Source organism: Ranitomeya imitator, chromosome 1 (genome assembly GCF_032444005.1).
Source record: "Ranitomeya imitator isolate aRanImi1 chromosome 1, aRanImi1.pri, whole genome shotgun sequence".
Classification (NCBI taxonomy): domain Eukaryota; kingdom Metazoa; phylum Chordata; class Amphibia; order Anura; family Dendrobatidae; genus Ranitomeya; species Ranitomeya imitator.
The window spans coordinates 874162196-874234284 of record NC_091282.1 but is presented as its reverse complement, the minus strand read 5'-3'; the positions used below and the strand labels follow the sequence as shown (position 1 = coordinate 874234284).

General features: G+C 46.1%; 3 long non-coding RNA genes across 3 annotated transcripts; all 3 read left to right on the top strand.

The window, feature by feature from the left end:
• The first annotated feature begins 35665 nt into the window (after window positions 1–35665).
• Window positions 35666–35981, top strand: LOC138658184 (uncharacterized). The gene is made up of 3 exons (XR_011317379.1): window positions 35666–35691; window positions 35791–35844; window positions 35939–35981. It is a non-coding gene; the product is annotated as an uncharacterized lncRNA (long non-coding RNA).
• Window positions 35982–40109: 4128 nt separating this feature from the next.
• On the top strand, window positions 40110–40425 carry LOC138658183 (uncharacterized). Its single transcript, XR_011317378.1, has 3 exons — window positions 40110–40135; window positions 40235–40288; window positions 40383–40425. It is a non-coding gene; the product is annotated as an uncharacterized lncRNA (long non-coding RNA).
• A 4127-nt stretch (window positions 40426–44552) lies between these two features.
• Window positions 44553–44868, top strand: LOC138658182 (uncharacterized). Its single transcript, XR_011317377.1, has 3 exons — window positions 44553–44578; window positions 44678–44731; window positions 44826–44868. It is a non-coding gene; the product is annotated as an uncharacterized lncRNA (long non-coding RNA).
• The last annotated feature ends 27221 nt before the right edge of the window (window positions 44869–72089 follow it).

Below are 72089 nucleotides of genomic sequence, written 5' to 3'. Positions count from 1 at the left end.
GCTCTTCCAGCTTCTTTTGCCATTCATAATGTTTTCCATAGATCTTTGTTGCGGAGATATGTGGTGCCTGTTGTTCCCTCGGTTGATCCTCCTGCCCCGGTGTTGTTTGAGGGAGAGTTGGAATATGAGGTTGAGAAAATTTTGGATTCTCGTTTTTCGAGGCGGAGGCTTCAGTATCTTGTCAAGTGGAAGGGTTATGGCCAGGAGGATAATTCTTGGGTTGTTGCCTCCGATGTCCATGCTGCCGATTTGGTTCGTGCTGTTCACTTGGCTCGTCCTGTTCGGCCTGGGGGCTCTGGTGAGGGTTCGGTGACCCCTCCTCAAGGGGGGGTACTGTTGTGAATTCCACTCTTGGGCTCCCTCCGGTGGTTGTAAGTGGCACTTTTGTGAGTTCTGCTCTTGGGCTCCCTCCGGTGGTTTTAAGTGGTATGGCTGCTCCTTGGATTTAGCAGTCTGCAGCTGCTTCCACTGATTGTCTTTCTGCTCGGCTATTTATGCCTGGCTCTTCCCTTCAGCCAGTGCCACTTGTCAATGGTTCCTGGTTGGATTCACATCTTTGCTTGGATTTCCCTGATATCCTGACCAGTTCAGCAAAGATAAGTCCTTGCTTTGCTCTTTTCTGTCTCCATGTTGTCAGTATGGATTAATTCAGTTAAGCTGGAAGCTCTGGGAAGCAGATTTACCCTCCACACCTTTAGTCAGGTGTGGAGATTTTTGTAAACTCTGTGTGGATTTTTGTAGTTTTTAATACTGACCGCACAGTATTCTATTCTGTGCTATCTATCTAGCTAGACTGGCCTCCTGTGCTACATCCTGGTTTCATTCTGTGTATGTCTTTTCCCTCTCCACTCACAGTCATTACTTGTGGGGGGCTATCTATCCTTTGGGGATTTTCTCTGAGGCAAGATAGTTTTCCTGTTTCTATCTTTAGGGGTAGTTAATTCTCAGGCTGTGACGAGGTGCCTAGGGAGTGACAGGAGCATCCCACGGCTACTTCTAGTGTTGTGTTGAGCTTAGGGACTGCGGTCAGTACAGGTACCACCTCCTTCTGAGCTCGTCCCATGTTGCTCCTAAACCACCAGTTCATAACAGGATTGTTATTGAGGAGGCCAAGGAACTGTTAGAGTCACGACGTGGAGCCCTGCCAGATGAAGAATACATTGTCGATGTACCGCAACCACGAGATGACGGAGCTGTGACAAACTGTGTCAAGGACCGTATCCCTCTCCCACAGCCCCAGGAACAAATTACCATATGAGGGCGCACAAGATTCCCCCATTGCTGTTCCCCGGAGCTGTAGGAAGGGGCGGTTCTTGTACACAAAAAAAATATGAGTAAGTATAAAGAATAACCAATTAAGAATGAATTGTACAAGCTCGGAATCAAGATTGGTCATATTAAGAAAAAATTGAGCAGCCCGCATCCCGTGGCTGTGGTCGATCGACGTGTATAGGGACTCCACGTCGCAAGTCACCATCCACATGTCCTCTAAGGTGAGACCGTCCAGTCTTCTAAGAACATCGGTAGTGTCCTTAACAAAGACTGTAGGGTCTCTACACATCTCTGCAGATAATAGTCAATGAACCTACATGCCGGTTCACAAAGACCCCCGATGCCGGAGACGATGGGTCTTCCTGGCGGGCATCGGGGGTCCTTGTGAACTTTAGGATGTGCATAAAATGTAGGGACTACAGGGAATTCAGGCAGCAAGGCCTCTCTCATCTTATTATTGATGGCATTATTATCCACTCCCTCATCTAAAAGATGAGTGAGTTCACGTTTGAAGGTAATGGCCGGGTAGAGCATCTAATCTACGATAGTAGTCTTTTCTGTTCAGTTGTTTGAATATCTCGGCCTCGTACATCTCGACAGGCCATATGACTACATTTCCCCCCTTGTCAGCACGCTTAATCACCACATCTTTCATGTCTTTCAGAGTTTTAATTGCCCTCCTCAATGGGTAGGGCAAGTTGTCCTGAGTGACATGGGGATCAAGTTTATCAATATCTTCTCTAATTAATTTAACGAAAATCTCAACTGGGGGGCATGCCGACAAGGGGGGAAAGAACTGTGAACGTCGATGAAGGTGCACTGGGACCAAAGAGGTCTCCATAGGTTCATTTTCTGCTGCAAGGGATTCAAGATCATTCAGTGTCTGCAAGTCTATTGCAGACATCGAAGGATCAGTCATAGGTGAAAAATATTTTTTAAGAATCAATTTGCGAGCAAACAGTTCAAGATCTTTAAGAAGTGTAAAGCGATCAGATCCCTCCACCGGTGAGAAAGAGAGGCCTCTGGAGAGGACCTCTAACTGAGATGATGATAGTATATGATGTGAGAGGTTAATTACCTTTAAGGTCTCTTTCCCTTCTGATTTCTTATGTTGTATGAGTGTTTTTTCCTTTTTGCAGCTGGTGTATGTTGATTCTGAAGAGGATTTCCCATAGGACCACAGCTCATAGTGTGATCTAGATTGAGATCTGAATGGTTTTTTACGCCAGCGATAGACTTGTTTTTGTTGGTAATCTTCCAGGTCTCGAAAGTAGTTCTTAGTTTTACTGTTTTGTATCTCTAACTCCCATTTAGAGAGATCTACTTCCAGTGAAGAGTCAAATTTATTATATTCGTCACTGGGAAGGGTTTCCTGGAGTTTATCACGTGTTGATTCGATCTCCTTCTCTATTGTTTCCAATGTCCTTTTGTCAGTCCCAATTAGGAGCTCTAATAGTGTGCGTGAGCATGTAGAGAGGGTCTCCTCCCATTTGCTGATAAATAAAGGGTCCTCTGTATCTAAAGTGGGGAATAGTTGAATACATAGTGTAGTCCCCTGGGTATAATTTCTTTCTGCAAATAATTTTCTAAAGCGGCCTTATTCCACCACGCTTTTATGCGTTTTTCCAGGAGTTCCCTGATTTTCAGTTTCAAGTCTTTTATATCTGGTTTTTCTCTATCAATCAGCTGCCTCTCACCAAATACCACCCCGAGTTGTGTCACCCAGGTTTTGTCCCGTTTCTTGTAGTCCATGAAACCTGTAAGGGAGTCTATAGACACGATATAATCAGAAAACCATACAACCTACAAAAAGATTTCCGTGGCCAAAACGGAATGTTAACCCCTAAGGCCAATCATATATGCCAAACAACAATGCTCAACAAGAGCAGAGCACGCTTTTGGGTCCATGTAATGATTATATTGTGCAATTATAATGCATAACACTGTGGTCGTATCAGATCTATACTAAGGATTCCCAAAGAAAGCAAAAAGGGGTTAATGCGATTAAATAGTATACTTTATTATACATATATTAAAGATAAAACAGGAATACAAAAGAGAGGTATCATTGGTCCGGTACAGCTAAAAGATTATTGACACCAAGTTGGTGCCGAGATCCGGCTGTTTCACTACTTAGACTGACATATAAGCATCTTGTTTAGTTTTTTAATTCATGGAATCTTTCTATATGAGGATATATGCCTTATGGTTACTGCCTGGCATACTCCCTCTTTTATATAAATATACATGACGCTGGTTAATATTAAATTAATTTAACTACTTATTATCTTTTGATACATATATGCTGACTTACTACAAGGCATATCAGGCAGCCATTACGACCAATTCCAATCAGTTTATTATCTGCGGTAGTACTAAGGAACTTCTGTATTATCGTAGGTGCTGCAGCCTGGATTCTGGCACAGACGCGCCTCGCACGTGCGCTGCATCGGCCTGGTGTGGGGGCGGCCCTGTGTGCATTGTGAACAGCTCTTAAAGAGCAGGCAGAACTGTGGCTGACATGGCTAAGCCTACAGCCAGGATAGGTCATGTGGGATAATGGCCGCAACCTGGTGGCGGCTCTGAAGCGAGGCGAGCTCACACACATACCATGCCTGGCCCATGTGCTTAACCTCGTTGTTCAACGGGTTCTCAAAATCTACTCTGAGCTGTCAGATCTGCTTGTCAAAGTACGTCGCCTGTGTGCCCATTTTAGAAAGTCAGCTACAGCTTCTGCCGCCCTTGCCATTCTTCAGTAGCGTTTGTAGCTTCCGGCTCACCGACTGTTGTTTGATGTCCCCACAAATTGGAACTCTACACTGCAGATGTTGGAAAGGATTTGTGAGCAGAAGAGGGCAGTTGTTGACTACCAGCATTAACAAGGCCATCTGTTTTCAGTTCAGACTCCATACATAAGACCTCATGAGTGGACATGGATGTCAGACATATGTACCATCCTCCAAAACTTTGAGAACTCCACCTAGATGGTGAGTGGCGATGACCCCATAATTACCATCACCCTCCCACTTCTCTGTGTTCTGAAATGCTCTCTGCTAACAGTCAAAGAGGATGCATTGCAGGAGGAGAAGGATGAGATGGAGCAAAGACCCATACAGGGTGATTACACACAGCTCAGCCTCATATCATCCCAACATGGATTGGGTGACAATGAGGAAGAGGAGGAGGAAGAACAGGAGCTAATTTCATGTGCTATAGACAGTACTACCAGCACATCTGTCACACTTTCTGTTTAACGTGGATGGCCTGAGGATATGGAGGAGGAGGAGGAGGAGAGCATGGTCAGTTGTCCTCTTGGTGAAGACACAGAAGTCTTGCCTGGTAGCAGTCTGGCACGCATGGCTGAGTTTATGTTACGCCGCCTTTCCCGTGACTCTCGCGTTCTCAAAATTTTGGGTGACAGTAATTACTGGTTGATGACACTTCTAGACCCATGCTACAAGGAGAATTTTCTATCTCTTTTTCCAGAGGCAGACAGGTGTACTAAAATGATGCAGTACCAGAGGGCCCTTGTCTTTTGTCGGACCCTCCCATCGCACTGGCTCTGTGGTGTGGGGTACTTTCACAAGAAGTGCAAAGTTTTGGAAGATGCTAAGTTAGTACCTTGCTGACTGTACCAACGTCCTCTGTGATTCCTCTGTGCCTTATAATTATTGGGTATCCAAGCTGGACACATGGCATGAACTGGCTCTTTACACCTTGGAGGTCCTAGCCTGCCCTGCCGCTAGAATTATAACTGATAACTGCATCCACCCATCAACTGAAAATGCTGACAGGTTGACTCTTCTAAAAATGAACAAGGGCTGGATTGGGCCAGACTTCTCTACACCACCGAATGATAGCAGCGAAACATAAACTCAAATCCATTGTCTTTTTTGGGAAGTCTATTCCTATGCACCTCTTCACATCCACACATGGGTATACGCTTCCTTATTTGGCCTATTTGCGGTTGTCATCCTCCTCCTTTTTCTCATCCTCATCATCCACCACCACAAGATGGAAGACCTACTTCTTCAGAAAAGTGTACAACCAGCAGTAACCCTCATTCCACCATACTACTGCAAAACCAGCTGTACTCTTACCTACTGTATCCTAATCCTTCCATTCTAGACTGTGAGCAATCGTGGGCAGGGTCCTCTCTCCTTTTGTACCAGTCAGTGACTTATTTTGTTCAAGATTATTGTATTTGTTTTTTTATTATGAATACCTATTTTCATGTGTAAAGCGCCATGGAATAAATAATGATATAATAATAATAATAATAGTAATAATAATAATAAATAGTAATATTAAATAACATAGATCAGAAGACTAGTTGCTGGAGCTACGATGATTCATGTTGTCACATAATTTTTTTACATTCAAGGATACATTTTCTTCTGCAAAAATAGGGAACAGCTATGGGAGCAGCATGTGTGCTTTCTTATGCTAATCTCTTCCTGTGGCACAGAAAGGGGCATATTTCATGAGGACACACACACCGCTCCTTGGATATTAATGATATTTTGCTCATTTGGCAGGGTTCGGTCATTGGCCTTCAACTTTTTATGTTGGAACTGAATCGAAATGACTCCAACATCAGCCTCAAATATACAGTGGGGAAAATGTGTATTTAATATACTGCCGATTTTGCAACTTTTCCCACCTGCAAAGAATGGAGAGCTCTTTTTTTTATTATTGTAGGTATACTTCAACTGTGAGAGACAGAAACTAAAAATAAATGCCAGAAAAATCACATACAGTACAGGTCCTTCTCAAAAAATTAGCATATAGTGTTAAATTTCATTATTTACCATAATGTAATGATTACAATTAAACTTTCATATATTATAGATTCATTATCCACCAACTGAAATTTGTCAGGTCTTTTATTGTTTTAATACTGATGATTTTGGCATACAACTCCTGATAACCCAAAAAACCTGTCTCAATAAATTAGCATATCAAGAAAAGGTTCTCTAAACGAACTATTACCCTAATCTTCTGAATCAACTAATTAACTCTAAACACATGCAAAAGATACCTGAGGCTTTTATAAACTCCCTGCCTGGTTCATTACTCAAAACCTCCATCATGGGTAAGACTAGCGACCTGACAGATGTCAAGAAGGCCATCATTGACACCCTCAAGCAAGAGGGTAAGACCCAGAAAGAAATTTCTCAACAAATAGGCTGTTCCCAGAGTGCTGTATCAAGGCACCTCAATGGTAAGTCTGTTGGAAGGAAACAATGTGGCAGAAAACGCTGTACAACGAGAAGAGGAGACCGGACCCTGAGGAAGATTGTGGAGAAGGACCGATTCCAGACCTTGGGGAACCTGAGGAAGCAGTGGACTGAGTCTGGTGTGGAAACATCCAGAGCCACCGTGCACAGGCGTGTGCAGGAAATGGGCTACAGGTGCCGCATTCCCCAGGTAAAGCCACTTTTGAACCATAAACAGCGGCAGAGGCGCCTGACCTGGGCTACAGAGAAGCAGCACTGGACTGTTGCTAAGTGGTCCCAAGTACTTTTTTCTGATGAAAGCAAATTTTGCATGTCATTCGGAAATCAAGGTGCCAGAGTCTGGAGGAAGACTGGGGAGAAGGAAATGCCAAAATGTCTGAAGTCCAGTGTCAAGTACCCACAGTCAGTGATGGTGTGGGGTGCCATGTCAGCTGCTGGTGTTGGTCCACTGTGTTTCATCAAGGGCAGGGTCAATGCAGCTAGCTATCAGGAGATTTTGGAGCACTTCATGCTTCCATCGGCTGAAATGCTTTATGGAGATGAAGATTTCATTTTTCAGCACGACCTGGCACCTGCTCACAGTGCCAAAACCACTGGTAAATGGTTTACTGACCATGGTATTACTGTGCTCAATTGGCCTGCCAACTCTCCTGACCTGAACCCCATAGAGAATCTGTGGGATATTGTGAAGAGAAAGTTGAGAGACGCAAGACCCAACACTCTGGATGAGCTTAAGGCCACTATTGAAGCATCCTGGGCCTCCATAACATCTCAGCAGTGTCACAGGCTGATTGCCTCCATGCCACGCCGCATTGAAGCAGTCATTTCTGCCAAAGGATTCCCGACCAAGTACTGAGTGCATAACTGAACATTATTATTTGATGGTTTTTTTGTTTGTTATTAAAAAACACTTTTATTTGATTGGATGGGTGAAATATGCTAATTTATTGAGACAGGTTTTTTGGGTTATCAGGAGTTGTATGCCAAAATCATCAGTATTAAAACAATAAAAGACCTGACACATTTCAGTTGGTGGATAATGAATCTATAATATATGAAAGTTTAATTGTAATCATTACATTATGGTAAATAATGAAATTTAACACTATATGCTAATTTTTTGAGAAGGACCTGTATGTATGATTTTTAAATGATTAATTTGCATGTTATTACTTGAAATAGGTATTTGATTACCTACCCACCAGCAATAATTCTTGCTCTCACAGTGCTGTTAGGTTTTTTTCCTTTTAGAAGAACACTTACACTGCACTCATTACCTGGATTAATTGCACCTCTTTGAACTTGTTACCTGTATAAAATACACCTGTCTACACACTCAAACAGTCACTTTCCAACTTGTCCACCATGGCCAACACCAAAGAGCTGTTCAGAGACAAAATTTGAGGCCTGCCCAAGACTATGATGTGCAGCAGGACAATAGGCAAGCAGCTTAGTGAGAATGCATTAACTGTTAGCAAAATTATTAGAAATATGACAAAACAAAAGATGACTGTCAATCTTCCTTGCTCTGGAACTCCATGCAAGATCTCACCTTGTGGGTAAGGATGATTCTTAGATAGGTCAGTAATCACCCCAAATCTATACTTGAGGAGTTGGTCAATGACTTGAAGAGACCTGGAACCACAATCTCAAACATTACGGTTAGTGACACACTACGCCATCATGAATTAAAATCCTGCAGCACATGTCAGGTCCCCCTGCTCAAACCAGCACATGTTCAGGACCATTTGAAGTTTGTCAATGACCATCTAGATGAGAAGGTCATGAGAGAAGGTCATACAGTCAGATGAGATCAAAATAGAACTTTTTGGTATGAACTCCACTCGCCATGTTTGGAGGAAGAAGGATGAGTACAACCCCAAGAAGTCCTTCCCAGATGTGAAGCATGATGGGGATACATCATACTTTTGGGGTGGTTTTCTTCAAAGGGGATAGGATGGCTGCACTGTATTGAAAGGGGAATGGATGGGGCATGTATTGCAAGATTGTGGCCAACAACCTCCTTTCCTCAGTAGGTGCATTGAAGAAGGGTCGTTGCTGGGTCTTCCAGCATGACAATGACCCAAAACATCCAGGGCAACTAAAGAGTGGCTCCATAAGAAGTATTTCAAGGTCCTAGAGTGGCCTAGCCAGTCCTCAGACTTGAACTCATTAGATAATATTTGGAGGAAGATGAAATTTAATGTTGCCCAATGACATCCCCGAAACCTGAGAGATGTGGATAAGATCTGTATGTAGAAGTGTGCTAAAGTCCCTGCTGCAGTGTGTGCAAACTTGGTCAATAACTACAGGAAACGTGTGACTCCTGTAATTGCAAATAAAGGTTTCTGTACCAATTATTAAGTTCTGCTTTTCTAGTGTATTAAATACTTATTTCATTCAATAAAATGCAAATTAATTATGTGAAAATCATACAATATAATTTTCTGAATTTGTTTAAGATTCTCTCACATAGTTGAAGAGTAAATACGATAAAAATTACAGAGCTCTCCATGGATTGTAGGTGGGAAAACTTGCAAAATCAGAAGTCTATCAAATACTTAATTTCCCCCTGTAAATACCATCACCGAAAGATCCCATTTTTGGATATTAAGTTCAAGGTACAGGATGATAGATAGCATATAAATACAGATCTGTTTTGTAAAGAGACATCAATAAATCGACTATTACACGCCTCTTCCACACATACAGGTTCAACAATTCGAGCAGTTCTCATTGAGCAATTCCTCCGTATAAAGAGGATATTCACTTCAGAAAATATGTTTGTGGGTCAAGCTGTGGACCTCTGGGAGAAATTCCTGGCTAGAGGATATAGCAAAAGAAGTATTAAGAAGGGTTACCTCTGGGTGAAGATGGGTGGAACTCTGGATGTTCGGGTCCGGTGGGATCAGTCGAACAGTCAAAAAATTTGGGTTCGGGTGCCAGAACTTTCACTTAAATGGGTGGCCCGAACATCCAGTATTTGCCATGCTGTCATGTGCATGGCAGCGCGACAAGCATTGCTTCTGAACGGCGGTAAAATCATTACCACTGGTCATGCAGCCGTGGTGTCCATGCTGTCAAATTCGTGAGCCCGCAGCTGTGATCAGAAGTATAAAGTTTACCTCCGGTCACTGACGAAAGCTGATGGGACTACTGCTCCCATCAGCCTACGCCTGCTGTTGCTAATAAAAATTACAGCAGGTGGCGGATTATTCATCAGCAAGTGTCTGCGCTGTGTATAAATATTTAAAAAAAACAGTGTGGGTTCCCTTTTATTTCTTTTATTCTTGTATTCTTGATAACCAGCCAGGCAAAACTGACAGCTTGGGGCTGCAACCCTCCGCTGTCAGCCTTACCAAGGCTGGTTATCAAGAATAGAGGGGTCCCTACGCTGTTTTATACATTTTGTTAAAAATAATTTCAAAAAAGCAGCAGGGTCCCCCCATTCTTCACACCTATGCTATTTCTTTTTTAATTATTTATTTAGCGTGCAAGCACCAGCTGATGAATGCAGTAGTCCCATCATCCGACACCAGTGACCAGAGGTAAACTTTATTCCTCCGATTAAAGCTGCGGGCTTGCACTGTAATTTGACAGTGTTGGAACTGCGGCTGTCTGTAATTATTTTATCTCTGATCAGAAGCAGTGTTAGCTGAGCTGTCATGTGCAAAACCTCTGTGTTCTGGGGGCTAAGCCTGAACAGTAATACCAACTTCCTGATGAAGTCCATGTTTGGTGTCTATGCCCAAACAGTAGGTGTTCAGTATTAACACACTTTACTGTTTGGGTTCGCTCATCTCTACATATGAGCAAAGAACACTTGGAGGAGTGATATGCTTACCTTAACAAGTGTCAAGAAATCCGGGATTTCAGCAATTCACTATATCTCAATCTATTATTATCAATAGGAGGCAATGCAAAAGATCCTCAATAGGCACTGGGCAGTTTTAAAAATTGAACCTATCTTGTCAAGATGTATTTCTAGTGCACCTTTAATGACTGCCACAAAACTAAAAGTCTCATAGACATTCTGGTGAGAAGTCACTATGCGGCTAAGTCTTGGGAATTTTTGGGAGCAGGGAGAAAGAAATGAGATGTTATCCTTGTGTGGATTGTCTGTCCTGTAGAAATGTAATACGTGCCACATCGTTCACCTCTGTGGATGGTCAAAAAGTATATAGGATCCCAGACTGCATATCATGCAGCATGACCCATATACATGTGACCTTATATATGTTGGGCTCACCTCACGTGAGTTGTGGGTCCTGTGGCATAGCGACTGGTCATGTGATTAATGGACGGTATGTATCGCAGAGGTAGGTGGCCCTGTGATGGAAGCCTGGGTATGTTATGCTCAAGCAGATCTACTGCTGAGGGATTTGTTTACATTGGGAAGGCTTCCAGGTGATTGGAGAGATGGGTGGGTCCAGTCACCTACAAACCCACCCAAAGAGGCGTGTTTGAATACCTAAGGCTGGTTTCACACTTGCGTTTTAAAACGCAGCGTTTTAAACGCAAACGCATTTGGTGCAAAAACGCGTTTAAACGCGTTTAACCCCTTTCTGACCTCGGACGTGATAGTACGTCCGAGGTCAGCTCCCCTGCTTTGATGCAGGGCTCCGCGGTGAGCCTGCTCCAAAGCCGGGACATGTCAGCTGTTTTGAACAGCTGACATGTGCCCGTAATAGGCGCGGGCAGAATCGCGATCTGCCCGCACCTATTAACTAGTTAAATGCCGCTGTCAAACGCAGACAGCGGCATTTAACTACCGCTTCCGGCCGGGCGGCCGGAAATGATGTCATCGCCGACCCCGTCACATGATCGGGGGTCGGCGATGCGTTTCCATTGTAACCATAGAGGTCCTTGAGACCTCTATGGTTACTGATCGCCGGTGGCTGTGAGCGCCACCCTGTGGTCGGCGCTCACAGCACACCTGCATTTCTGCTACATAGCAGCGATCAGCAGATCGCTGCTATGTAGCAGAGGCGATCGAGTTGTGCCTGCTTCTAGCCTCCCATGGAGGCTATTGAAGCATGGCAGAAGTAAAAAAAAGTTGAAAAAAATGTTAAAAAATTAAAATGCAATAACGGGCGATCAAAAGAATGTATCGGCACCGAAATGCTATCATTAAAAATATCATCTCGGCACGCAAAAAATAAGCCCTCAACCGACCCCAGATCATGAAAAATGGAGACGCTACGAGTATCGGAAAATGGCGCTTTTTTTTTTTTTTTTTTTAGCAAAGTTTGGAATTTTTTTTCACCACTTAGATAAAAACTAACCTAGTGATGTTTGGTGTCTACGAACTCGTACTGACCTGAAGAATCATAATGTTAAGTCAGTTTTAGCATTTTGTGAACCTAGCAAAAAAGCCAAACAAAAAATAAGTGTGGGACTGCACTTTTTTTGCAATTTCACCGCACTTGGAATTTTTTTCCCGTTTTCTAGTACACGACATGCTAAAACCAATGATGTCGTTCAAAAGTACAACTCGTCCCGCAAAAAACAAGCCCTCACACGACCATATTGACGGAAAAATAAAAAAGTTATGGCTCTGGGAAGGAGGGGAGTGAAAAACGAACACGGAAAAACAAAAAATCCCAAGGTCATGAAGGGGTTAAACGCAGCGTTTTTTTTAGACGCATGCGTTTTTGCGTTTAAACGCGTTTTGACGCGTTTAAACGCGTTCTTTCCTGCGTTTGCGTTTTTGAAACGCATGATGAGAAGTGTGTGACAGCTGCCAATCATCAAAATCAACTAGAAAATCCACTATAAACATAAATACCTAGGGTTAGGGTTAGGGTTAGGATCCCTAGTAACCCTAGGGATCCTAACCCTAACCCTAACAAAAACCCTAACCCTAACCCTAACCCTAGGGATCCTAACCCTAACCCTAACACAAACCCTAACCCTAACCCTAGGGATCCTAACCCTAACCCTAACACAAACTCTAACCCTAACCCTAAAACACAAACTCTAACCCTAACCCAAACTCTAACCCAAACTGTAAAACAAACTCTAACACAAACCCTAACACAAACCCTAACACAAACGCTAACCCAAACTCTAACCCTAACCCTAACCCTAACCCTAGGAATCCTAACCCTAACCCTAACACAAACCCTAACCCTAACCCTAGGGATCCTAACCCTAACCCTAACACAAACCCTAACCCTAACCCTAGGGATCCTAACCCTAACCCTAACACAAACCCTAACCCTAACCCTAGGGATCCTAACCCTAACCTTAACACAAACTCTAACCTTAACCCTAAGCCTAAAACACAAACTCTAACCCTAACCCAAACTCTAACCCAAACTGTAAAACAAACTCTAACACAAACCCTAACACAAACCCTAACACAAACTCTAACCCTAACCCTAACCCTAACCCTAGGGATCTTAACCCTAACCCTAACACTAACCCTAACCCTAGGGATCCTAACCCTAACACAAACCCTAACCATAGGGATCCTAACCCTAACCCTAAGGATCCTAACCCTAACACTAACCCTAACACAAACTCTAACCCTAACCCTAACACTAAAATACAAACTCTAACCCTAACCCAAAATGTAAAACAAACTCTAACACAAACCCTAACACAAACCCTAACCCAAACTCTAACCCTAACTCTAACCCTAGGGATCCTAACCCTAACACAACCTCTAACCCTAACCCTAACCCTAGGAATCCTAACCCTAACCCTAACCATAACAGAAACCCTTACCCTAACCCTAACCCTAGGGATCCTAACCCTAACCCTAATCCTAACCCTAACCCAAACCCTAACCCTAACCCTAGGGATCCTTACCCTAACCCTAACCCTAACCCTATCCCTAGGGATCCTAACCCTAACCCTAGGGTTAGGGTTAGGATCCCTAGGGTTAGGGTTAGGGCTAGGGTTAGGGTTTGGGCTAGGGTTAGGGTTAGGGTTTGTGTTAGGGTTTGTGTTATAGTTTGGGTTAGAGTTTGTGTTACAGTTTGGGTTAGAGTTTGTGTTTTAGGGTTAGGGTTTGTGTTAGAGTTTGTGTTACAGTTTGTGTTACAGTTTGTGTTTTAGGGTTAGGGTTAGGGTTTGTGTTAGGGTTAGGGTTAGGAACCATAGGGTTAGGGTTAGGGTTAGGGTTTGTGTTACAGTTTATGTTACAGTTTGTGTTAGAGTTTGTGTTACAGTTTGTGTTAGAGTTTGTGTTAGAGTTTGTGTTACAGTTTGGGTTAGAGTTTGCGTTTTAGGGTTAGGGTTAGGGTTTGTGTTAGGGTTAGGGTTAGGATCCCTAGGGTTAGGGTTAGGGTTAGGTTTAGGGTTTGTGTTAGAGTTTGTGTTACAGTTTGTGTTACAGTTTGTGTTACAGTTTGTGTTAGAGTTTGTGTTACAATTTGGGTTAGAGTTTGTGTTTTAGGGTTAGGGTTAAGGTTTGTGTTAGGGTTAGGGTTAGGATCCCTAGGGTTAGGGTTAGGGTTAGGGTTAGGGTTTGTGTTAGGGTTTGTGTTAGAGTTTGTGTTACAGTTTGTGTTACAGTTTGTGTTAGAGTTTGTGTTTTAGGGTTAGGGTTGGGGGGTGGCTTATAAGTGTGTATTCTTGTGTTTTTCTATAAAAACGCATGCAAACGCATGTGCTTAAAAACGCATGCGTTTACATAGACATCAATATGTTTTTTTGCCGCGAAAAAATGCATGCGTTTTTTTGCGGCAAAAAAACGCCGCTAAAATTACTACATGTTGCATTTCTGCAACAAAATGCATGCACATAAAAAACGCATGCGTTGCAAAAACGCGTCAAAACGCATGCAAAAAACGCATGCGTTTTTAATGTTATGAATAGGAAAAAACGCATGCGTTTTTTGCATTTTTTACTGCAAAAACGCAAAAAAAAACGCAAATGTGAAACCACCCTAAGATGGTTTTGTGTTGAAGGGCCTGTGGTGATGTCACACTCACCTGACTGGCCATGTGACAGGTATCTGGGTGTGGTTACACTTATGTAAAGAGGTGTGTGTAGCACATGGAGTGATTGTTTGGGAGTCTGCAAGAGTGGACAGACTTCCATGTGTCCTGGCTGGACACTGCAGAGTGGCCTGTGTGTTGGATGGTTCCAAGTGGGGACAGACGTCCTGAACAGCACACAGAAACCATATTTAGGCTGGAGAGCCTGCGTGCTGGACATAGCCCAGCCTGTGTGCCTACAGGTCTGAGAGAGAGCGGAGCTCTACTATGGACATTGAGGAATCATTTGTCTGACGTAAGACTGTTTACCTGTTGTTCATGTTGCTATGTGGTTTATGGAGCAATAAACCTGTGAACTTTTAATGGAATGTGCCTCCTGAGTGTCACCCGCCGCACCTGAGTGAGTACAACCCCTACAGTCCGTACCCGTGAGCATGTGAGAGATAGTATAACCACCCAGGAGGAGGATGTGGCTATGTTAAAAACAATCCTAAACACTTTAAGATTTACTACAATTGTATCTTGAATTATTTAAAACTCAGAGGTATAGCCAGAGTACCAACTGGCATTAGGGGCTGAAACATGAAGTGCACACTGGCACAACTAGAGTGCCAGTGGATTACCACTTTGGGTACCATGGCACTAGCGGGTCTTGACAAACAATTAAGTTTTGTTTCTTTATTATGAGCGCTATTCTTCCCAGACCTGGATTTTAATCTGTATGTTGTTTAGTCTTTATTTTATTAGTTTTTAGTATCTATAATGAATCTTGAAAGTCTACTATCTAAAGTTTCCTTCATCATATCAATTGACTACCCAAAAGATCTGATCGCCATACTGTGTGGGTGTCATGGTTAGGACAAGGTTATGTCTTGTACTCTCAAGGGTTAATGTTCTTAGCTTCTCTTTCAAGATAGGAGGGCTATTTATACTCACTCCTAACCTGGTATCCTTGTCAGCTGTAGGTTTTTCTGCAGTCTGTATGCTTGACCTCTGTAGTGTGTGCTGGCTTGCTTTGTGTCTTGCTGTTACCTGCTTTATTTGCTTTCCTGGATTACTGACCCCTGGCTTGGCTTCTGACTATTCTCTGACTCTCCCTGTTTGTATCTTGCAATCTCCTGGCTATGACCTCGGCTTGTTTCATTATTCTTTTATGCTTGTTCCTTCCCTGTTTCTCCGGTGTCTGGCTCCGCTCCCCTGACTGCCTCCCACTCTGTCACATGATCGTAGGTCCTTCTGCTTTACCCGGTCACTCTGTCTCATGTGAAAGGTCCCATTGGTCTTCATTAGGGTTGAGCGACTTTTACTTTTATAGGATCGGGTCGGGTTTCACGAAACCCGACTTTTTCAAAAGTCGGGTCGAGTGAAATCGGCCGATCCTATAAAAAAGTCGGGGTCGGGGTCGGCCGAAACACAAAACCCAATGCAGTGCATTGGGTTTCCAATGGTTCCCAGGGTCTGAAGGAGAGGAAACTCTCCTTCAGGCCCTGGGATCCATATTAAGTGTAAAATAAAGAATTAAAATAAAACATATTGCTATACTCACCCTCGGACGCGCCCTGGTACTAACCGGCAGCCTTCCTTCCTTAGAATCAGCGCGTGAAGGGCCTTAGATGACGTCGCGGCTTGTGATTAGTCGCGCGACCACCCATGTGACCGCTCGCGCGACCAATCACAAGCCGCGACGTCACCGAAGGTCCTTCAAGCGCTGATTCTTAGGAAGGAAGGCTGCCGGAAAGAAGCAGGGCGCGTCCGAGGGTGAGTATATTCCTATTAGGTATATACTCACCCTCAGACGCGCCCTGCTACTTTCCGGCAGCCTTCCTTCCTAAGAATCAGCGCTTGACGGACCTTCGGTGACATCGCGGCTTGTGATTGGTCGCGCGAGCGGTCACATGGGCGGTCGCGCGACCAATCACAAGCCGCGACGTCATCTAAGGCGTCATCAGAGGGTGAGTATAGCAATATTTTTTATTTTAATTCTTTATTTTACACTTAAATATGGATTCCGATACCGATTTCCGATATTGCAAACATATCGGAACTCGGGATCGGAATTCCGATACCAGATTCAGAAGATCGCCGACCTCATGGCCGACCCCACACAGGGGTCGGGTCGGGTTTCATGAAACCCGACTTTGCCAAAAGTTGGTGACTTCTGAAAATGGCCGACCCGTTTCGCTCAACCCTAGTCTTCATGTTAGTTACCCGGTTTCTGGTTCAGCTCCGTTGCTGCTGGGTGCAGTTTCCCCTGCAGCATTTATACCCGGGTATCGTGACATTGGGAACCTTCGTATATTTTTTGAGCGTCATGAAGTGGTAAAATGGAATTACTATCTCCATAGGGCAAGTTTTATTACACATATTGTTCCTGGTCACTTAACGTGCTGTTTTGCATTATGTATTTATTTTTGTTCCCTTTTTGTGCAATGTTGCCCTTTATATGGACTTTATATATGTCCAATTAAGCACTATGCACTTTTTTTCATATTTTCTATTTACCTCAAGTTACTTGATGTATACTTTTGCTTATTGTTGTCCAGTGTTTGGATGTATTATTCCCTAATGGCACTCAACACTTATATTTTGATTTTACTGTGTAGGATATATATTTGCCATATGCATATAATATTCACAGTGCCTTTACCCTTAATATATGCCCACATTTAAGATGGTGCTCAGTGGGTGCGTATGAGATGCACAATGCACTGGGGTATTACTGACAATGTGCGGCAGTGATGAGCGCAAGTTATTGACATTAAGGGGGATTTCCCCTTGACCTGTGCAGTTATTGCGAACGCCGGAAGCAATTCTGGGTCTGGAGCATGATATACCACCATGCGCCATTTCTAAATGCTAGTGGTAGACAGCAGAAGAAGCATCTATTTCTGTTAGACACGAACCTCCCCCCCCCCCCCGAGGAAGCCAGTGCAAATCTCACGTTGGGGCTGTTGGCATAGCTGGTCCGCACAGGCTAAAGATGGATAAGGTTATTCCCTCTATTTACTTAGATTTATTATGGTTTTTCTACTTTTAGTCTATATATCCTAACTGCGATTATATGTATTGGGAGTTGTGAATAATGCTAGATATATGGGATAACATTGTCACATACAGGAGCTTCTCACAATATTAGAATATCATCAAAAATTTAATTTATTTCAGTTCTTCAATACAAAAGTGTCATCACACCAGATGGACAGCTTTAATGCCCAATTAAGCAGTCACTGACACCAATGATGAACATCACCACAGACAGGGCACATTGCGTTCCACACCTGGTCACCCTGGCGCTCTGCTTTATAGTCAGTAATACTTTTATTTCCCAGTCGGTCTCTCCTTGCCACCTTTTACCTCAGCAATTCACTAGACTTGTCTCCCACAGCCCCGCCTGGGGTGCCACATTACTATGGTCAGCGCACAAAATGCAGCTATTTCATATATCTAACATAAATGAACAGATGTTAGTTCAATAATGCTTTACAAAACCGCCCTCTTTTTATTTCTTCTGGTGTAGCATTATTTTAGAAGACCTCTCGACTCAGGAAAGAGATATGCACGTTTCTACTTGTAGCATCATGCAGCAAGGTTCTAGTAGGATAAACAACCAGTACTTTTTTGGCCAAGATAAAAATAATGCGGGGGTCACAGGAAAGGCAGGTGTACATAAAATCAGCCATGTTTACAAAGCTCCCTACAGCCAATACTTCCCTGTCTACACCATGATGATAACTCTCAATGTCCTCCTCCTTCCTCTGTTCCTCCTCCTCAGTCCATCCACATAGTAGAGACAGGAAGAAGGTTGTAAGGGTGCTATCCTCCTCCTCAGCTTCCACCTCCTCATTATTACTCAATCCGCACTGAGCAGATGAGATGAGACTAAGCATGGGTAGTATCTCCGGTCACATGTCTTACTCCATCACCACCTTTCCGCATGCATAGCTTCATGATTAATTAAGAGCAGCAACTGTTTAAATAGACACAGAAGCTGGATCGCTGTGCTGACTATGGCATCACCACCGCTCACCATCTTTATGGAGACCTCAAAGTCTTGGAGAATTGCACGAATATTAGACATTAACTCTTCAGGTGTTGGTGTTGGTTAGTGCTGGTATTTGACAACTGGCTTTTGCTGCTCACAAAACCTTGCCAACATGTGCAGTGTGGAGTTCCATCATGTGGTGACTGTTATGATCCGGTGACCTTGGAGCTGCATGAGAACTTTCACTGGAGAAAGTGGCCACTATACTGACCACAAACCTGAACTTAACACCGCAACTAGAAGTAGCCGTGGAGTGTACCTAACACACCTAGACACCTCGTCACAGTCGGAGGACTAAATACCCCTAAAGATGGAAAGCGGAATACTGTCTTGCCTCAGAGAAAATCCACAAAGGATAGACAGCCCCCCACAAATATTGGCGGTGAGTCGGATAGGAAAAAACATACACAGGCAGAAAAAACAGGATTTAGCACAGGAGGCCACTCTAGCTAGATTGGACAGGATAGGACAGAGTTCTGTGCGGTCAGTATTAAAACCCTTCAAAAAATCCACAGCAGAATATACAAAAAACTTCCTACATCTAACTAAAGATGTAGGAGCGTATATCTGCAACTCCAGTGAAACCAACCAGACTGAGAAAACACAGACACAGTCTAATCTGGACAAAAGAAAAACAAACGAACAGTACTGAAAATAAGCACACTGCATGTGTGCCACAGGAAAAGAAACAGACACTTATCTTTGCTGAACTGGCAGATAAGCAGGAGAGGCCAGGCAGAGATCCAACACTTCCAGAGAAACATTGACAACTGGCAGGGGCTAAAGGATCCTGCACACCTAAATATCCCAGTCAGAATTGTAATTATCCGATACACCTGTGTTGTGAATTCTGTTGTTGGGCTCCCTCCTGTGGTCATGAATGGTACTTCGGCTGGTTCTGTCCATGGACTTCCTCTGGTGGGTGTTTCTGAGTTTCCTTCCACAGGTGACGAGGTTAATTCGTTAGCTTGCTGCTCTATTTAACTCCACTTAGATCTTTGCTCCATGCCACCTGTCAATGTTCCAGTATTGGTCTAGTTCACTCCTGGATCGTTCTTGTGACCTGTCTTCCCAGCAGAAGCTAAGTTCCTGCTTGTATTTTCTTTGGTTTGCTGTTGTGGATTCTGTTTTTGGGCTCCCTCTGGTGGTTACAGATAGTACTGGGTGACTTGTGTTTTCTGCGGTCTCTGGTGTCCACCTGTTCTATCAGGATATGGGAGTTTCCTATTTAACCTGGCTTTCTTGTCATTTCCTCGCCGGCTATCAATGTAATCAGTGTGTCTTGTTACCTCTGCTTCCCGCTTCTGTAATCTTCAGGACAAGCTAAGTTTTTGATTTTCCTGTTCCACGTTTTGCTTAATTTTTGTCTTAGTCCAGCTTGCAGATATGTGATTCCTTTTTGCTGGTTGCTATAGTGGGCTGATATTACTCCTCATGTTCCATGAGTTGGCACATGAGTTCAAGTAATTTCAGGATGGTTTTTTTTGTAGGGTTTTTCGCTGACCGCGCAGTTCACTTTTGTATCCTCTGCTATCTAGCTTTAGCGGGCCTCATTTTGCTGAATCTGTTTTCATAACTACGTATGTGCTTTCCTCTCATTTCACCGTCATTACATGTGGGGGGCTGCTATTTCTGTGGGGTGTTTCTCTGGAGGCAAGAGAGGTCTGTGTTTCTTCTAATAGGGGAAGTTAGTCCTTCGGCTGGCGCGAGACGTCTAGGAATCATCGTAGGCACGTTCCCCGGCTACAGCTAGTTGTGTGTTTAGGTTCAGGATCGCGGTCAGCTCAGTTTCCATCACCCTAAAGCTTGTTTTGTTTTTTGTGCTTGTCCTTTTGTGATCCCCTGCCATTGGGATCATGACAGTATAGCCGGCCAAAAGTGGTAATCGTATTGGCTGAAGTAGGAGGAAAAGTAGTCTGAGGAAGTTTTTTTTTTTTTTTTTCTCTCCCCTCAGAGTTTGCTGCCTAGCCTTAATTGCTGCCTTGCTGCGTCTTACCTCCTCTTAATCCTTGAATGGCTCTGACCTCAGCTGTTTATCATGGATGTCCAGAGTTTGGCTTCCAGCCTGAATAATCTTGCTGCTAAGGTTCAAAATATACAAGATTTTGTTGTACATGCTCCTATGTCTGAACCTAGAATTCCTATCCCAGAGTTTTTTTCTGGAGATAGATCTAGTTTTCTGAATTTTAGGAACAATTGCAAGTTGTTTCTTTCTTTGAAATCTCGCTCCTCTGGAGACCCTGCTCAGCAAGTCAAAATTGTTATATCTTTCCTGCGGGGTGACCCTCAGAATTGGGCATTTGCATTGGCACCAGGGGATCCTGCGTTGCTCAATGTGGATGCGTTTTTTCTGGCATTGGGTTTGCTCTATGAGGAACCTAACCTAGAGATTCAGGCTGAAAAAGCTTTATTGGCTCTCTCTCAGGGGCAAGATGAAGCAGAAATATATTGTCAGAAATTTCGGAAATGGTCGGTGCTTACTCAGTGGAATGAGTGCGCCCTGGCTGCAAGATTCAGAGATGGCCTTTCTGAGGCCATTAAAGATGTTATGGTGGGGTTCCCTGCGCCTACAGGTCTGAATGAGTCTATGACTATGGCTATTCAGATTGATCGGCATTTACGGGAGCGCAAACCTGTGCACCATTTGGCGGTGTCTTCTGAACAGGCACCTGAGACAATGCAATGTGATAGAATTCAGTCCAGAAGTGAACGGCAAAACTATAGGCGGAAAAATGGGTTGTGTTTTTATTGTGGTGATTCAGCTCATGTTATATCAGCATGCTCTAAACGCACAAAAAAGGTTGATAAGTCTGTTGCCATTAGTACTTTACAGTCTAAGTTCATTCTGTCTGTGACTCTGATTTGTTCATTATCAGCCATTTCCGTCGATGCCTATGTGGATTCAGGCGCTGCCCTGAGTCTTATGGATTGGTCATTTGCCAACCGCTGTGGGTTTAGTCTGGAGCCTCTGGAAGTCCCTATTCCTTTGAAAGGAATTGACTCTACACCTTTGGTTATGAACAAACCTCAGTACTGGACACAAGTGACCATGCGTATGACTCCCGTTCATCAGGAGGTGATTCGCTTCCTGGTACTGTATAATTTACATGATGTCTTAGTGCTTGGTCTGCCATGGTTACAAACTCATAACCCAGTCTTGGACTGGAAAACGATGTCTGTGTTAAGCTGGGGATGTCAGGGGGTTCATGATGATGCACCTCCGATTTCTATCGCTTCATCTACTCCTTCTGAGGTTCCTGTATTTTTGTCTGATTATCGGGATGTTTTTGAGGAGCCTAAGCTCAATTCGCTTCCTCCTCACAGGGATTGCGATTGTGCTATAGATTTGATTCCTGGCAGTAAATTTCCTAAAGGGCGTTTGTTCAATCTGTCAGTGCCAGAGCATACTGCTATGCGGGATTATGTTAAGGAGTCCTTGGAAAAGGGACATATCCGTCCATCTTCGTCCCCTTTGGGAGCAGGTTTTTTTTTCGTGGCCAAAAAAGATGGTTCCTTGAGGCCTTGTATAGATTACCGTCTTTTGAATAAGATAACAGTCAAATATCAGTATCCTTTGCCATTGTTGACTGATTTGTTCGCTCGCATTAAGGGGGCTAAATGGTTCACTAAGATTGATCTTCGGGGTGCGTATAATCTTGTGCGGATAAAGCAGGGTGATGAGTGGAAAACCGCATTTAATACGCCTGAGGGCCATTTTGAGTATTTGGTGATGCCTTTTGGACTTTCTAATGCTCCTTCTGTCTTCCAGTCCTCTATGCACGATATTTTCCGTGAATATCTGGATAAATTTATGATTGTGTATTTGGATGATGTTTTGGTTTTTTCTGATGACTGGGAGTCCCATGTTCAGCAGGTCAGGAAGGTGTTTCAGGTCCTGCGGGCCAATTCTTTGTTTGTAAAAGGTTCAAAGTGTCTCTTTGGAGTCCAGAAGATTTCTTTTTTGGGGTATATTTTTTCCCCTTCTACTATTGAGATGGATCCCGTCAAGGTTCAGGCTATTTGTGACTGGACGCAGCCTACATCTCTTAAGAGTCTACAGAAGTTCTTGGGCTTTGCTAATTTTTATCGTCGTTTCATAACTAATTTTTCTAGTGTTGTTAAGCCTTTGACGGATTTGACTAAGAAGGGTGCTGATGTTGCTGATTGGTCTCCTGCGGCTGTGGAGGCCTTTCAGAAACTTAAGCGCCGGTTTTCTTCTGCTCCTGTGTTGCGTCAGCCAGATGTTTCGCTTCCTTTTCAGGTTGAGGTTGATGCTTCCGAGATTGGAGCGGGGGCGGTTTTGTCGCAGAGAAGCTCCGATTGCTCAGTGATGAAGCCATGTGCGTTCTTTTCTAGAAAGTTTTCGCCCACTGAGCGGAATTATGATGTTGGTAATCGGGAGCTTTTGGCCATGAAGTGGGCATTTGAGGCGTGGCGTCATTGGCTTGAGGGTGCTAGACATCGTGTGGTGGTCTTGACTGATCACAAAAATCTGGTTTACCTTGAGTCTGCCAAGCGTCTGAATCCTAGACAGGCTCGTTGGTCACTGTTTTTCTCCCGTTTCGATTTTGTGGTTTCATACCTGCCAGGTTCAAAGAATGTGAAGGCGGATGCTCTTTCTAGGAGTTTTGTGCCTGACTCCCCTGGAAATTCTGAGCCCACTGGTATCCTTAGGGATGGGGTGATTTTGTCGGCTGTCTCCCCAGACTTGCGACGTGCTTTGCAGGAGTTTCAGGCGGATAAACCTGATCGTTGTCCGCCTGAAAGACTGTTTGTTCCGGATAATTGGACCAGTAGAGTCATCTCCGAGGTCCATTCTTCTGCGTTGGCAGGTCATCCTGGAATATTTGGTACTAGAGACTTGGTGGCCAGGTCTTTTTGGTGGCCTTCCTTGTCGAGGGATGTGCGTTCTTTTGTGCAGTCTTGTGAAGTTTGCGCTCGGGCTAAGCCTTGCTGTTCTCGCGCCAGTTGATTGTTGTCACCTTTGCCTATCCCGAAGAGGCCTTGGACGCACATTTCCATGGACTTTATTTCGGATCTCCCTGTCTCTCAAAAAATGTCCGTCATCTGGGTTGTGTGTGACCGCTTTTCTAAGATGGTTTATCTGGTACCCTTGCCTAAGTTACCTTCCTCCTCTGAGTTGGTCCCTCTGTTTTTTCAGAACGTGGTTCGTTTGCATGGGATTCCGGAGAACATCGTTTCTGACACGGGATCCCAGTTTGTGTCTAGATTTTGGCGGACGTTCTGTGCTAAGATGGGCATTGATTTGTCCTTTTCGTCTGCATTCCATCCTCAGACGAATGGCCAGACGGAACGAACTAATCAGACCTTGGAAACTTATTTAAGGTGTTTTGTTTCTGCTGATCAAGATGACTGGGTTACCTTTTTGCCGCTTGCCGAATTTGCCCTTAATAATCGGGCTAGTTCTGCTACCTTGGTTTCTCCTTTCTTTTGTAATTCGGGGTTTCATCCTCGTTTTTCCTCTGGTCAGGTGGAGCCTTCTGATTGTCCTGGAGTGGACATGGTGGTGGATAGGTTGCATCAGATTTGGAGTCATGTGGTGGACAATTTGAAGTTGTCCCAGGAGAGGGCTCAGCAGTTTGCTAATCGCCGTCGCCGCGTGGGTCCTCGACTTCGTGTTGGGGACTTGGTGTGGTTGTCTTCTCGTTTTGTTCCTATGAAGGTCTCTTCTCCTAAGTTCAAGCCTCGGTTCATCGGTCCCTATAGGATCTTGGAAATTCTTAACCCTGTGTCGTTTCGTTTGGATCTCCCGGCATCGTTTGCTATTCATAATGTGTTCCATCGGTCGTTGTTGCGGAAGTATGAGGTACCTGTTGTTCCTTCGCTTGAACCTCCTGCTCCGGTGCTGGTGGAGGGAGAATTGGAGTATGTTGTGGAGAAGATCTTGGATTCTCGTGTTTCCAGACGGAAACTCCAGTATTTGGTCAAGTGGAAGGGTTATGGTCAGGAGGATAATTCTTGGGTGGTTGCCTCTGATGTTCATGCTGCTGATTTGGTCCGTGCATTTCATAGGGCTCATCCTGGTCTACCTGGTGGTTCTCGTGAGGGTTCGGTGACCCCTCCTCAAGGGGGGGGTACTGTTGTGGATTCTGTTTTTGGGCTCCCTCTGGTGGTTACAGATGGTACTGGGTGACTTGTGTTTTCTGCGGTCTCTGGTGTCCACCTGTTCTATCAGGATATGGGAGTTTCCTATTTAACCTGGCTTTCTTGTCATTTCCTCGCCGGCTATCAATGTAATCAGTGTGTCTTGTTACCTCTGCTTCCCGCTTCTGTAATCTTCAGGACAAGCTAAGTTTTTGATTTTCCTGTTCCACGTTTTGCTTAATTTTTGTCTTAGTCCAGCTTGCAGATATGTGATTCCTTTTTGCTGGTTGCTCTAGTGGGCTGATATTACTCCTCATGTTCCATGAGTTGGCACATGAGTTCAAGTAATTTCAGGATGGTTTTTTTTGTAGGGTTTTTCGCTGACCGCGCAGTTCACTTTTGTATCCTCTGCTATCTAGCTTTAGCGGGCCTCATTTTGCTGAATCTGTTTTCATAACTACGTATGTGCTTTCCTCTCATTTCACCGTCATTACATGTGGGGGGCTGCTATTTCTGTGGGGTGTTTCTCTGGAGGCAAGAGAGGTCTGTGTTTCTTCTAATAGGGGAAGTTAGTCCTTCGGCTGGCGCAAGACGTCTAGGAATCATCGTAGGCACGTTCCCCGGCTACAGCTAGTTGTGTGTTTAGGTTCAGGATCGCGGTCAGCTCAGTTTCCATCACCCTAGAGCTTGTTTTGTTTTTTGTGCTTGTCCTTTTGTGAGTCGGTGCGGAGGGTCTTTTTGCGCCCTCTGCGTGGTCTTTTTGTAGGTTTTTGTGCTGACCGCAAAGCAACCTTTCCTATCCTCAGTCTGTTCAGTAAGTCGGGCCTCACTTTGCTAAATCTATTTCATCTCTGTGTTTGTATTTTCATCTTTACTCACAGTCATTATATGTGGGGGGCTGCCTTTTCCTTTGGGGAATTTCTCTGAGGCAAGGTAGGCTTTATTTTTCTATCTTCAGGGCTAGCTAGTTCCTTAGGCTGTGCCGAGTTGCATAGGGAGCTTTAGGAGCAATCCACGGCTATTTCTAGTGTGTGTGATAGGATTAGGGATTGCGGTCAGCAGAGTTCCCACGTCCCAGAGGTCGTCCTTTATTATCAGTAACTATCAGGTCATTCCGTGTGCTCTTAACCACCAGGTCCATTATTGTCCTGACCACCAGGTCATAACACACCTGGCCAGGACTGCGAGTCAGAGACAACTGCATTCCCACCAACAACCACTGGAGGGAACCCAAGAGCAGAATTCACAACAGGTGACATTGCACACCAGTCAGTGAGCTGGAACTTGCATGCGCTGCTGCAGCAAAGCCAGAATGATGGCAGCTGTAGCCAACTTGTGGAAATGGGTGCTAATGCTATGTACCTTGACTTGAAGCTCTGGCAAATCTGGGTATGTTTTCAGAAACCGCTGAACTACCAAGTTTAGCCTGTGTGCCAAGCATGGAACATGTGTGAGCTTACCAAGCCTCACAGCCACCACCAGCTTACCTCTTATATCACACATGATTATGCTGGTTGGGGGTTCAGCTGCAAAAGCCACAGATCTGCCTGGTCTGTTATTCCTTTAAGTAACTCTTCCACGGTGTCTGGTTTTTCTCCTAGACAAATTAGCTTTAGCGGAGACTGTTGCCACTTTGCTAATATTTCATCTTCCGGCTGCTGTGGACGATGTGCTCTGAGATAAAACATTGTAGAAGGAGGATGAGAAGGAGCAGGAGGGGGTGCAGAAACTGATGTAGAAGGTGGATGAAGCCCTGACAGAAGTAAGGGCAACAATCCTTGGTGTCAGGAGCACATGTACAATGCCAGAGTAGTACTCTGCCCCTACCTTCGCAATATTTACCTAGTGTGCCGTCAGGAAAATGTAGTGATTGTCCCTGGCCACAAGCACTTGTACATGTGTCAATCATTAACTGGACAATAATCTCAGTAACCAAGCAAAAAAGAGTGTATCCAGCAAGCGTAGAAGGAACAGTGATAGACGTAAAGGGATCTGCAGATTTATATAGTTTTAGGGGGTGAGCGGTTAAATTTTTGTCTATACATGGCGCATTATTGGATTCATCAAATATTGAGAAATTCTTTGCAAAAATGTTTATCACTGTTCCTAGTACGCTCGCTGGATATACTCGTCTTTGCTTGGATACCGCTGTGCTTAGTCTGGACTGAAGTACGTCCATGCTTGAGCGTCTGAAACGGCCGTCATAGTGGAGATCTGAAATTATTTATATTTTTTCCTTTAATAATCTCAGTAAGTGCGATGGTGAGGGTGATGTTCCTGGACACGTGCTGGTATAAGAATGGGATGCCATAGAGGGAGAAAAAGTGTCAGGTAGAGACTAAATACCAAGGGACGGCTGCCACCATGGGTCACTGGAAATCCTCCTTATCTTACAAGCCTAAACCGCAACATTTCCATGGCAAGCAGCTTGGAAATGTACCCATTTAGCATTTGGGCCTGTGGGTATGTGGCTGTAAACTTTTTCCTTAGTTCCAAGGCCTAGAGTAGGGAAAGCTGAACACTGTGCTGAGATGAAGTGTCTGTTGATGGTGCATCAGAATGTGTAAGAAAAGGTTCAGGGCAGGAGGCATCTGCACCAGTGTAATGGACAGGGGATTGGGAAGCACCTAGCACAGAAAAAAGTGATGTCACCCAATGGCACCAATCGTGGACCCAAACTTTTTGAGTGCTTAGATAACATGTGCCTGATCATACTGGTAGTATTTAGGCTTTTAGTGGTCAGGCCTCTGCTGATATTGGCATGGAACAGGTTGCAAATGACCAATTTTTTTGTCTCAGAACTCTTTAAAAAAGTCAGAGACTAGGGAACATCTAATTCTTTGAAGTGACAGCGCTTTGTGAAACAGTTGCCAGGATTCTCTATCTAGTCACCCCCTGCCTCTTCCTGCCTATTTTAGTGCTGCTGATCCCTCACCATCAGCCCTGCTGGCCTTGCTCTTTATGCCAGCCTCCCAGGTTGGGTCAGTGACTTCGTCATCCTCCACCTCATCTTCCATCGTCGCACCCTGATACTCCTGACTTTGTTGCCTTAACAACAATCTTATTTATCAGTAACTGTGTGTCATCATCACATTCCTCCATAGACAAAATTTGCCCCCCCCTCCCCCCCCCCCCGACATTTTCTTGTGGCTGTTTTGTGCATATCTGAATAGCATCTCCTCCTTTCCCTCTTGAACCATGCATTGTGATTGGCCACAATCAAGAAATTATATTTTATAGAGCTCCTCAGAGTGTCCCGGTGTAGGATTACTAGTCTCCTGGGACTCAACATTGTGGGAGAAAGAGGATTAAGGTGAGGATTAACTCATATAGAATGTTGGCTGGTGAGACTAGACTGTGAGGAAGATTGGGTGGTGCTGCCCAGCATGCTGGAAGCATTATCTACTATCTGACTGACCACCTGTTTGCACTGGTGTGGCTTCAAAAGTGGTGTACAGTGCCTCACTGCTAAGTGGGCCAGGACACTATGTGTCATTGATTGGAGTGATTCTTGTGATCCAGTAACATGCGTAATCGCACCTCTCCTATGTTGTCATCATCTGCATTCACCATCACCATCACTTATACTTTCCTGTTCCTTACCATACTCCTTATACATTTTCAAATTGCTTGTTGACTCGAAACAAAGTTTATTTTAAAATTTAAAAACATTGGTCACCTGCATCAGTCAAACCATTTTTTTGGAGTTTAACCCCCTTCTGCCATCGGATGGAATAGTATGTTCGATAGCAGATCCCCTGCTTTGATAGCAGCTCCAGCAGTGAGCCCGCATAAAAGCAGGGACATGTCAGCTGTTTTGTGCCCACAATAGTGGCGGTGGAATCGCGATCCGCCCGCCTCTATTAACTAGTTAGATGCCACTGTCAATCGCTGACAGCAGCATTTAACAAGAGCTTCCGGCCATTGGGCCAGAAATGCGCGCACTGCTGACCCCCATCACGTGATCGGGGCTCAGCGGTGCATTAGCATGACAACCACAGGTCTCCTTGAGACCTCTATGGTTGTTGATGCCAGATTGCTTTGAACGCCACCCTGTGGTCGGTGCTCATAGAAATGCTGTAATTCTACTACATAGTAGCAATCTGAGCATTGCTCCTATGTAGCAGAGACGATCAGGCTATGCAGCTTCTAGCTTCCCATGTAGGCTATTGAAGCATGGCAAAATTTAAAAAAAATGTTTTAAAAATATGAAAAAAAAAAAATAAAAATAAAAGTTTAAAGCACCCCCCTTTTGTGCCATTGAAAAAAAAAAAATGAAACCTATACATATTTGGTATTGCCGGGTTCAGAATTGCCTGATCTATTAATAAAAAAATAATTAACCTGATTACTAAATGACGTAACGAGAAAAAAATTGAAAAAAAAGAATTATGTTTTTTCGTTGCCGCAACATTGCATTAAAATGTAATAACGGGCGATCAAAAGAATGTACATGCACCAAAATGGTATCATTAAAAACATCAGCTCAGTGCGCAAAAAATTAGCCCCCACCAGACCAGAGATCCTGAAAAATTGAGACGCTACGGATTCGGAAAATTGCGCTTTTTTTTTTTTTAGCAAAAGGATAGAAGGAGTTCTTGGGAGGACCAGAGATTATTTTTGGGAAGATATTGGGAAATTAGTTCAAAAATTTATGGAGGAGAAAGGTTATGGATGGCTTTGTAGTTCAGTGTTAGTAGTTTAAACTGGATGGGAAATTGGGAGCCATTGAAGGGATTTGCAAAGAGGGGAAGCAGGAGTGTAGTGAGTAGTGTTGAGCGATACCTTCCGATATCGGAAAGTATCGGTATCGGATAGGATCGGCCGATATTCAAAAAATATCGGATATCGCCGATACCGACACCCGATCCCAATGCAAGTCAATGGGACCAAAATATCGGAATTAAAATAAACCCTTTCTTGCCTTGTAGGTTCATTCTACATGAAGGAAAACAACTAAGAATAATGTAGGATGTATTGTGGGAGGTGGCGGAGACATTAAAGGCAATGAGGTTTAGCCCAATCAAATAGAATAGCATGTTTTGGTTTTTTTTAAGACGTTCGGAGTGAAAAAGATATTGAGTATGTAAATTTTTTTTTATTTTGTCAGATATTGATGTTTCACTATTCCACGCCCTTCCCCTTCTTTTTTTTTCTTTTTTTTTTTTACTTTTCCCACACTTTCATCTTCATCATCATCAGCATCTTTGACATCAACTTCTTCTTCACCTTATTCATCTTCTTCTTCATCTTCTACCTATTTTTTTTTTTTATTACATTCTTCATATTCATTTTATTCAACTATTATTATTCTTCCTATTCTACATATTCTTTTTATTCCACTGTTATTATTCTTCCTATTCTACTTCTTCATCATATTCTCATTTGTGACAGGCATTCCCGTAGTTGTTATCTATAAAAGTTGGAAGATTACACCTTCCGTTCTGCCAGTCACAAAAGTTACATTTGTCCGCGTTCAGTTTGGCCTGCAGCATCAGGCTTTATCCAGGGGCACCACGAGGAGGAACGGACTCACCCCCATACACTGCTTAGTCTTCTTCTGCATATAATTTAGATAATATCTTTTTCTCTGATATTAAGTCTTATGCTTAATGTTCTTCTGCTCTTTGTTCTGCAGCCTCTTGTTCTTCTGCTTCTCGGTCTTCCATGTCGTCGTCTCCAGGGTCGTCGTCTCCAGTGTCGTCATCTCCGCCATCGTCGTCTCAGCCGTCGTCGTCTCCGCCGTCGTCGTCGTCGTCATCGGGGTGGTCTTCCGGGTCGTCGTTGTCGTCATCGGGGTGGTCTTCCGGGTCGTCGACTTTAGGGTCTTCAACTTGGAAATGTAGCAGAAGGTACAAGAAGGCTGAGAAAATGCCAAGAACCAGCTGATGGAACTGGAACTCGGATGGCTACCCGAAGGTTCAAGAGCCTATGGAACTACCGAGGACCAGCTGACGTTACTGGAACCCGGTTACTAAGCAGGAGGTACCCGTGCTAAAAAGCACTACCAAGGACCGCCTGACGTTGGCGGAACTCGGATACCCAGAAGGAGGCACCTAAGCCAAAGGCTCTGCCCGGAACCAGCTGACGGTACTGGAACCAGGATGGGGAGCAGAAGGTACAAGAGCAAAAGACATTGCCGAGAACCAGCTGACGGTACTGGAACCTGGATGGGTAGCCGAAGGTCCAAGAGCCAATGGAACTACCGAGGACCAGCTGACGTTACTGGAACCCGGTTACTAAGCAGGAGGTACCCGTGCCCGAAAGCACTACCAAGGACCACCTGACGTTGGTGGAACTTGGATACCCAGAAGGAGGCACCTAAGCCAAAGGCTCTGCCCGGAACCAGCTGACGGTACTGGAACCAGGATGGGGAGCAGAAGGTACAAGAGCAAAAGACACTGCCGAGAACCAGCTGACGGTGCTGGAACCAGGTGGTGGACCTGAAGGTCCACAGGAGAGGAGAGAACAGCTAGGCCGCGAGGCAGCCGCAGTTACCGAACCCCAACAGTCCTACAGGGGGAGCTGGGCCTACTGGCACTACAGAACCAGCCTTGACTACCAGTTCACGCAGCCCACATAGGAAGCTCCTAAACTGGAGGCACCCTGGAGTTGGCTAACCCGACCGCACCACGACGGGGCAAGCATAGGCGTCTCAGTGAGCTTGACACAACCCGGAAACAGCTGGCGGTGCTGAAACCAGGCTTGGCACGAGGGAGTACCTGTGTCAAGAACACTGCCGAGAACCAGCTGGCGGTGCTGGAACCCAGATGCGTTGCCCCAGTGTGCAAGAGCCAATGGCACGACCGAGGACCAGATGGCGGTGCTGGAACCCGGTTACTAAGCTGTAGGTGCCCGCGCTTAAAAGCACTACCAAGGACCGCCTGACGTTGGCGGAACTCGGATACCCAGGAGGAGACACCTAAGCCAAAGGCTCGGCCTGGAACCAGCTGACGGTGCTGGAACCAGGTGGTGGACCTGAAGGTCCACAGGAGAGGAGAGAACAGCTAGGCCGCGAGGCAGCCGCAGTTACCGAACCCCAACAGTCCTACAGGGGGAGCTGGGCCTACTGGTACTACAGAACCAGCCTTGACTGCCAGTTCACGCAGCCCACATAGGAAGCTCCTAAACTGGAGGCACCCTGGAGTTGGCTAACCCGACCGCACCACGACGGGGCAAGCATAGGCGTCACAGTGAGCTTGACACAACCCGGAAACAGCTGGCGGTGCTGAAACCAGGCTTGGCACGAGGGAGTACCTGTGTCAAGAACACTGCCGAGAACCAGCTGGCGGTGCTGGAACCCAGATGCGTTGCCCCAGTGTGCAAGAGCCAATGGCACGACCGAGGACCAGCTGGCGGTGCTGGAACCCGATTACTAAGCTGTAGGTGCCCGCGCTTAAAAGCACTACCAAGGACCGCCTGACGTTGGCGGAACTCGGATACCCAGGAGGAGGCACCTAAGCCAAAGGCTCGGCCTGGAACCAGCTGACGGTGCTGGAACCAGGTGGTGGACCTGAAGGTCCACAGGAGAGGAGAGAACAGCTAGGCCGCGAGGCAGCCGCAGTTACCGAACCCCAACAGTCCTACAGGGGGAGCTGGGCCTACTGGCACTACAGAACCAGCCTTGACTGCCAGTTCACGCAGCCCACATAGGAAGCTCCTAAACTGGAGGCACCCTGGAGTTGGCTAACCCGACCGCACCACGACGGGGCAAGCATAGGCGTCTCAGTGAGCTTGACACAACCCGGAAACAGCTGGCGGTGCTGAAACCAGGCTTGGCACGAGGGAGTACCTGTGTCAAGAACACTGCCGAGAACCAGCTGGCGGTGCTGGAACCCAGATGCGTTGCCCCAGTGTGCAAGAGCCAATGGCAAGACCGAGGACCAGCTGACGGTGCTGGAACACGGTTACTAAGCTGTAGGTGCCCGCGCTTAAAAGCACTACCAAGGACCGCCTGACGTTGGCGGAACTCGGATACCCAGGAGGAGGCACCTAAGCCAAAGGCTCGGCCTGGAACCAGCTGACGGTGCTGGAACCAGGTGGTGGACCCCAAGGCCCACAGGAGAGGAGAGAACAGCTAGGCCGCGAGGCAGCCGCAGTTACCGAACCCCAACAGTCCTACAGGGGGAGCTGGGCCTACTGGCACTACAGAACCAGCCTTGACTACCAGTTCACGCAGCCCACATAGGAAGCTCCTAAACTGGAGGCACCCTGGAGTTGGCTAACCCGACCGCACCACGACGGGGCAAGCATAGGCGTCTCAGCGAGCTTGACACAACCCGGAAACAGCTGACGGTGCTGAAACCAGGCTTGGCACGAGGGAGTACCTGTGACAAGAACACTGCCGAGAACCAGCTGGCGGTGCTGGAACCCAGATGCGTTGCCTATTAAAGATTGTCTTCCTAGAGCCCCAACTAGCGGTGTTGGAGCTAAGGGTAAGCAGGGGGAGCAGAGTGTAGGCCGAAGCCTGCACTGGAGGCAGCTTTGTGTCTGCGTTGCGTTTGCAGGACACTTTGCCGGCTACACAGTGGGGGAACAGCTGGCGTTGCTGAACCCCACTAACACAATGGCGTGTGTTTTTCTCTGTGCAGCTAGCACTTGCGGTCAAAAACTAGCGATGTTAGAGCCCGTGTTGAAGCAGGAGGAGGAGGAGAGGAGCAGAGTGTAGGCCGAAGCCTATTTGAACCAATTTCAAAGGAAACCTTTAACCCCCCCTCAGGTGTTACAAAGTACAAGAGACACACCTTGTGCAGTATTAATGCTGCACAAGTGAAAGGTTGCTCTATTAATATGTCTACTTGCACACGCTGAATGAAAGACGTACACAATTTAGCCCATTCTACAGTCAAACTGTAGTGGATGCGTGACTTGGCTTTTTAAGGAGACGCAGCACAGGTGTCCCAAATAACGCCTTGGTGCTTGGCGCAGCTTCCTGAGCGTTGTTATTTGCTGTACAGGAGTCTGCGCTCTTGTGTTATCCCTTGGCAATGCCCTGTTAGAGCTGCCCGTCTTATGACCTCATTTCATGTTGGCCGGTGCGGTTAACGATGGCCATAAATCCCAGACCCACAGTGCCTTTTCATAAAGTCACACTGCGGTGCTGTGATTCGTGGCCTTGAGCAGTAAATATTTTGGCCGCTCACACACGTCCTTACACCTGCTTCAGACTGGGCGGCCTCTGCTGATCCCTTCTCGCATGCCGCGGCCATGAGGCTGCACAGTCTGAAGAAGGCGGAAGGAGATGAGTTAAGACAGGTGAAGATATGCACTGCTCGTGCCCATCAATCACACCCTCGCAGTCAAAATAAGACAACGAGGAGCATTGTTTCAGGCAGGGCGGACGCACAGGCGCAACAAGCCAACCAATGATGTCAGAAGACGGGAAGCGCTACCAAGGGGGGTGCTGCGTATCATTAGAAAGGAAAGTCACACCTCAGGGACAGTGGAATGGTCTCAATGAGACACATTTTGTACGTTTTGAGTTCCACGTGGGCAAGGACAAAAAGTCAGCCACCTTGTACAAATGCAGCAGTACTGCTGTACAAGGTGGCTGTTATACATAGAAACACCTGGGGGTGGGGGGCAGGCTCCCTTCAATTTCAGTTCATGTGCCTGCGTGGCGTTTGCAGGACACGTTGCCAGCTACACAGCAGGGGAACAGCTGGCGGTGCTGAACCCCACTAACACATTGGCTGGTGTTTTTCTCTGTGCAGCTAGCATGTCCGGGCAGAAACTGGCGTTGTTTGAGCTCAGGGTCAGCAGGAGGAGGAAAGAAGCAAAGTGTAGGCCGAAGCCTGCACTGGTGGCAGCTTTTGTTCAGTTGTGCCAGCGTGGCTTGTGCTGGACACGATGCCGACTACACAGCAGGGGAACAGCTGGCGGTGCTGAACCCCACTAACACATTGGCTGGTGTTTTTCTCTGTGCAGCTAGCATGTCCGGGCAGAAACTGGCGTTGTTTGAGCCCAGGGTCAGCAGGAGGAGGAGAGGAGCAAAGTGTAGGCCGAAGCCTGCACTGGTGGCAGCTTTTGTTCTGTTGTGCCAGCGTGGCTTGTGCTGGACACGTTGCCGACTACACAGCAGGGGAACAGCTGGCGTTGCTGAACCCCACTAACACATTGACTGGTGTTTTTCTCTGTGCAGCTAGCAGTTGCGGGCAAAAACTAGCGGTGTTTGAGCCCAGGGTCAGCAGGAGGAGTAGAGGAGCAGAGTGTAGGCCGAAGCCTAGTTGAACCAATTTCAAAGGTTACCTTTAACCCCCCCTCAGGTGTTGCAAGGTACAAGAGCCACACCTTGAACAGCATTAATGATGCACAAGTCAAAGGTTGCTCTATTTAATTTTGCTCCTTGCACACGCTGAATTAAACACGTACACTATTTACCCATTATACTGTCAAACAGTAGTGGAGGCGTGACTAGTCTACTAGTCTTTTTAAGGAGACGCAGCACAGGTGTACAAATTTACACCTAGGTGCTGTGCGCAGATTCCTTACCGTTGTTATTTGCAGTACAGGAAACTGCGCTCTTGTGTTATCCCTTGGCAATACCCTGTTAGTGCAGGCCGTCTCATGACCTCATTTCATGTTGGCCGGTGCGGTTAACGATGGCCATAAATCCCAGACCCACAGTGGCTTTTCCTAGAGTCACACTGCGGTGCTGGGATTCGTGGCCTTGTGCAGTAAATATGTTCGCCGGTCACACATGTCCTTACACCTGCTTCAGACTGGGCGGCCTCAGCTGATCCCTTATCGCATGCCGCGGCCATGAGGCCGCACAGTCAGAAGAAGGCGGAAGGAGGGGAGTGAAGACAGGGGAACATATGCACTGCTCGTGCACATCAATCACACCCTCGCATTCAAAATATATGAGACAACGGGGGGCGTTGTGTCGGGCAGGGGGGACGCACAGGCACAGCCAGCCAACCAATGATGTCAGGAGACGGGCAGCGCTAACAATGGGGGTGCTGCGTGTCATTAAAAAGGAAAGCGTTATGGAAAAAAATAAAGAACAGACACAGCAGCGCCAGCCACACTACACACTGACTGCAGGGCGCGGGAGCGCCGCATATTTACTGCACGTATAAAGGTAATAAGTCTTCCCCTCTTCTACCATTTATTGGTTTAGCTACCATTACATTTATTTACGTACATTTCCCTTACAGTACTATGCCTTACATTTCCACAGACCCCACACAGGGCTTTCTTTGCGTGATATACACACAGCTTACTGGCATCTAAGGTATATATTATACATCATTTCATCTATAGCCTCTCATTATCTATGTATCCTCCCTATATACCCTCCATCTCACGTACCTCTGTCTTCTCCACAGTATATGCCTCTACCTACCAGGATCTTTTCCTCTCCTCTGTGCACATTGAAGGTAAATTGTATCTAGTAAAATTGCCCAAGTGTACTGTCATATGGTCTTGCTTCAGGAGTCTTAGCCTTACCCTGTTATCATGTTTCTAACCTCATGTCTTCCTTGCTGACATACGAAGTGTTATATATTATGGAAGTATATCAGATTACGCTGCAGTTACTATGACTTTTTTTCCCCCCCCTTTTCCCCTTTATTTTATTTTGCATTTTTCTCTCTTATCCAGGATGGGAACTTTATTTTTGTTGGACTTTAAATACGGTGTATTTCATATATTGTATGTTCATGTATTTTTTTGTCTGTTCTTTATTTTTTTCCATAGCGATTATATGATTAAGGCCCTGGCAGGGCCGAAACGTCATTATAATTACCTTTGGTCGCTTTTCATGTCACCTAATTCCACTTTATATAAATAAATCCTTCACTATTCGCAATATATATACAGAGTGTGCGGTGTACTATATTTTATATGTACGTGGGGCTGTCATAGCCCACTACACCTGCACCTCGCTCCCTTATTACCCTGAGTGCGCGCCAATTTTCTTTACATATCTTGCTATAGTCTTGGCTGCTGCACCGGGTTGCCCTAATGTCCACTACCACCTTTGCTTACGATACAGCCACTAGTGCCAGTATCATTTCATCAGTAACTGGTTCCACTGAGTTCCTCAAAACACCCGCAACGGATTTGAGAACCAGGGATTACGAGAAGACTAAGCGTAAGCTAGTCTCATATGACTTGCACTGCACTACCCTTGCCGAATATTTTCGTCAGAACAAAATTCCTAGAGGATTGAGATGTAATCTGCGACCTACTCTATTCGCAGACAATCCTGAATTCTGTGACAGGTATAAACAAATTCTCAATAAATGCTCACTAGACATTATTGTCCTGACAATTGAATACCTCCAAAAGGAAATTATTGACGTTCAAAAAAGTATCCAGGCCATCGAGACCCAGCTGACTACCACACTTTCATCTACGGATTGGACCGCACTCAAAACAAAAACGGACAAAGCCATCGCAGAGTTCGAGAAAAACCTACAGGAAAGAAAGAGACTTAAGTTCCAGCGAGACAGTGAGGACTACGCCAACGACAAGGTGTACAGATGGAGCGACTCCTCCAACACCCCAAATTGGCGGCAGCGCTACAACTCCAGGAGACCAGGATCCTTCAGCTCCGGCAGCGACTCCTCCACCGGTTCCAACAGGCAACATTTTTTAGCCACAGGCCGCAGGGGCGGACGATATCAAACAAACCCACCCGAAGAGCGCGGCGACAGAATGGTGACCCGAAGCCAGGTAAGCCAACCAATCAAGTGGTCAACATCTCCAGCTATTCCCTGTCACCAGCGGAACTAACGGTCCTACAGAAAGGATTATCTTTCTGTCCGACGCCCCACTGGGATCCATTCCAACTTGAAAAAGACCTGCATCGATTCTACAGATCGATTAGACTTAAGACTCACTTTGGCAACATGCCAACAATGGACACAGCTGGCAGGCCCTCCGGACTTTCTGACACCATCCCGGCATTATCCATTTTTTCTCTGGGACTTCGTAACGTCAGCACCTTTTCACCTCCTCACTCTTATCATGCCGTTGAAACATTTATTTCTCTTGTAGACCGTGACATCAAATCCTTATCACATGAACAAAGATTGGGATTCTTTCCAACACATACCAACATGACACTTGAAGAGAAACAGGCACTCTCTGCAATACGGTCTAATAATACAATTACCATAAAACCTGCTGACAAAGGGGGTGCTACAGTTGTAATGGACCGGTCACAATACCGTAGCGAGATACTTAGGCAACTGTCAGACACCAATACCTATAGGTCCATCCCTAGAGACCCCACTACAGTTATCACCAAAAAAATTAAGGACCTCGTTGGAGTATACCTGGACAACGGTACTATCGATAGCAAGACGGCTACATTCTTACAGAACCCCCACCCAATAATCCCAGTTTTTTACGTCCTTCCTAAAATACACAAATCTCTACATAACCCCCCTGGCAGACCTATCGTGGCCTCAACCGGTTCAGTCCTTTCACCACTGTCCATATTTCTCGAAAAAATTCTGACACCACTAACAAAAAACACTAGATCCTATATATTAGACACCAACCAATTTCTTGAGAAAATCAAACAGATACATCAGGTACCTCCCCACAGCCTTCTCGTCACCATGGACGTGAACAGTCTATATACATCCATAACCCACGAGAAAGGTATACGAGCCACCAGAGAGCTCCTGGCACGATCTGATATGTCTCAGAATGCTATATCCTTTTGTCTTGAACTTCTAAATATGGTCTTATTTGAAAATTATTTCCTATATGAGGACACATATTATGTCCAGTTGTGCGGGACCGCCATGGGTTCTAATGTGGCTCCGGCCTACGCTAATGCGTATATGGATTACTTCGAATCACATTACGTCTATAATAATGAGTCCTTTTCCCAACATGCTTTAGACTACTGTAGATACATAGATGATGTTTTCCTAATTTGGACAGGGTCATCAGATACCCTCGACTCATTCTTTTCTACCCTTAACTCCACTTTCCAAGAACTTAAATTCACGATCCATACCCATGCAACGGAAATTGCTTTCCTGGACACCTTGGTATTGAAAGACACCAACGGATTCCTACAAACGGACCTGTATACAAAACCCACGGACTGTAACAGCTTGCTACTTTATTCCAGCTGCCATCCCACCACCACTAAAAACAGTTTGCCCAGATCTCAATTTAAAAGAGTGTCCCGCATTGTAACGGACCCTGAGACGCGACAAGTCAGATTAACGTCCATGGCACAGAAATTCAGCGACAGGAATTATCCTTCTACTCTCCTGACGCAGGAACTCAACAGGTCCTCCGGTCCACCCACTAGCCCCACGCCACGCCATCCCCAGGAAAGGATACCGTTTGTCCATACCCATCATCCCTTCATGACTAAAATATACTCCGTCATCAAAAAACATTGGCCCCTTCTAGGTAGGGCCCACCCCGAAATCCCGTCTTTTAAGGTACCCGCACTTATGAGCACGAGGAGACCACCTAATATCCGCGATCAAATTGTCAGGGCTGATATGGGCAGCACACACCGGATACCTACCCAACAATTTTTAGGCTCACGACGCAACGGGACCTTCCCATGTTTGAACTGTGCTGCTTGCTCAAACGTAATAAAATCAGACAACGTGACCCACCCTAGGACTGGGAAGTCATATCCCATCCGTGGATTTTACACATGCGATTCTAATTTCGTGGTCTATACCATCAAATGCCCCTTCGGCCTACTGTACGTGGGCGAAACCACGCAACATATACGCGATAGAATCGCTAGCCATAAGTCCACCATCAGGTGTAACAAAACATGGCTTCCCCTACCTGACCACTTTATTAAGGCGAGACACACGGTGGCCCAACTTAAATTCCAGGTTTTGGAGCAGGTACCCCGACCTAGACGGGGTGGCAATCATATCAAACAATTAAAATCTAGGGAGACTTATTGGATATATACATTGGATACACTTGCACCTAGGGGTCTCAATAGGGAAATAGATTGGCTGATATAGTTCTTTAAGCCTATTGATATTGTCCTTTTCTTTCCCCGCAGATCCGTTGATCACCCCGGTGAGTCCCCTAGCCACATTACTCTAGCTATGTCCATATTTTCATTTCATACATGACCCCTTGTTAGTCTATCTATGTAGTAATCGTACCCTTATTATCGCTCATGTTATTTCTGCCACACTGCATTTTGTCTTATTTACATGCACTACCCTTTTCTACATTACAGTTCTAGCACTAGGTTCAATTTATTACCTTTTGTGCCTGCCCTACACTTTCAATGTCACCACTATACCATGCAATCATAGGTGACACTGCCCATGCTAGCGCATTGGCTTCGCTTTCCATGGCTGTGCATTACAGCGCCTGGGTTCCCCAGCAACCAGGCATCAACAATATCGCCGGCCGCGCATGCGCAGTAGCGCTCCGGAGCCGCCTGCATCACTTCCGGTACCGCAGGTCCTACTTCCGGTTTGCGCCTTCATAACACAGCAGCGCCAGCCACACTACACACTGACTGCAGGGCGCGGGAGCGCCGCATATTTACTGCACGTATAAAGGTAATAAGTCTTCCCCTCTTCTACCATTTATTGGTTTAGCTACCATTACATTTATTTACGTACATTTCCCTTACAGTACTATGCCTTACATTTCCACAGACCCCACACAGGGCTTTCTTTGCGTGATATACACACAGCTTACTGGCATCTAAGGTATATATTATACATCATTTCATCTATAGCCTCTCATTATCTATGTATCCTCCCTATATACCCTCCATCTCACGTACCTCTGTCTTCTCCACAGTATATGCCTCTACCTACCAGGATCTTTTCCTCTCCTCTGTGCACATTGAAGGTAAATTGTATCTAGTAAAATTGCCCAAGTGTACTGTCATATGGTCTTGCTTCAGGAGTCTTAGCCTTACCCTGTTATCATGTTTCTAACCTCATGTCTTCCTTGCTGACATACGAAGTGTTATATATTATGGAAGTATATCAGATTACGCTGCAGTTATTATGACTTTTTTTCCCCCCCTTTTCCCCTTTATTTTATTTTGCATTTTTCTCTCTTATCCAGGATGGGAACTTTATTTTTGTTGGACTTTAAATACGGTGTATTTCATATATTGTATGTTCATGTATTTTTTTGTCTGTTCTTTATTTTTTTCCATAGCGATTATATGATTAAGGCCCTGGCAGGGCCGAAACGTCATTATAATTACCTTTGGTCGCTTTTCATGTCACCTAATTCCACTTTATATAAATAAATCCTTCACTATTCGCAATATATATACAGAGTGTGCGGTGTACTATATTTTATATGTACGTGGGGCTGTCATAGCCCACTACACCTGCACCTCGCTCCCTTATTACCCTGAGTGCGCGCCAATTTTCTTTACATATCTTGCTATAGTCTTGGCTGCTGCACCGGGTTGCCCTAATGTCCACTACCACCTTTGTTTATGATACAGCCACTAGTGCCAGTATCATTTCATCAGTAACTGGTTCCACTGAGTTCCTCAAAACACCCGCAACGGATTTGAGAACCAGGGATTACGAGAAGACTAAGCGTAAGCTAGTCTCATATGACTTGCACTGCACTACCCTTGCCGAATATTTTCGTCAGAACAAAATTCCTAGAGGATTGAGATGTAATCTGCGACCTACTCTATTCGCAGACAATCCTGAATTCTGTGACAGGTATAAACAAATTCTCAATAAATGCTCACTAGACATTATTGTCCTGACAATTGAATACCTCCAAAAGGAAATTATTGACGTTCAAAAAAGTATCCAGGCCATCGAGACCCAGCTGACTACCACACTTTCATCTACGGATTGGACCGCACTCAAAACAAAAACGGACAAAGCCATCGCAGAGTTCGAGAAAAACCTACAGGAAAGAAAGAGACTTAAGTTCCAGCGAGACAGTGAGGACTACGCCAACGACAAGGTGTACAGATGGAGCGACTCCTCCAACACCCCAAATTGGCGGCAGCGCTACAACTCCAGGAGACCAGGATCCTTCAGCTCCGGCAGCGACTCCTCCACTGGTTCCAACAGGCAACATTTTTTAGCCACAGGCCGCAGGGGCGGACGATATCAAACAAACCCACCCGAAGAGCGCGGCGACAGAATGGTGACCCGAAGCCAGGTAAGCCAACCAATCAAGTGGTCAACATCTCCAGCTATTCCCTGTCACCAGCGGAACTAACGGTCCTACAGAAAGGATTATCTTTCTGTCCGACGCCCCACTGGGATCCATTCCAACTTGAAAAAGACCTGCATCGATTCTACAGATCGATTAGACTTAAGACTCACTTTGGCAACATGCCAACAATGGACACAGCTGGCAGGCCCTCCGGACTTTCTGACACCATCCCGGCATTATCCATTTTTTCTCTGGGACTTCGTAACGTCAGCACCTTTTCACCTCCTCACTCTTATCATGCCGTTGAAACATTTATTTCTCTTGTAGACCGTGACATCAAATCCTTATCACATGAACAAAGATTGGGATTCTTTCCAACACATACCAACATGACACTTGAAGAGAAACAGGCACTCTCTGCAATACGGTCTAATAATACAATTACCATAAAACCTGCTGACAAAGGGGGTGCTACAGTTGTAATGGACCGGTCACAATACCGTAGCGAGATACTTAGGCAACTGTCAGACACCAATACCTATAGGTCCATCCCTAGAGACCCCACTACAGTTATCACCAAAAAAATTAAGGACCTCGTTGGAGTATACCTGGACAACGGTACTATCGATAGCAAGACGGCTACATTCTTACAGAACCCCCACCCAATAATCCCAGTTTTTTACGTCCTTCCTAAAATACACAAATCTCTACATAACCCCCCTGGCAGACCTATCGTGGCCTCAACCGGTTCAGTCCTTTCACCACTGTCCATATTTCTCGAAAAAATTCTGACACCACTAACAAAAAACACTAGATCCTATATATTAGACACCAACCAATTTCTTGAGAAAATCAAACAGATACATCAGGTCCCTCCCCACAGCCTTCTCGTCACCATGGACGTGAACAGTCTATATACATCCATAACCCACGAGAAAGGTATACGAGCCACCAGAGAGCTCCTGGCACGATCTGATATGTCTCAGAATGCTATATCCTTTTGTCTTGAACTTCTAAATATGGTCTTATTTGAAAATTATTTCCTATATGAGGACACATATTATGTCCAGTTGTGCGGGACCGCCATGGGTTCTAATGTGGCTCCGGCCTACGCTAATGCGTATATGGATTACTTCGAATCACATTACGTCTATAATAATGAGTCCTTTTCCCAACATGCTTTAGACTACTGTAGATACATAGATGATGTTTTCCTAATTTGGACAGGGTCATCAGATACCCTCGACTCATTCTTTTCTACCCTTAACTCCACTTTCCAAGAACTTAAATTCACGATCCATACCCATGCAACGGAAATTGCTTTCCTGGACACCTTGGTATTGAAAGACACCAACGGATTCCTACAAACGGACCTGTATACAAAACCCACGGACTGTAACAGCTTGCTACTTTATTCCAGCTGCCATCCCACCACCACTAAAAACAGTTTGCCCAGATCTCAATTTAAAAGAGTGTCCCGCATTGTAACGGACCCTGAGACGCGACAAGTCAGATTAACGTCCATGGCACAGAAATTCAGCGACAGGAATTATCCTTCTACTCTCCTGACGCAGGAACTCAACAGGTCCTCCAGTCCACCCACTAGCCCCACGCCACGCCATCCCCAGGAAAGGATACCGTTTGTCCATACCCATCATCCCTTCATGACTAAAATATACTCCGTCATCAAAAAACATTGGCCCCTTCTAGGTAGGGCCCACCCCGAAATCCCGTCTTTTAAGGTACCCGCACTTATGAGCACGAGGAGACCACCTAATATCCGCGATCAAATTGTCAGGGCTGATATGGGCAGCACACACCGGATACCTACCCAACAATTTTTAGGCTCACGACGCAACGGGACCTTCCCATGTTTGAACTGTGCTGCTTGCTCAAACGTAATAAAATCAGACAACGTGACCCACCCTAGGACTGGGAAGTCATATCCCATCCGTGGATTTTACACATGCGATTCTAATTTTGTGGTCTATACCATCAAATGCCCCTTCGGCCTACTGTACGTGGGCGAAACCACGCAACATATACGCGATAGAATCGCTAGCCATAAGTCCACCATCAGGTGTAACAAAACATGGCTGCCCCTACCTGACCACTTTATTAAGGCGAGACACACGGTGGCCCAACTTAAATTCCAGGTTTTGGAGCAGGTACCCCGACCTAGACGGGGTGGCAATCATATCAAACAATTAAAATCTAGGGAGACTTATTGGATATATACATTGGATACACTTGCACCTAGGGGTCTCAATAGGGAAATAGATTGGCTGATATAGTTCTTTAAGCCTATTGATATTGTCCTTTTCTTTCCCCGCAGATCCGTTGATCACCCCGGTGAGTCCCCTAGCCACATTACTCTAGCTATGTCCATATTTTCATTTCATACATGACCCCTTGTTAGTCTATCTATGTAGTAATCGTACCCTTATTATCGCTCATGTTATTTCTGCCACACTGCATTTTGTCTTATTTACATGCACTACCCTTTTCTACATTACAGTTCTAGCACTAGGTTCAATTTATTACCTTTTGTGCCTGCCCTACACTTTCAATGTCACCACTATACCATGCAATCATAGGTGACACTGCCCATACTAGCGCATTGGCTTCGCTTTCCATGGCTGTGCATTACAGCGCCTGGGTTCCCCAGCAACCAGGCATCAACAATATCGCCGGCCGCGCATGCGCAGTAGCGCTCCGGAGCCGCCTGCATCACTTCCGGTACCGCAGGTCCTACTTCCGGTTTGCGCCTTCATAACACAGCAGCGCCAGCCACACTACACACTGACTGCAGGGCGCGGGAGCGCCGCATATTTACTGCACGTATAAAGGTAATAAGTCTTCCCCTCTTCTACCATTTATTGGTTTAGCTACCATTACATTTATTTACGTACATTTCCCTTACAGTACTATGCCTTACATTTCCACAGACCCCACACAGGGCTTTCTTTGCGTGATATACACACAGCTTACTGGCATCTAAGGTATATATTATACATCATTTCATCTATAGCCTCTCATTATCTATGTATCCTCCCTATATACCCTCCATCTCACGTACCTCTGTCTTCTCCACAGTATATGCCTCTACCTACCAGGATCTTTTCCTCTCCTCTGTGCACATTGAAGGTAAATTGTATCTAGTAAAATTGCCCAAGTGTACTGTCATATGGTCTTGCTTCAGGAGTCTTAGCCTTACCCTGTTATCATGTTTCTAACCTCATGTCTTCCTTGCTGACATACAAAGTGTTATATATTATGGAAGTATATCAGATTACGCTGCAGTTACTATGACTTTTTTTCCCCCCCTTTTCCCCTTTATTTTATTTTGCATTTTTCTCTCTTATCCAGGATGGGAACTTTATTTTTGTTGGACTTTAAATACGGTGTATTTCATATATTGTATGTTCATGTATTTTTTTGTCTGTTCTTTATTTTTTTCCATAGCGATTATATGATTAAGGCCCTGGCAGGGCCGAAACGTCATTATAATTACCTTTGGTCGCTTTTCATGTCACCTAATTCCACTTTATATAAATAAATCCTTCACTATTCGCAATATATATACAGAGTGTGCGGTGTACTATATTTTATATGTACGTGGGGCTGTCATAGCCCACTACACCTGCACCTCGCTCCCTTATTACCCTGAGTGCGCGCCAATTTTCTTTACATTAAAAAGGAAAGTCACACCTCAGGGACATTGTAATGGTCTGTAATGAGACACATTTTGTACTTGTTGAGTTCCATGTGTGCAAGGAGAAAAAGTCAGCCACCTTGTACAAATGCAGCAGTACTGCTGTACAAGGTGGCTGTTATACATAGAAACACCTGGGGGGGTGGGGGGCAGGCTCCCTTCAATTTCAGTTCATGTGCCTGCGTGGCATTTGCAGGACACGTTGCCAGCTACACAGCAGGGGAACAGCTGGCGGTGCTGAACCCCACTAACACATTGGCTGGTGTTTTTCTCTGTGCAGCCAGCATGTCCGGGCAAAAACTGGCGTTGTTTGAGCCCAGGGTCAGCAGGAGGAGGAGAGGAGCAAAGTGTAGGCCGAAGCCTGCACTGGTGGCAGCTTTTGGTCAGTTGTGCCAGCGTGGTTTGTGCTGGACACGATGCCGACTACACAGCAGGGGAACAGCTGGCGGTGCTGAACCCCACTAACACATTGACTGGTGTTTTTCTCTGTGCAGCTAGCATGTCCGGGCAGAAACTGGCGGTGTTTGAGCCCGGGGTCAGCAGGAGGAGGAGAGGAGCAGAGTGTAGGCCGAAGCCTGCACTGGTGGCAGCTTTTGGTCGGTTGTGCCAGCGTGGCTTGTGCTGGACACGATGCCAACTACACAGCAGGGGAACAGCTGGCGGTGCTGAACCCCACGAACACATTGACTGGTGTTTTTCTCTGTGCAGCTAGCAGTTCCGGGCAGAAACTAGCGGTGTTTGAGCCCAGGGTCAGCAGGAGGAGTAGAGGAGCAGAGTGTAGGCCGAAGCCTAGTTGAACCAATTTCAAAGGTTACCTTTAACCCCCCCCTCAGGTGTTGCAAGGTACAAGAGCCACACTTTGAACAGCATTAATGATGCACAAGTCAAAGGTTGCTCTATTTAATTTTGCTCCTTGCACACGCTGAATTAAACACGTACACTATTTAGCCCATTATACTGTCAAACAGTAGTGGAGGCGTGACTACTAGTCTTTTTAAGGAGACGCAGCACAGGTGTACAAATTTACACCTAGGTGCTGTGCGCAGATTCCTTACCGTTGTTATTTGCAGTACAGGAAACTGCGCTCTTGTGTTATCCCTTGGCAATACCCTGTTAGTGCAGGCCGTCTCATGACCTCATTTCATGTTGGCCGGTGCGGTTAACGATGGCCATAAATCCCAGACCCACAGTGGCTTTTCCTAAAGTCACACTGCGGTGCTGGGATTCGTGGCCTTGTGCAGTAAATATGTTCGCCGGTCACACATGTCCTTACACCTGCTTCAGACTGGGCGGCCTCAGCTGATCCCTTATCGCATGCCGCGGCCATGAGGCCGCACAGTCAGAAGAAGGCGGAAGGAGGGGAGTGAAGACAGGGGAACATATGCACTGCTCGTGCCCATCAATCACACCCTCGCAGTCAAAATATATGAGACAACGGGGGGCGTTGTGTCGGGCAGGGGGGACGCACAAGCACAGCCAGCCAACCAATGATGTCAGGAGACGGGCAGCGCTAACAATGGGGGTGCTGCGTGTCATTAAAAAGGAAAGTCTCACATCAGGGACATTGTAATGGTCTGTAATGAGACACATTTTGTACTTGTTGAGTTCCACGTGTGCAAGGAGAAAAAGTCAGCCACCTTGTACAAATGCAGCAGTACTGCTGTACAAGGTGGCTGTTATACATAGAAACACCTGGGGGGGTGGGGGGCAGGCTCCCTTCAATTTCAGTTCATGTGCCTGCGTGGCGTTTGCAGGACACGTTGCCAGCTACACAGCAGGGGAACAGCTGGCGGTGCTGAACCCCACTAACACATTGGCTGGTGTTTTTCTCTGTGCAGCCAGCATGTCCGGGCAGAAACTGGCGTTGTTTGAGCCCAGGGTCAGCAGGAGGAGGAGAGGAGCAAAGTGTAGGCCGAAGCCTGCACTGGTGGCAGCTTTTGGTCAGTTGTGCCAGCGTGGCTTGTGCTGGACACGATGCCGACTACACAGCAGGGGAACAGCTGGTGGTGCTGAACCCCACTAACACATTGGCTGGTGTTTTTCTCTGTGCAGCTAGCATGTCCGGGTAGAAACTGGCGTTGTTTGAGCCCAGGGTCAGCAGGAGGAGGAGAGGAGCAGAGTGTAGGCCGAAGCCTAGTTGAACCAATTTCAAAGGTTACCTTTAACCCCCCCCTCAGGTGTTACAAGGTACAAGAGCCACACCTTGAACAGCATTAATGATGCACAAGTCAAAGGTTGCTCTATTTAATTTTGCTCCTTGCACACGCTGAAGAAAACACGTACACTATTTAGCCCATTATACTGTCAAACAGTAGTGGAGGCATGACTGACTACTAGTCTTTTTAAGGAGATGCAGCACAGGTGTCAAAATTTACACCTAGCTGCTGTGCGCAGATTCCTGAGCGTTGTTATTTGCTGTACAGGAGTCTGCGCTATTGGGATCCCTTGGCCATGCGCTGTGAGCACTTCCTGTCTTCTGACCTCATTTAATGTCGGCCGTTACGGTTAGCGATGGACATGAATCCCAGACCCACAGTGTGTTTTCAAAAAATCACACTGCGTGGCTGGGATTCGTGGCCTTGTTCAGTAAATATGTTTGACGCTCACACATGTCCTTACACCTGCTTCAGACTGGGCGGCCTCATCTGATCCCTTATCGCCTGCCGCGGCCATGAGGACACCCAGTCTGAAGAAGGCGGAAGGAGATGAGTGAACACAGGCAAACATATGCACTGCACATGCCCATCAATCACACCCTCGCTGTTCAAAAAAATAAGACACCGAGGGGCGTTGTTTCGAGCAGGGCAGACGCACAGGCGCAGCCAGCTAACCAATGATGTCAAAAGACGGGCAGCGCTAACAAGGGTGGTGCTGCGTATCATTAGAAAGGAAAGTCACACCTCAGGGACAGTGGAATGGTCTCAATGAGACACATTTTGTACGTGTTGAGTTCCACGTGGGCAAGGAGAAAAAGTCAGCCACCTTGTACAAATGCAGCAGTACTGCTGTACAAGGTGGCTGTTTTACATAGAAACACCTGGGGGTGGGGGGCAGGCTCCCTTCAATTTCAGTTCATGTGCCTGCGTGGCGTTTGCAGGTCACGTTGCAAGCTACACAGCAGGGGAACAGCTGGCGGTGCTGAACCCCACTGACACATTGACTGGTGTTTTTCTCTGTGCAGCTCGCATGTCCGGGCAAAAACTGGCAGTGTTAGAGCCCAGGGTCAGCAGGAGGAGGAGAGGAGCAATGTGTAGGCCGAAGCCTGCACTGGTGGCAGCTTTTGTTCTGTTGTGCCAGCGTGGCTTGTGCTGGACACGATGCCGGCTACACAGCGGGGGAACAGCTGGCGGTGCTGAACCCCACTAACACATTGGCTGGTGTTTTTCTCTGTGCAGCTAGCACTTCCGGGCAGAAACTGGCGGTGTTTGAGCCCAGGGTCAGCAGGAGGAGGAGAGGAGCAGAGTGTAGGCCGAAGCCTGCACTGGTGGCAGCTTTTGGTCAGTTGTGCCAGCGTGGCTTGTGCTGGATACGATGCCGACTACACAGCAGGGGAACAGCTGGCGGTGCTGAACCTCACTAACACATTGACTGGTGTTTTTCTCTGTGCAGCTAGCAGTTCCGGGCAAAAACTAGCGGTGTTTGAGCCCAGGGTCAGCAGGAGAGGAGCAGAGTGTAGGCCGAAGCCTAGTTGAACCAATTTCAAAGGTTACCTTTAACCCCCCTCAGGTGTTGCAAGGTACAAGAGCCACACCTTGTGCAGCATTAATGCTGCACAAGTAAAAGGTTGCTCTATTTGTTTTGCTCCTTGCACACGCTGACTAAAACACGTACACTATTTAGCCCATTATACTGTCAAACAGTTGTGGAGGCGTGACTTGTCTTTTTAAGGAGACGCAGCACAGGTGTCAAAATTTGCACCTAGGTACTGGGCGCAGATTCCTGAGCGTTGTTATTTGCTGTACAGGAGTCTGCGCTATTGTGATCCCTTGGCCATGCGCTGTGAGCGCTTCCTGTCTTCTGACCTCATTTCATTTCGGCCGTTGCGGTTAGCGATGGACATGAATCCCAGACCCACAGTGTGTTTTCAAAAAATCACACTGCGTGGCTGGGATTCGTGGCCTTGTGCAGTAAATAGGTTTGCCGCTTACACATGTCCTTACACCTGCTCCAGACTGGGCGGCCTCAGCTGATCCCTTATCGCCTACCACGGCCAGGAGGCCGCACAGTCTGAAGAAGGCGGAAGGAGATGAGTTAAGACAGGCGAACATATGCACTGCTCGTGCCCATAAACCACACCCTCGCTGACAAAATAAATATGACAACGAGGGGCGTTGTTTCTAGCAGGGCGGATGCACAGGCGCAGCCAGCTAACCATGATGACAAAAGACGGGAAACGCTACCAAGGGGGGTGCTGCGTATCATTAGAAAGGAAAGTCACACCTCAGGGACAGTGGAATGGTCTCAATGAGACACATTTTGTACGTGTTGAGTTCCACGTGGGCAAGGAGAAAAAGTCAGCCACCTTGTACAAATGCAGCAGTACTGCTGTACTAGGTGGCTGTTATACATAGAAACACCTGGGGGGGTGGGGCCAGGTTCCCTTTAATTTCAGTTCATGTGCCTGCGTGGCGTTTGCAGGTCACGTTGCCGGCTACACAGCAGGGGAACAGCTGGCGTTGCTGAACCCCACTAACACATTGGCTGGTGTTTTTCTCTGTGCAGCTAGCACTTCCGGGCAAAAACTAGCGGTGTTTGAGCCCAGGGTCAGCAGGAGGAGGAGAGGAGCAGAGTGTAGGCCGAAGCCTGCACTGTTGGCAGCTTTTGTTCTGTTGTGCCAGCGTGGCTTGTGCTGGACACGTTGCCGACTACACAGCAGGGGAACAGCTGGCGGTGCTGAACCCCACTGACACATCACCTAGTGTTTTTTCTGTGTAGACAACACTTCCAGGTGGCAACTGACAGTGTTGAAACCCAGGGAATCAAAGAGGAGCAGAGTGTAGGCCGAAGCCTGCAGTGGAGCAATTTGAAAGGGAACCTTTAACCCCCCCCCCCCCCAGGCATTTGTTGCTGAAAGAGCCATCTTGTACAGCAGTAATACTGCACATGGAAAATGTTGGCTCCGAAAATTATGCTCCTTGCAAACGCTGAAGTACACACTCATATAATGTGTCCCCTCACACCGTCAAACCATCCCGGAAGTGGGACTTTCCTTTGTAATGTGACACAGCACAACCGTCATTCCAACCCCCTTGGTGCCGGGCGCCACCTCCTCAACGTTGTTTGGTTCTGTCACGGAGCCCGCGCTGTAATGTTATCCCTTGGCCATGCACAGTTAGCGGTGCCCGTCTTCTGACATCATGTAGGTGTCAGGCTGGCAGTGCCTGTGCGTCCAAGCTGCCCGAAATCCAACCTTGCAGTGTCATCTAATGTAGTCCCACTGCGGGCCAGGGATCCATGGGCATGCGCAGTGCATATCATCGCCTCTCACTCACCTCCTTCCTGCTTCTTCAGACTGTGCGGCGTCACGGCCGTGGCATGCTATTAGGGATCAGCTGACGCCGCCTAGTCTGAAGAAGCGTGAAGAAGGGGAGTGAGAGGCTAGTATATGCACTGCGCATGGCCATGGATACCAGGCCCACTGTGGGATCACATTAGACGACACTGCGAGGTGTGATTTCGGGCAGCGTGGACGCACAGGCGCAGCCAGGACGACAACAAATGATGTCAGAGGACGGGCAGCGCAAACTGTGCATGGCCAAGGGATAACATAACAGCGCAGGGTCCATGACGGAATCAAACAACGCTAAGGAGGCAGCGCACGGTGCCAAGGGGGTAGCAATGACGGCTGTGCTGCGTCACATTACAAAGGAAAGTCCCACCTCCAGGACGGTTGGACGGTGTGAGGGGACACATTACATGAGTGTGTAGTTCAGCGTTTGCAAGGAGCATAATTTCAAGAACGACCTTTCCCTTGTGCAGTATTAGTGCTGCACATGGTGGCTCTTTCAGTAACAAACGCCTAGGGGGGGGGGGGGACAGGTCCCCTTACATTTTAGTTGTGCCAGCGTGGCGGTCGCATGACACGTTGCCGGATACACAGCTGGGGATCAGCTGACGTTACTGAACCCCAATAACAGAGGAGCGACTGTTGACTGTGCACACAGCACTTCCAGGCACCAACTGGCGGTGTTAGAGCCCAGGGACAGCAGGAGGAGCAGATTGGAGGTATTGCCGCACACACAGCTGGGGATCAGCTGACGTTACTGAACCCCAATAACAGAGGAGCGACTGTTGACTGTGCACACAGCACTTCCAGGCACCAACTGGCGGTGTTAGAGCCCAGGGACAGCAGGAGGAGCAGATTGGAGGTATTGCCGCACACACAGCTGGGGATCAGCTGACGTTACTGAACCCCAATAACAGAGGAGCGACTGTTGACTGTGCACACAGCACTTCCAGGCACCAACTGGCGGTGTTAGAGCCCAGGGACAGCAGGAGGAGCAGATTGGAGGTATTGCCGCACACACAGCTGGGGATCAGCTGACGTTACTGAACCCCAATAACAGAGGAGCGACTGTTGACTGTGCACACAGCACTTCCAGGCACCAACTGGCGGTGTTAGAGCCCAGGGACAGCAGGAGGAGCAGAGGAACAGAGTGTAGGCCGAAGCCTGATTGGAGCAAGTTGAAAGGAAACCTTTAACCCCCCCCCCCCAAGACGTTTGTAGCTGAAAGAGCCATCTTGTGCAGCACTAAGGATGCAAAAGGAAAAGGTTGCTCTTTTAATTATGCTCCTTGCAAACACCGAAGTAAACACTAAAAATGTGTCCCTTTATACCGTTAAACCGTTCCGGAGGTGCGAATTTCCTTCGTAATGGGACACAGCACAGCTGTCATTCCTATCCCCTTGATGCCGTGCGCTGCCTCCTCAGCGTTGTTTTAAGCTGTCACGGAGCCTGCGCTGTTCTGTTAGCCCTTGGCCATGCCCAATTAGCGCTGCCTGTCTTCTGACATAATTTGGTGTCAGGCTGTCAGTGCCTGTGCGTCCACGCTGCTCCAGATCCCACCTCGCAGTCTCGTCTAACGTAATCCCACTGCGGGCCTTGGAACCATGGGCATGCACAGTGCATAACCTCGACTCTCACTCCCCTCCTTCCCTCTTCTTCAGACTGTGCGGTGTCACGGCCGTGGCATGCTAGGGATCAGCTGACGGCGCACAGTCTAAAGAAGGCGGAGGGAAATGAGCGAGAGCCCGAGGGGAAGATATGCACTGCGCATGCCCATGGATCCCAGGCCCGCAGTGTGACTCAATCAGAAGACACTGCGAGGCGGGATCTCGGGCAGCGCGGCCGCACAGGCGCAGCCAGCCTGACACCAAATTATGTCAGAAGACAGGCAGCGCAAATAGGGCATGCCCAAGGGATAACAGAACAGCGCAGGCTCCGTGACAGCTTAAAACAACGCTGAGGAGGCAGCGCATGGCACCAAGGGGGTAGGAATGACGGCTGTGCTGCGTCACATTACGAAGGAAAGTCCCAGCTCCGGGACGGTATAACGGTATCAGTGAACACATTTTATAAGTGTTAAGTTCTGCGTGTGCAAAGAGCTAAAAAAAAAGAGCTACCTTTTCCTTGTGCAGCATTACTGCTGCACAAGATGGCTCTTTCAGTAACAAACGATGGGGGGGGGGGGGGGACAGGTTCCCTTACATTTAGGTTGTTGTGCCAGCGTGGCGGTCGCAGGACACATTGCCGGCTACACAGCTGGGGATCAGCTGACGTTACTGAAACCCAATAACACTGGGTCGTATGTTTTTACTGTGCAGCCTGCACTTCTGAGCCGCAACTGGCGGTGTTGGAGCCCAGGAATAGCAGTTCAGGTGGTAGAAAGATGAACACAGCAGGAGACCTGGATGACACCCAATTACTTAATCAGGCAGAGGAGTGGCAAATTCCTGCGAGATCCAGGCCTGGTTCATTTTCAGGAAAGTAAGCCGGTCAACGTTATCGGAGGATAGTCGCATGCGACGGTCTGTTAGTACACCACCTGCGGCACTAAAGACACGTTCCGATAAGACACTAGCCGCAGGGCAAGCCAGCACCTCCAATGCATACTGGCTTAGCTCTGGCCATGTATCCAGCTTAGAGACCCAAAACTTGAATGGGGAAGAGCCGTCTGGGAGTACAGTAAGAGGGCAAGCCATGTAGTCTGTCACCATCTGACGGAACCGTTGCCTCCTGCTGACTGGAGCCGCCGGTGATGGTGTAGACATTTGGGGCGGGCACACAAAAGTGTGCCAGAGTTGTGCCATACTGGGCTTGCCTTGGGCAGAGGCACTGCTTCTGCTCCCTCTTTGGGCAGAGCCTCCCCCACTGCCTCGACGCACTGAGCTGCTTTGTAAAGCACTAGCAGCACTCCTCTCAGTTGGACAGGAGAAGATGATGGAATTCACCAGTGTGTCGTGGTACTCCCGCAATTTACGCTCCCGGGTCAACGCAGGGATGAGGTTTTGGACGTTGTCCCGGTAGCGAGGATCGAGGAGGGTGAACACCCAATAATCAGGCATGTTGAGAATGTGGTCGATGCGGCGGTCGTTTCTCAGGCACTGCAGCATGAAATCCACCATGTGCTGCAGAGTGCCAACTGGCCCAGAAACGCTGTCCCCTGCTTGAGACATGATCTCTGCCCGCTCGTCATCACCCCACCCTCGCTGTACACACTGACCACTGGACAATTGTGTCGCTCCCTCCTCTGGACGGAGCTCTTCCTCCTCCATTGACTCCTCCTCATCCTCCTCACAAATTGGCCCCTGCGTACCCCTTTGTGAGGAACCACGTGGCGCTGACTCTCCAGAAGCTGATGGAAAAGGTGACTCCTCATCCTCCACCTCTTCCACCACATCATCCCTTAACCCTTGCAAAGTTTGCTGAAGCAGGCAGATAAGGGGGACAGTCATGCTGACTAGTGCATCATCTGTACTTGCCATCCGCGTGGAATAATCAAAAGGACGCAAAACCTGGCAGACGTCCTTCATAGTGGCCCACTCTGTGGTTGTGAAGTCTGATCGGCGCTGACTGCGACTTCTTTGCGCCTGATGCAGCTGGTACTCCATAACTGCTTGCTGCTGCTCACACAACCGCTCCAACATATGTAACGTGGAATTCCACCGGGTAGGTAGGTCACATATGATGCGGTGTTCCGGAAGGCGGAATCGGCGCTGCAGAGCAGCAATGCGGGATCTGGCCAAGCTGGAACGCCGCAAGTGAGCACACTCTAGGCGGACCTTGTGCAGCAGGGCATCAAGATCCGGATAGTCCCTCAGAAAACTCTGCACAACCAAATTGAGCACATGTGCCAGACATGGGATGTGAGTGAGGTTGCCAAGGGCCAAAGCTGCCACCAGATTTCGGCCATTGTCACACACTACCATGCCTGGCTGGAGATTCGCTGGCAGTAACCACACATCGCTCTCCTGCTTGATGGCATTCCAGAGCTCCTGCGCTGTGTGGCTTCGATGCCCCAATGAAACTAGTTTCAAGACGGCCTGCTGACGTTTGGCCACGGCTGTGCTCATGTCGGTCATAGGTAAACGTTCACGGGTCCATGTGGAGGTGGACTGTGACGGATCCTGCAGAGAGGAATCAGAGGAACTGGTGTAAGAGGAGGAGTCGATGCGTACAGACTGGATTCCTGCAATCCTTGGAGTGGGCAGGACACGTCCTGCGCCACTCGCACGATCTGTACCTGGCTCAACAACATTAACCCAATGGGCAGTGAGGGAAACATATCGCCCCTGTCCATGCTGACTGGTCCACGCATCGGTAGTGAGGTGGACCTTGCTACTGACGGCGTTCAGTAGCGCATGTTTTATGTTTGCCTCAACATGCCTGTGCAGGGCAGGGACAGCCTGCCTGCTTAAGTAAAAGCGGCTGGGCACCTTGTACTGTGGGACTGCCAATGCCATCAAGTCACGGAAGCTGTCAGTCTCCACCAGCCTGAACGAGAGCATTTCCAGGGACAACAGTTTGGCAATGCCTGCATTCAGAGCCTGTGCTCGGGGGTGGTTGGCCGAGAATGCCCGCCTTTTCTCCCATGCCTGGACTACCGATGGCTGTAGAGTAGACTGGGAGTGTGAGGATGACTGGGAAGGTGGTGCTGTGGGTGGAATTACACTAGGTCTCTGGACAACAGTGGAGGAAGAGGCAACACGAGATGAAGAGGTGGTAGCTGCCGCTGTTGGTTGGCCTACGTCTTCACTGTGTTTCTGTAACTCCACCGCGTGCCTGTTCCGCACATGTTTCCACATATTTGTGGTATTGAGGTTGCTGACACTTTTACCTCTTTTTACTTTCTGATGACACAGCTTGCATTTGACAAAACAAATGTCATCTGCAACTGTGTCAAAAAAGGACCAGGCACTGCAAGTCTTGGGAGCGCCCTTTTTGGCTTTGGAAAGAGACAGGCTCCTAACGGGTGCCAAAGTGGAGGCTACAGGCTCCGCAGTCTTCCCCCTCCCTCTCCCTCTTTGGCCCGTAAGGGGAAGCTCTTCCTCAGAGCTGCTCCCACCACCTTCCTGTTCCTCACGCCACGATGGGTCAAGGACCTCATCATCTCCACTACCCTCTGCCACCAACTGCTCCTCCTGGGTAGTCTCGGCAGCACAGTACGCATCAGAAAGCGGCACCTGAGTTTCATCATCAGATGCGTACTGCGCTGTGGTCACCGGAGGCACTGGCCCACCTGCCTCTTCAGAGTCAGAGAGATAAAGCTTTTGGGCATCACTGCACACTGCCTCTTCTTCCATTTCTCCAATGCTGCTTGGCTGGCCCCCTGTTTCCAAGCCAAGAGATTCAGAGAACAGAAGTAGAGACTAGAGACGGCTCCTGTCCTGGGCTCTCTGACTGCCTGGCCAATTTGGCAGGTGGTGAAGAGACAGATGGCTGCTCTCCAGTGCTCTGTGCCTGAGAGGATGTGGCACTAACTGAAGTCGATGCCGAGGCGTTAGCTGCCATCCACCTGACAACGGCTTCAATTTGGTCTTCACGTAGCAGCGGTGCACGGCGCTCTCCGACAAAGCTGCGCATGAAGGACTGTTCCCTGCTGAAACTGAGTGACGACGAGTCACCGGCGCCCGCAGCAGGCACAGAATCACCACGTCCTCTCCCTGCTCCTCTCCCTGCTCCGCTCCCACGCCCACGTGCCTTACTCCCTACCCTCTTCATCTTGGTTGACAGATAAAGATAAGCAGAAAAGTACTAAGGCCTTAGTGTGCTTATTCCTGAAATGCTCCTCCTAACAGGTGTAAGAAACACTAATGTTGTAAATTGTGGACTAAACTTTATTATTTTTCAAATGTGGCCTACACAAGTGTTAAGTTGTGTTTGGTGAACTTAACTTTTTTTTTGGTGCAGATCGGGCTACAGAGCTAGTTTAAATCACACGGAGACCGTGTAGACAGCCGTAAACGGCGCTGCAAGGCCAAAAAACCCTCCTCTCGGTTATCCTATATAGTGTTTTTCCACTATTTAGCTGGATACGAGTGGAAAGACACTAATAGGAATTTTTTTTTTCAAATTTTAAACTGGCTGCACTATTTGAAAAAAAGGAAATTGTTTTTCAAGGTATGAGGCAGTAACGCACCCTGAGCTGAATCCAACCTGCTATGGCTGCACACAGACTACAGGGCGAGCTGCGCTCACACAGAGACCGTGCAGACAGCCGTAAACGGCGCTGCAAGGCCAAAAAACCCTCCTCTAGGTTATCCTATATAGTGTTTTTCCACTATTTAGCTGGATACGAGTGGAAAGACACTAATAGGAATTTTTTTTTTCAAATTTTAAACAGGCTGCACTATTTGAAAAAAAGTAAAATTTTTCTCAAGGTATGAGGCAGTAACGAACCCTGAGCTGAATCCAACCGGCTATGGCTGCACACAGACTACAGGGCGAGCTGGGCTCACACGGAGACCGTGCAGGCAGCCGTAAACGGTGCTGCAAGGCCAAAAAAACCTCCTCTAGGTTATCCTATATAGTGTTTTTCCACTATTTAGCTGGATACGAGTGGAAAGACACTAATAGGAATTTTTTTTTTCAAATTTTAAACTGGCTGCACTATTTGAAAAAAAGGAAATTGTTTTTCAAGGTATGAGGCAGTAACGCACCCTGAGCTGAATCCAACCGGCTATGGCTGCACACAGACTACAGGGCGAGCTGCGCTCACACAGAGACCGTGCAGACAGCCGTAAACGGCGCTGCAAGGCCAAAAAACCCTCCTCTAGGTTATCCTATATAGTGTTTTTCCATTATTTAGCTGGATACGAGTGGAAAGACACTAATAGAAATTTTTGTTTTTCAAATTTTAAACAAGCTGCACTATTTGAAAAAAAGTAAAATTTTTCTCTAGGTATGAGCCAGTAACGAACCCTGAGCTGAATCCAACCGGCTATGGCTGCACACAGACTACAGGGCGAGCTGGGCTCACACGGAGACCGTGCAGACAGCCGTAAACGGCGCTGCAAGGCCAAAAAACTCTCCTCTAGGTTATCCTATATAGTGTTTTTCCACTAATTAGCTGGATACGAGTGGAAAGACACTAATAGGAATTTTTTTTTTTCAAATTTTAAACAGGCTGCACTATTTGAAAAAAAGTAAAATTTTTCTCAAGGTATGAGCCAGTAACGAACCCTGAGCTGAATCCAACCGGCTATGGCTGCACACAGACTACAGGGCGAGCTGGGCTCACACGGAGACCGTGCAGACAGCCGTAAACGGCGCTGCAAGGCCCAAAAAAACCCCTCTAGGTTATCTTATGTAGTGTTTTTCCACAATAGAGCTGGAGACTGGTGGAAAAACACTAATAGGAAATTTGAGAAAAAATGTGCAGCAGGCTGCACTAAGAGCAAAAAAGGACAACTGTGTGAGGCAGTGTGAACCCCCCCTGAGCTGAATACAACCGGGTATATGGCTGCACACAGATTACAGAGTGAGCTGCACACACACACACAGAGACCTTGCAGAACGCTGTTAAAACAGTGCTGCAAGGCAAGAGCAAGGTGAACAGTGAAGAACACACAGCGTTTTGCTAAATTAGCCTTTGGAAAGGAAAATAAAGCAATTAGCTAGCTCGACTGGCCCTCAGTTAGAACACAGCATCCTGTCCCTAACTGAAATCACAGCAGAGTGAGCGCAAAATGGCGGCAGCGTTTTTTATAGTGCAGAGTGACATCATTTCAGCAGCCAATCCAAGCCTTGCCAGTACTTACATGCCCACCATGCTAAACAGGATGTGCCCACACTTCCAATCATTCCTCATTGGCTGCTGCGTTCAGTTTGAATTCTGGGAACTTCCGATTCCGGTATCCGATACGCGGGAAGTATTGGAATTCGGTATCGGAATTCCGATACCGCAAATATCGGCCGATACTTGCGGTATCGGAATGCTCAACACTAGTAGTGAGGAGAGAGATTAATTAGACAGGCAGCAGCGCTAAGGACGGACTGGATAGGTGCGAATGTTTTAGAAGGTATGCCACATAGGAGGATGTTGCAGTAGTCAAGGCAGGAGATGATTAGGGCATGCACAAGCATTTTGTTAGTGAGGGTGGAGGAAAGGACAGATTCCGGAAATATTTTTGAGCTGGAGGCGACAAGAGATGGCGAGAGCTTGGATGTGTGGTTTGAAGGACAGGGCAGAATCAAGGGTTACTCCGAGGCAGCGGATTTCCGGGACAGGGAAAAGTGTGATGTCATATATTGTGATAGATAGATCAGGTAGGGAAGATATGTGAGATGGAGGAAAGATAATTAGTTCACATTTGTTCACATTGAGCTTGAGGAAGCGAGAAGAGAAGAAGGAGGATGTGGCTGATAGACACTCTGGTATTCTGGACAGCAGAGAGGTGACATCTGGGTCAGAGAGGTAGATCTGAGTGTCATCAGCATATAGATGGTACTGGAAGCCATAGGACTTTATGAGTTGTCCCAGGCCAAGGGTATATATTGAGAAGAGAAGGGGTCCTACGACAGAGCCTTGAGGGACATCAACAGAGAGAGGGCGAGATAAAGAGGTAGTGTGGGAATAGGAAACGCTAAATGTGCGGTTGGTAAGGTATGAGGACATCCATAATAGGGCAAGGTCTTTGACACCAAAGGAAGAGAGAATCTGTAGTAGGAGGCAGTGCTCAACTGTGTCGAAGGCAGAGGACAGGTCAAGAAGGAGGAGTATAGAGAATTGTCCTTTAGCTTTGGTTTTAAGTAAGTTGTTAGTAAGTTTGGTCAGGGCAGTCTCAGTGGAATGGTGGGGATGGAAGCCAGATAGTAGATTGTAGAAGAACGATTCAGATGCAAAGTGTGAGGAAAGTTCAGCGTGGACATGCTGCTCAAGGAGTTTGGAAGCAAATAGAAGCAGAGATATGGGGCTATAGCTGGACATAGTGCTCGGGTCAAGGGATGGCTTTTTGAGGCTAGTTGTGATTGTGGCATGTTTGAAAGCAGAGTGGAAGGTACCAGAAGTTAGTGATAGGTTGAAGAGATGGTTAGGGATGGGATAAGTGTGGTGGTGAGGTTAGGGAGGATGTGGGATGGGATGGGGTCAAGTGCACAAGTGGTAAGGTGTGATTTGGAGAAGAGATGCACGCTCTACTTCAGTGATTTTTAGAGGGAGGTTATGGGGTTTGGCATTGGTTTTGAATACAAAGGGGTTGTGGTGGTCAGACATTCAGACTTGCCTTGTCAAAATGTAACAAAATGTAACAAAATGCATGTAATGCTCTATGGCTGACTAACTGAATCCAGAAATATTTCCCATTATTTTATTAAGTAAGCTGCACATTATTAGGCATTGATGTGATTAAAGGGAATCTGTCACCTAATTTTTTGCCCTATAAACTGTAGCCACCACCATCAGGGGCTTATCTACAGAATTCTGTAATGCTGTAGATAAGCCCCTGATGTAACCTGAAAGATGAGAAAAACAAGTTAGATTATACTCACCCAGGGGCAGACCCGATGCGGTCCGGGTCCGATGGGCATCGCGGTCCGTCCTCTTCTTTGGTTCCTGTCGCGGCTCCTGTGCAGCTGTACTTTGTCTACCCTGTTGAGAGCAGATCAAAGTACTGCAGTATGCAGGTGCCCGGCCTCTCTGACCTTTCCCAGTGCCTGCGCACTGCAGTACTTTGCTGTGCCCTCAACAGGACGCAAAGAAGAGGATGACATCGTATGAAGATGGGAGGCGCTGGACCCAGACATGAGACGCCCATCATACCGGACCACTCCTGGGTGAGTATAATCTAACTTGTCTTTCTTATCTTTCAGGTTACATCCGGGGCTTATCTACAGCATTACAGAATGCTTTCAATATGCCCCTGATGGCAGTGGCCGCAGTTTATAGGGCAAAAATTAGGTGACAGATTCCCATTAATGTTATGGACCACTGTGACTGAAGATTGTGTGTCTAGTACAATTATAGATTACTATATTGACTCCGTTCTACGCCCGGGTGGCGAGCATTTATTTTGGTATATGGTCTCCATCCTGTCATGTACTGCTCCATCTTGCTCCCCCATCCTGTCATGTGCTGCACCCATCCTGCGCCCCCATCCTATCATGTGCTGCTCCCATCCTGCGTTCCCATCCTGTCATGTGCTGCTCCATCCTGCGCCCCCATCCTGTCATGTGCTACTCCATCCTGCGTTCCCATCCTGTCATGTTCTGCTCCATCCTGCGCCCCCATCCTGTCATGTGCTGCTCCCATCCTGCGCCCTCATTCTGACATGCGCTGCTCCCATCCTGCGCCCCCATTCTGACATGTGCTGCTCCCATCCTGCGCCCCCATTCTGACATGTGCTGCTCCCATCCTGCGCGCCCATTCTGACATGTGCTGCAACCATCCTGCACCCCCATTCTGACATGTACTGCACCCATCCTGCGCCTCCATTCTGACATGTGCTGCACCCATCCTGCGCCCCCATCCTGTCATGCGCTGCTCCTATCCTGCACCCCCCTTCTGTCATGTGCTGCTGCCATCCTGTACCCCCATTCTGTCATGTGCTGCCCTATTCTGTCATGTGCTGCTCCCATCCTGCACCCCCGTTTTGTCATGTGCTGCTGCCATCCTGCACCCCCGTTCTGTCATGTGCTGCTCCCATCCTGCGCCCCCGTTCTGTCATGTGCTGCTCCCATCCTGCGCCACCGTTCTGTAATTTGCTGCTCCCATCCATATGCCCCGTACACTGCTCCATAAAGGTTTATGGCCCCCATAAGATGCTCCATAGTATATGCCCCGTACACTGCTCCATAAAGATTGATGGCCCCCATAAGATGCTCCAAAGTATATGCCCCGTACACTGCTCCATAAAGGTTTATGGCCCCCATAAGATGCTCCATAGTATATGCCCCGTACACTGCTCCATAAAGGTTGATGGCCCCCATAAGATGCTCCATAGTATATGCCCCGTACACTGCTCCATAAAGGTTGATGGCCCCCATAAGATGCTCCATAGTACTATATGCCCTGTATGCTGCTGCGATATATATAAAAAAAAATAACATACTCACCTAGGCGGGGACACCATCGCGCTGTGGGGATCAGGTGCCGGAGTCGCCGCTAGCTCAGGCCCCCGACACTTGCTATATTCACCTGGCCCTGATCCAGCGCTGCGTGTCGCTTCTTCCGGGTCCTCTGGCTGTGACTGTTCAGTCAGAGGGCGGCACGCATTAAGCGTGTCGTCACGCCCTCTGAACTGTGAACGTCACAGGCAGAGGACCCGGAACACAGAGCCGCACGCAGCGCTGGAACAGGACAGGTGAATATAGCTTATACTTACCCTCCTGGCGCGTCCCTGCCTCTCCGTTAGAGATCGCGGTGTGCGTTAAGTGTTTACGCATACCACGATCTCCTGGGAGCGTCACTCTGTGGGGTCCAGACTGCGCCGGCGCTTGCGCTTGCGCAGTCTATTAAGGCTTCGGACAGAGTGACGCTCCCAGCGTTATATTATAGATGTCTATAGTATTATCAGAGGACTATGGCTATATTTGGGAGCTTTATGGATGCTTTATGGTAGATACTATTATGGTAGCTGCTTTATGGTAGATAGTGTTGTGGAGGTAAAGGATCTTATATTATGGGGCACTGTGGATGTTTCATGAATTATCAAGTTGCTGTAGCAAATGGTATAGAGGTTCTGTGACTGCTGTTATGGTGGCTCTATGACTTTGTAGATAAAGTGAAATGACCAAACTGCCTGTCAAAAGTGCCAGAAACTGCTACAACTCAATCTGCATACAGCATGCTGAAAACACTTGTGCCTTTGGCACACTTGTCTGTTTTTGTCACATATGCTATATATTTAGATTTTAATGTATATGGCAAAAATCCATTTTACTGTCTTCCATATGTTATACTCTTTTTTGTTTGTTTTAAACGTTCCCAGACTTTTATCTCTAATAATACATGTCCTAATGTTCTTTGTTACATTGTAGTATAGTTACATTTTATGAACGTTTAAGATATATATTTTTTAAAAGCATTCATGTTACTCATATGAACGGCAATGTTTTAAGCAGTCTGTATAGTATAGGGGGAAGGGACTGATACCTGTTTCAGCTAGATTATTTACAGATGACTAAAGCTGTATGCAAAATTAATACTGGCATTTCAAAAGTAAGTTAAGGAAGGTTAACTGTGATATAACACAAAGTTATACTTCATGACCTGCAATAAATGAGTAAGAATGTCTGAGGCTGTCTGTTCACAGCAGCAACTTGAACTGTTTTCATGAACTCATCAATCAATGTGCCCTTCGATGACATATCTACCACATGTTAAAAATGATAACACTGTGATATCATGTAGCCATCACTTGATAAACTATGTGTTTCCAGAAAAGAAAATATTCATACGATTTTAGAGAAAAGTAGAAGTTATGATATATAGTAAACCTGAAATATTTTTAGTTATGGCACAATGTTTAATTTGCACAATAACTGATCATACCATCCTGCTCATTACTCAAAACTGGGAAAACATTGCATATCTGTTTTGTATATGTCCCCATTCTTATCAATTGGGTAATAGGTATTTTTGATACTGGAGATGCCTTTCTTCCGTAAGTTATCATCTAGACTTGACACAATGGACACATCCATTACACAGGATATAGCAGGGGCACATTTATCAGATTTATCAGATTCATCAGATTATTTTGTTTCTGGAACTTTTTTTTAACATCCAATTGTGGAACTTATCTTTTTCATAAGATCTATTAATAAAAATATACTTTGTTTGTGGACAACCCCTTTAAGAGCTGCATTTTTTTGTGCACTGGCACTTTAATTTCTATATTTTTTGTGTTGCTGCACTTGATGTTCTTGCACTCTGCATTTTATGAATATTATATTAATTGATGGGAATATCTAGATCCATGCACTTTTTGATCATTTACAAGGTCTATAGGATTTTCTATCTGATTAATTATTTTATCTTGGTCTCTGGGACACTCTTTTTTCATATTTGCATCATAATTTTTGCACTGTATTCTCCGCCTTCATTTATTTTATCTTGTCTGCTGTCCACTTTGTTTTTCAAAAACTATTTTTACTATTTCATTATTGATTCTGTGCTGGATTCTAGTATGTGTTTTAATGATGAGCTATTGGACTGCAAATGGCCCATATATTGCTCTTGCACTGTTGCCTTTTTCTGTCTATATCCACCTTTATATTAAACTACTATAATTTGTTCAAGTAATGTTTTTTGCTTTCCTTTGGTGAGAAAATATAGATTCCTCATGACTCCATTAATTCAACACTCTGTGTAGCTCTATAGTAAGGCAGAAAACTACCTCACACTACCTTAGGCTCTTTTCATATTGCTTTCTTGCCTACTTTCAGTGGTCCCTCCGGGACTTGTGTCCAAACCCCCCGCAAAACAGGATTTGGGCCTATGCGCTGACAGAACCATAGACTATAAGGGTGCCGACAGTGTCAACATGTGCTCTGTCGTACGTGATCTTTTACTGCGTCTGAGTGTCAGCATCTATTGGGCATATATGCCCGCAATTGATGCACAACAGAGCACACATTGACTATCGGCACCATTATAGTCTATGACCCATGTGGGCGCATGTGTCCGAATCCTGTTTTGTCCCGATAGGACCACAAAGACACGAGGGACATCACTCACCCCTCTGTTGAATGTATGATTTATTGGATGATTTATTTCGTTCAGAAAATTCATTCTTTTAATGGTATGGCTCTCATGATATGACAGTTTGGTTCAATGGCTAATATTGTTAATGGCTCAGTGGCTAATCAATGCTAATATTGATGCAAAAGATTACCACAAGAATTTAGATCTCTTAATTAAGATGGCCAATATAAAAAAAAAGTTTCAAGCTCTTAACCCCTTAGTGACAGAGCCAATTTGGTACTTAATGACCGAGCCAATTTTTGCAATTCTGACTACTGTCACTTTATGAGGTTATAACTCTGGAACGCTTCAACGGATCCCGCTGATTCTGAGATTGTTTTTTCATGACATATTGTACATCATGTTAGTGGTAACATTTCTTCGCTATTACTTGCGATTATTTATGAAAAAAACGGAAATATGGCGAAAATTTTTAAAATTTTGCAATTTTCAAATTTTGTATTTTTATGCCCTTAAATCAGAGAGATATGTCACAAAAAATAGTTAATAAATAACATTTCCCACATGTCTACTTTACATCAGCACAATTTTGGAAACAAAATTTGTTTTTGTTAGGGAGTTATAAGGGTTAAAAGTTGACCAGCAATTTCTCATTTTTACAACACCTTTTATTTTTAGGGACCACATCTCATTTGAAGTCATTTTGAGGGGTCTATATGATAGAAAATAATGAAGTGTGACACCATTCTAGAAACTACACCCCTCAAGGTTCTCAAAACCACATTCATGAAGTTTATTAACCCTTTACGTGCTTCACAGGAACTGAAAAAATGTGAAAGGAAAAAATGAACATTTAACTTTTTTTTGCAAACATTTTAATTCAGAACCATTTTTTTATTTTCACAAGTGTAAAAACAGAAATGTAACCATAAATTTTCTTATGCAATTTCTCCTGAATACGCCAATACCCCATATGTGGGGGTAAACCACTGTTTGGGCGCACCGCAGAACTTGGAAGTGAAGGAGCAATTCAATGTAGAATTGGCAGGAATTGAGATTGGACGCCATGTCACGTTTGGAGAGCCCCTGATGTGCCTAAACAGTGGAAACCCCCCGCAAGTGACACTATTTTGGAAACTAGACCCCTTAAGGAACTTATCTATATGTGTGGTGAGCACTTTGAACCCCCATGTGCTTCACAGAAGTTTATAACGTTGAGCCGTGAAAATAAAAAATCACATTTTTTCTACAAAAATGATCTTTTTGCCCCCAAATTTTTATTTTCACAAGGGTAACAGGAGAAATTAGACCACAAAAGTTGTAGTGCAATTACTCCTGAGTACGTCGATACCCAATATGTGGGGGTAAACCACTGTTTGGGCGCACCGCAGAGCTTGGAAGAGAAGGAGTGCCGTTTTACTATTTCAATGTAGAATTGTCTGGAATTGAGATCGGACGCCATGTCGCATTTGGAGAGCCCCTGATGTGCCTAAACAGTGGAAACCCCCCACATATGACACCATTTTGGAAACTAGACCCCTTAGGGAACTTATCTAGATGTGTGGTGAGCACTTTGAACCCCCATGTGCTTCACAGAAGTTTATAACGTTGAGCCGTGAAAATAAAAAAATCGCATTTTTTCTACAAAAATGATATTTTGGCCCCCAAATTTTTATTTTCACAAGGGTAACAGGAGAAATTAGACCTCAAAAGTTGTAGTGCAATTACTCCTGAGTACGTCGATACCCAATATGTGGGGGTAAACCACTGTTTGGGCGCACCGCAGAGCTTGGAAGAGAAGGAGTGCCTTTTACTTTTTCAATGTAGAATTGTCTGGAATTGAGATCGGACGCCATGTCGCATTTGGAGAGCCCCTGATGTGCCTAAACAGTGGAAACCCCCCACAATTGACCACATTTTGGAAACTAGACCCCCCATGGAACTTATCTAGATGTGTGGTGAGAACTTTAAATGCCCAAGTGCTTCACAGAAGTTTAGAATGCAGAGTCGTGAAAATAAAAAATATTTTTTTTCCACAAAAAAGATTTTTTAGCCCCCAAGTTTTTATTTTCACAAGGGTAACAAGAGAAATCGGACCCCAAAAGTTTTTGTCCAATTTATCCCGAGTACACTGATGTGCCATATGTGGGGGTAAACCACTGTTTGGGCGCACGGCAGAGCTCGGAAGGGAAGGAGCGCTATTTTGGAATGCAGACTTAGATAGAATGGTCTGTGGGCATTATGTTGCGATTGCAGAGCCCCTGATGTACCTAAACAGTAGTAACCCCCACAAGTGACCCCGTTTTGGAAACTAGACCCCCCAAGGAACTTATCTAGATGTGTGGTGAGAACTTTGAATGCCCAAGTGATTCACAGAAGTTTAGAATGCAGAGTCCTGAAAATAAAAAAATATTTTTTTTCCACAAAAAAGATTTTGTAGCCCCCAAGTTTTTATTTTCACAAGGGTAACAGGAGAAATTGGACCCCAAAAGTTGTTGTCCAATTTATCCCGAGTACGCTGATGCCCCATATGTGGGGGTAACCCACTGTTTGGGCGCACGGCAGAGCTCAGAAGGGAGGGAGCACCATTTGACTTTTTGAGCGCAAAATTGGCTGTCGTGTTTGGAGACCCCCTGATGTAACTAAACAGTGGAAACCCACCAATTCTAGCTCCAACCCTAACCCCAACACACCCCTAACCCTAATCCCAACCCGATCCATAATCCTAATCACTAACCCTAACGATAATCACAACCCTTACCCCAAAACAACCCTAATGTCAACCCTAACCATAACCCTAATCAAAACCCTAAATCCAACACACCCCTAATCCTAATCTCAACCCTAACCTCAAACCTAACCCTAATCCCAATACACCCCTAATCACAACCCTAACCTTAACCCTAATCCCAAACCTAACCCTAATCCCAAGCGTAACCCTAATGCCAACCCTAACCCTAATACCAACTCTAATCCAAACCCTAACCCTAAATCTAACCCTAACTTTAGCCACAACCATAGCCCTAACTTTAGCCCCAACCCTAACCCTAGCCCTGATGCTACTTTCACACTTGTGTCGTTTGGTATCCGTCGCAATCCGTCGTTTTGGACAAAAAACGTATCCTCCAAATGTGACCGCAGGATGCGTTTTTTTGCCCATAGACTTGTATTGCTGACTGATGGCCACACGTCGCGTCCGTCGCGCACTGGATCAGATGTGTTTTGGCGGACCATCGGCACAAAAAACGTTCAATGTAACGTTTTTTTGTACGTCGCGTCCGCCATTTCTGACCGCGCATGCGTGGCCGTAACTCTGCCCCTCCTCCCCAGGACATAGATTGGGCAGCGGATGCATTGAAAAACTACATCCGCTGCCCACGTTGTGCACAATTTTCACAACGTGCGTCGGTATGTCGGGCTGACGCATTGCGACGTCCCCGTACCGACGTAAGTGTGAAAGAACCCTAACCTTGAATTTAGCCCCAACCCTAACCCTAAATTTAGCCCCAACCCTAACCCTAACCCTAGCCCTAACCGTAACCCTAACCCTAGCCCTAACCCTAACCCTAGCCTTAACCCTAACCCTAGCCCTAGCCCTAACCCTAGCACTAACCCTAACCCTAGCCCTAACGCTAGCTCTAACCCTAGCCCTAACCCTAGCCCTAACCCTAGCCCTATCCCTAGCTCTAACCCTAGCCCTAACCCTAGCCCTAACCCTAGCCCTAACTCTAGCTCTAACCCTAGCCCTAACCCTAACCCTAGCCCTAACCCTAACCCTAGCCCTAACCCTAGCCCTAACCCTAGCCCTAACCCTAGCCCTATCCCTAGCTCTAACCCTAGCCCTAACCCTAACCCTAGCCCTAACCCTAGCTCTAACCCTAACCCTAGCCCTAACCCTAACCCTAATTTTAGCCCCAACTGCTCTTCTCCTGTCGGCCGGCAGATGGCGATAGATGGCGGGCCTGCCATTTTCTTTTCCCCGGCAGCCAGGAGGATCCAGGGACACCGGTGAGTATGATAGGGTCCCCAAATCTCCCTATTTCTCTGTCCTCTGATGTGCGATCACATCAGAGGACAGAGAATTACACCCCCAGCAGCCGAGACCCCAAAGATTCTCCTGGTGCCGGCCGGCGGGCGCACTGCGCATGCGCCCGCCATTTTGAAGATGGCGGCACCCATCGGGAGCCACGAAGAGCACCGGGGGAGATAGGTGAGTATCTGGGACCCCTTTTCTCTGTCCTCTGATGTGCGATCACATCGGAGGACAGAGAAATTAAAAAGAGATCGCGTTTTGTTTTTTTTTGCGATCGCCGGTAAACGGTTAATTACCGGCGATCGCAAATGCGGGGTTGGTAAAAAAAAACCCCGAATCATGTTCTCTGGGGTCTCGGCTACCCCCGGCAGCCGAGACCCCAGAGAAAATTTGACTCTGGGGGGCGCTATTTACTTTTTCCACAGCGCCGTTAATTAACGGCGCTGTGGTTTAAGTACCCTTAGCGGCCGCCGTTAAAAGGCATATCGGCAGTCGCTAAGGGGTTAAAACTTACTACTAGCTGTTAGGGATGAGCAAATAGCTTCGGATCACTCCTTATCCAAACAGCTATAGCACTTACCGAATAGCTGCCCAACAAACAAGCTCTCCATGCATGTATTGTGACAGTCACACAGCCGCGACACATGCAGCTGCGGCGCCGGACAGCTGATTATCGGGAGCGCTCCAGGTATGCAGATAACCACTTATTCGAAGATATCCGCTCATCCGTACTAGCTATTGCTTTAAAAGACTATGTAACAGTAGCAAGCTTAGTGGCTACAAAACCACTCCAACTCCCATTCGGAATTTTATATTTTTTTTGTGTAATTGTATTTAATATAAAAGGACTAAATTAGACATTTCCAATACAATGAATACAATTCCCAAATTAATCATATGTAAACATATACTGTGGAATCCTGTGATTCATATATGCCTAAATGTTGCAGAATGTTTACAAATTATACCAGTAAAATATATCATTGAAATTTTCAAACGTGGACTTTTTTTGACACAAATATAACCATATGTAAAGATATATTAGTAAAAGTAACAACAAAATGATTACTATAAAATTCTGCACATCAAAAAATTAAAGTTGTCAAAGTTTTGTATTTAAACAAAATATTCATTGGATATCCCATGATCAGGTTTGGTAAGAAACTGTTTTTGAATGTTAACTAAGGCAGAATACGTTATTTTCAACAAGATGAGCATTCTTGTGCATTTCATGTTTCCGAGAAACTGCTCTGTGTCTAATAGCTATAAAACATTTTAGGGAAGTCATAACTTATTTATTTGATGTTTTCTTTTTTCCATTTTTGTTTTTATTTAGAATTTATATCACGCATGTTTTTATTTATGGATACACGGTTATTGTTCACAAAGCAAAACTTGTGTGACGATTGCCAGTTATTTATTACCTAAGGCAGACTCTTAATATACTTCTGTTTCAAATAAAAACTTGTACATATGACAATGGAACCAATGCACAACTAATTTATTCCAACTTTACCAAGAAATATTTGTGTTTCTCTGACGAAACTCAGTGTCTAGCTGCGTGCAAATTGCATAAAACAGTGGTTGGGATCTTTTCAGATCAGGGCAGACTAACATGAATGCAAACATTGTGAAATATACAGCTGGTGAAATACCTTACCTATTGAGCACATCACCAAGTTTTGAAGAAAATATATTTCTAAAGGTGCTATTGACATGAAATTCTCACCAGATGTCGGTAACAATCCATCTAATCCACACAGGTAAATCAATTGAACCATAAATGTCAATAAATTAAGTTGAGTCTAATAATGATAAGTGACCCAGGGAAAAATAATTGAGCACATGAAGAAAGAGAGGTGCAAAAAGCCATGGAAAGTCATGACACCAGCTGACATTGTTCATTATTTAGAAAACAATCCTGCCACTTAGTGAAAAATAATATATCAGCTGGTTCAACTGATGGCCTATACAAAGGTGCCTCATTACCAAGGTGCCACACAAGAAATATTTCATGATAGGTAAAACCAGTGAGCTGTCTCAAAACCTTCGCAATCTTATTGTTGCAAAATATACTGCTGTCATTAAAGAAGGATTCCTAAAATATTGAAGGTTCCAGTGAGCACTGAACAATGCATGTTTCTCCAAACACTAGGCCTCTTGAAGCAATTATCACCAACAAAGGTTTTTGTATGAAGAATTAAATATATTTCAGTAAGCATGATCAATACATTTTCCCTGTGTCATTTCTTATTATTACACATAACGTAATTTAAGGACATCTATGGTTTGATTTGTCTGTGTGAATTGAATGGATCTTTGTAGACACCTGGTAAAATATTGGTGACATGTCCAAATTATCATTTCATTCTCTGTATGTACACATATACAGTATATACAGTGCCTAGTGAAAGTATTTGACTCCCTGCAACTTTTCAACCTTTTCCCACATATCATGCTTCAAACATAAAGATACCAAATGTAAATTTTGGTTGAAGAATCAACAACAAGCGGAACACAATTGTGAAGTTGAACGAAATGTACTGGTTATTTTAAATTTTTGTAGAAATTCAAAAACTGACAAGTGGGGCGTGCAATATTAAGGTCTCTGCAGCTGTTTGAGAGGACAGGGAGCTTCTAACAATGACACTTCTTAGATTTGGGGGCTGCCTATAACACAGTAGTTGGGGATCTGGAAAAATGGATTGTAAGCTGACATCTTTTTGTAGTAAAGGTTGTAGTTTCCGTGCAGCTCCCCTTAGCACCTCCAAATTTGGATTGTAGGTAACTACTAGAGGTACCCAGTTATTTTCTTCTTTAGCTTTGTAATGTAGCAGGTGATTTGCTGATATTCTAGTTGCGCTTGTAATTTGGTTTTGAATTGTTCTCGGATGGTAGCCCTGAATCAAAAAGGTCTTTCTGAGGCGACCAAGGTGCTTATCCCTATCCATTGGGTTGGAACATATGCGATTGTATCTGATGGCTTGGCTGTAGAAAATAGAGTTTTTTTATGTGTTTTGGATGGAAACTGTCCCATTTAAGGTATGTTGGGCGGTCAATTGGCTTCTGATACAGGGATGTCTCTATTTCATCTTTCTGCAGCTTAATGATCATGTCAAAAAAATTAATTTCAGTGCTGGAGTAGTTGAGTGTTAAGTTCAAAGTTAGATGAAACTGTTCATGGAACGTCTTTATCTGTGGCTCAGACTAAATCCAGATAATTAAAATGTCATCAATGTAGCCGTAGTGCCTGATAGAACATGAGGATAAAAAGTCGCTTTCAAGCTTGGCCATGAAAAGATTTGCATACTGTGGGGCCATTTTACTTCCCGTTGCTGTGCCAGTCTCCTGTAGATAGATCTTGTTGTCAAATTCAAAGTAATTGCGGGTGAGGATGAATTTTATAAGTTTCAGCACAGAATCCGCATCAGTCCCTGTGTTTTCCAGGTAGAACTTGCAGGCATGTA